This window comes from Vipera berus (assembly GCF_964194415.1).
Source record: "Vipera berus genome assembly, chromosome: 8".
In the NCBI taxonomy this organism is placed as follows: domain Eukaryota; kingdom Metazoa; phylum Chordata; class Lepidosauria; order Squamata; family Viperidae; genus Vipera; species Vipera berus.
In genome coordinates this window covers 7,275,987-7,348,075 of record NC_138211.1, presented here as the reverse complement: position 1 = coordinate 7,348,075, position 72,089 = coordinate 7,275,987, and the positions used below count along the sequence as shown (strand labels likewise).

Below are 72,089 nucleotides of genomic sequence, written 5' to 3'. Positions count from 1 at the left end.
CTCTAATGCCTATGGATGTAGATACATCCAGGTGTTTTTTTTAATCTGTCCTTTCAGATTTTGCTTTGTCTTTTTGGCAAAGAACAGTTCAGTCAACGGGGCATCTGGCAGCTGAGAACATGATCCCAGTGGACATTGTTTTCTGTGCAAATTTACTGGATCTACCAGTAAGATTTGCAAAGAAACCACAGAATACACTGAAAAAATTTTTAGTTGCTCATTCTGTGCACTCTTCTGGAATATATATATATATATATATATATATATATATATATATATATATATATATATATATATATATATATGTAGATCTTTGGTCATTTGGGTTTTTCCCCACGTAGAATTGAATATATATATATATATATATATATATATATATATATATATATATATATATATATATATATATATATATATATATATATATATATATATATATATATATATATATATATATATATATAGAGAGAGAGAGAGAGAGAGAGAGAGAGAGAGAGAGAGAGAGAGAGAACTGTGGGCGTAGGGCTGAGTTGTGGGTAGTGGGTGGTGGAAATCATTTCATTTCATGTCTTTTGTTCTTCATTCATCCGTAACCATGATATTTTTTTTTATTCTTTATTATTACAATGGATGACCCAGCCAGTCTCTTACTGCTGCCTTTTATCTTTCTGCCCAAAATGTATTGAAATTCGCAGGCATTCTTTTCCCCCTCCTGAGTTCAGATCTGCCAAATTTCAGACAGATTGGACAAAGAGCTTGTCTTGTAGATAAGGGTAAAAATTCCTTCAAGTATTCAGAGTCTCCCATGAAGCCCTTTCTTCCCTTTCTTCATCCGCCTCTGAGAACTAAGCCAGCTTTAACTAAAGAAAAAAAAAGCAGAGGAGGAAAAATAAAACTCCCTTGAATAGAAACAATGAGATAAATGGATTGAATAAAGCCAGGGTGTCCACAGGGTAAGGTAAAAAAAACAAAACAAAAAAAAACCCACCAAAGTGATGGCCAAACAGCCTGGTGAAAACTCCGCTTGCTTTTTACGTGCATTGCATATCATCATGTACATTTTAAAAAAAATAGGAAAAAAAATCCAATCCTGCTATTTGGGGCCACTCTCTTGACTTTGTTGTTCCCTGCAGACACCTCTGGAATGTTATAGTGTTTCCTGCCTGAGCAGGGGGTTGGACTAGATGACCTCCAATGTACCTTCCAACTATTATTATTATTATTATTATTATTATTATTATTATTATTATTATTATTATTATTATTATTATATATAAACTTTTATTCATAAAACATGAAACTCAGTCAACTGAATGCTCAAATTGACTGGCACTAATGATTGACACTGGTTGCTGCCAGCATCCTAGGTATCAACCAGGTATCTCCTTAAAATGTAAGATGTTTCAAGTAGCGCAGGTTTTTTTGTAGCTTTGCTGGAGTTATTGCAGGAAGCTGCAGTTTCTTGATGTATTTTGCAAAGTTTTGGGACATAGTTCCCAGTGCCCCAATGACAATGGGTATCACTGTTACATAATCGCACAGTTTCGATGGCCAGGTCGCAGTATTTCATAATTTTTCCCAGTTCTTTTTCTTCGACTCTGGCATCTCCTGGTACAGCGATATCAATCAACTATACGCTTCGGTTCTCTATGACTGCGATATCTGGCGTATTGTGTTTCAAATGGCAATCTGTCTGTATTCGGAAGTCCCACAAGATCTTCACCCTCTCATTCTCGACAACTTTTTCCACGCTATGTTCCCACGACTTTTCGGACACAAGCAAGTCGTATTTTTTACACAATGCCCAGTGGATTAGTTTAGCAACTCGGTCATGTCTAGCTTTGTAATCAGTTTGCGCGATTTTGCTGCGCTCACCTATTTAATGTGAAACAGTATTATTATTATTATTATTATTATTATTATTATTATTATTATTATTATTATTATTATTATTATTATTCCTCTCATCTGTTTGCAACATGGAGGCACAATACCTTGATTGGCTTCCTGCTGGCTCTGAAGATAGGTGTCAGGTGTAAGGAACCAAGAGCAATGCTATGAATTGCTGAGTATTTCTTTATTGCTGTTCGCCCATAGACAGGAATCTTGCTAGATTCAAGTGCATAAAAATATCAGATCAATCCTATGAAGGTTTGGGGAGGATCCTTCTGAGCCTCTTTCTGCCAACCAAGGTTGATCTCCCTCTTAGCTCCCTGGGGAACAGCCCCTCCTTCCTGCATTTCAGCACCAGATCCCACCCCATCAGGACTGTTATGGAAAGCAACCATGTTATTAATTGCTAGGTTCCTGCTCCACCCTGTCTCCACGAATTCAGTGCGATATGTGTAGGTCTCCCTCTTCCAATTTCCCCTCAGCCATCATTCTGTGATGTCGGTTGGGTTACGAGAAAGTAGTCAATCCAAAGCCATCCATGAGTATGAGTAATCTCCCTACGTCTCTTATCCAACACTTAGCAACTGGAGTGGGGCAGCCTCCTAGCCAGTTACTATGTAAAAGCAAATAAATTCCTGCCTTATGGATAGCAAAGATCTCAAGATGTTCAACAGCTATTGGGCTGCTCTTTTAAGGGTTTACTAAATTGGGTTTTAGTTTATCCATCTCTATAACCCTTCATGATCCATCTATGGCACAGAATGTTCAGGGATCTGCATGACGTCCTCTCCGCATCTTCCTAGCATTGCTCATATCAACATAATGGGCTTTTTTACCCCACATTTTTGTGGTTGTTGGCTTGGGCCATTTGGAAAGAGACTTCTCTCTTGCTCCTGGCTGCCACCCACAAAGTTCTAATATTTCTAGCTGCAGCTGCAGAATCTATAACTTCTTTGCGTCCTAACATGAACTATTAAGGCATGGGGATCTGTTATGTGGATATTTATCTCCTAACACACACCTCACCTCCCCAGCCAGTTTTCCATTCCTCCTTAAATGCTTTGTATGGTGGAAACAATTGAAATGAAGTTATTTTTGCAAACTCAGGACTAGCATATCTTTCAATATTCCTGAACTTGTTTTGTTGTTGTTTTTTGAAAAACATCTGAGAAGAGCTAGTTTTAAAAGCTTGTCTTTGGTTGCTTGGTGGTATCTCCATTTGAACTAATCCATCCCATATCCAAATTTCGTAATATTTGCTTTAGTATTGCTTCAAGAAGAGAGTTGGATTTGTGCAATGCTGAAAAAGGTGGTAGGTGGGATGCTTTTTAGCTGACATTTGTCGGCAGGCTGACAAATGTTAGAATAAATAGACTTTCAATAGAATTAACCATGACTTTTGCTAGGAAACAATTTCTCACCCAGATAATGATTCAGACCCTGGGCAGAATCAATTCCCAAGCTTGATGGAAATAACTAGTGATTATAACTACTTCAGCATGCCGTTCCCAGAAAGAGGTGAGGAGGAAGTGTCTTTTGATTGAGGAAGCTAGGACATCCCAGCAAGCGATTTTGCAAAAAAACATTGGTGGAGTCACTTAAAGAAGAACCTTCAGCTTTACACCACAATTGATGCCATTCGTCTTAACGTTATACACTATCCCAGAAAGCACCCTGCCCAAAATGAAAGTAATTCTGCAATAGTGGTGAATATCTGTAGCTCAGGTATAGGAGGAGGGTGAAGGGTGTTCTCCAAGCTTGTGGGCTGATTTCCGAACGTTTCATTACCAGGCTAGGTAAGATCTTCAGTGGAATTTAGGGGATGTCAGTGTCAATGTCCTTATGCTTATAAGGGCTTCGTGGGGTTAGTAGGTCTTGTGATCGGGAGGTCAAATCTTGACATGACCCCCCCCATCAGCACTTCACCTCTCAGTGACCCTCACCTGACATGACCTCCCCATCAGAAAACCCATCATAATAACCTCACTTGATGCAACCCATCATAAGACCCATAGCAAGAACCTTACTTGATGTGACCCATCACAATATCCATCACAAGAACGTCACTTGACGCAACCCTCACCTGACCTGACCTCCCCATTATAAGACCCATTGCAAGAACATCACTTGACATGACCATCACCTGATGTGACCTCCCCATCACAAGACCCATCACAAGAACCTCACTTGACATGACCCTCACCTGATGTAACCTCCCCATTATGACCCATCGCAAGAACCTCATTTGATGTGACCGATCACAGGACCCATCACAAGAACCTCATTTGATGTGACCCATCACAAGACCTATCACAAGAACCTCACTTGACGTGATCCTCACCTGACATGACCTCCCATCACAAGACCTACTGACCACATGAAGCCCTTTATAAGCAGAAGAACACCAACACTGACATCCCCTAAATTCTGCTGAAGATGTTACCTAGCCTGGTAATGAAACATTCAGAAACCAACCCACAAGCTCGAAACGAATTCTCTCTGTGTGACTTTCCACTCACCTTTGTCTTCAGTGTCCCAATCCCAACCAGTCTCAACCTCCTTGAGGACGTAGGAAGAATTTCAAATTAAGGACTAGCTAACGAGGCATTTTAAAAAGTAATGCTGTTGCTGTTATTTTTATCGAAGCAGCTATGAATAAAAATAATAAAGACACGTATAAATGATCATCAGCAATAAAACGGGGACATATTTTAGCTTCAGAGCCAAGCGCTGAAGCCAGAGACAACCTCCTCTGAGAATAATTTCAAAAGCCTGGCATCTGCGTAGAGTTGTGTACTCATATTTAATTGAAACACTGCCTCCACTGCTTCTTCGCCTAGAATCAAACTGTGGCTCTGACTTTACCACCGTGCAGTCTGCACAGAGAAGGATATGCCCATGTTGACGGGTCTGTTTGAAATTTGGGATGCCTGTTTTTGAAACGTGGAAGAATTCCCATCTGGTTTGACGGATAGGCAGAAACCTACACAAACATCATCTGTTAAAAATGCAGAGGTTTGCTTATTTGCAAATGTTGATTCTTTGGCCCCGCCTGAAAAAAATAGCAAAACACAGCATAGGTTAACATCATAATGAGTGATGTAATTTTTATATTCCCCAACTCTTTGTGAAACATCTCATATTTTTTTTAATCCCTGTCCTTTTGCCTCCTATTTCAATTTCAGTTAAGGATTCTTGGCCATTAAGCGAATACACACACACACACACACACACACACACACACACACTATTATAGGAGGAGAACTGTGTTTGTCTATGGGAGGAAAAAAAATCAGGAGAAGTCTGGCATTACCTTTTCCAACTTAAACCTTTATTAAAAGGCAAAAGCTTTTTAGTAAAATAGAAGTGCATCATGGGGACATACACACACACACACACACACACACACACACATATCTTGGGCAGCCAAACAAACAATTCCATGTGATTTTTTTATTTTATTGTGACTTCTGGAAAATTGAATCAAAGCTCCAGGTAACCTTGCTCCTGAAATTCGTGCAATCATCCATCCAGGGATTTTTAATTGATGAATAAAAAGATCTCCTTCTAACTTGTTTGTTGAGAATTGCATCACAGGGTGATGTCCTTTCCCCGGTCCAAGAAGAGAGCTGTGAGTGACAGGGGGAGAGAAACACACACACACACTCACAAGGGTGAGCGAGTATATGAAGGGGAAGAACAGAGGGAATTAGTCCTGCTTTGTGAACCAAGCCATGGACTTGCGTTGCTGATTTCCTTGGTTACATCCCTTAAGGTCCAAAGGACGTGGACCAGCCTACTAATCAGCTTTTTTGGCAGCACAGCTTGCTTCTGATTTCCCCTTTGATGCTTCCTTTTTTTCTGCCTGAACAAAGGTAAAAGCATCTTTGCTGTTCTCACCTCTCAGAGGAGGAAAAGCTGAGTCACTCCCAACTACCCCTCGCCATGACTCAACAGCTGTGACTGCGCTGGCTTTGAAGAGATGAACGGAAGGAGGACTGACAAGCTAGATTACCAGGCTTTTGGCTTTGACCTGGAGAAGGAAGGAAGGAAGGAAGGAAGGAAGGGAGGGAGGGAGGGAGGGAGGGAGGGAGGGAGGGAGGGAGGGATACTGACATGGGTGGTTGGACTGATTCCACAGATAACACACCAGGATTAGTAACAACTAAGCTTAGAATATTTGTAGCTCAGGGTTGAACTATGACATCCTTGGTGCTCTCTGAGTGTGGCTGTTTTCTTGCAGACATTTCATTACCCAACTGGGTAACCTCATCAGTGTTACAAGGTAGTAGGGTTTGCCCTCTGTTTATATATAATGGCTTCCCCTGCCTAATCAAGAACAGTTCTACCAACGTTGACAATTTTCCCCAAATAACTCTTGGAAAGTTATGAAAGACTCGGACCTTAATATCTTTAACAGCAAAAATTTGGGATAGGCTTTCAAGCTTATGAGTTTGATAGTCTCTTCCACAATTTATTTATTCATCTACTGCCCACCTCACTCTAAAAAGTGTATTGTAGAGTCACTTTATTGTAAAGGAGCCTTCCTGGATTCTTTGCAGTGTCTGTTTTTGCTTCTTATCTTCATCCTTTCGATTAAATATGAGTACACAAACGGTCAACCATGAAGAATTGATCACAGGGTCCATGAAAGCAGAACAACTTGCTTTTATGTCTAGTGAACTCTTCCCTCCACCAATGTTCAAAATTCAGCCTCAGCCAGCTGGCTATTCCAATTCCCACTGTTGAAGGATCCAGCCTTTTCCCATGTCTGTTGCCTCCTGCATTCTCCAGTTAATGAAACACTCTATTTTTTTTATTCTCTGATAGCTTTGGAGATATCCATCCCGTGCAAACTGGTGGCAGATTCCAAATCCTGGTTGCTGGTTGGCATGCCAGCACATGTAATATGCGGTCAATGCATCTACCTCCCTCCGTTTTCCTCCCTGGAGATGAGATGAGCTAACTTTCCTTGTTCTGCTCTCTATTCTAGTCCCTATTTCTACCCCCTCTCATGATTATCATCATAAAGCTTTAAATCAACTATCTAGTCTTCTTAATTACAGCTGGAGGACATTTTGACTTCAGCAACTCAAGTCAGTCTCCGTAGCGATTTTTTTTTAGCTCTCTTTGAGGATTCATATTCTTCTGATTGGCCATCACTTCTATCACTTTCCAGGCTCCTTGAATTCTTCTATTGTTATACTGCCATCTGGTGGTTTGAAAACTACTTCCTAGGTAGGATATAGCATTTCTGAGAAAGAACCCGTCCTGCAGGGGGCAGAAAGGTACCGGTAATTTCTCTCTCTATATGTATACTCAACTTGAAAGCAGGGAGATGTAATTTGCCTGGCACACAAAAAGTGTGCATACCATTTCAGGACTTCCTCAGAAAGGCCAGATGTGGCTTCCATAACGTCTGCCTCTGAGCATACAAGCAGCCATTTTTAGCAAACTCTGGGTATATATTGCTCCTAAGGACTGCAGAGTTTTAGTAGAAGATACCAAACCACAGTACCATAGGAGAGGACGCTCTCTATAGTAGACCGGTAAAAGAGGGTCATTAGCCGTTGTTCTACCCTGTTCTTCCGCAAGACCCTAAGAAAGTGAAGCCTCTGTTGGGCCTTTCTAGCCACCTGGGTTGTGTTAACTTTCCAGGTCAGATCTTCACAGAGGTAGACTCCCAGAAATTTAAAGGAGGAAACTCTCTCTACACAGTCCTCCCCGATGTAAAGTGGGGCAGGTTCCTCCTTTTTTCTCCAGAAGTCTAACACCATCTCTTTCGTCTTGCCAATGATTTTGTTCTTCTTCTTAATCTACCCATATCATCATCCGTCTCAGCTAAGCAACTTGGTGGCTTATAACAAACTGGTTGCTAATTCATTTAGCTTCTATACACCGAACTGAAGCTGAGTGTGCAGCAAGTTTTATTCAATACGCAATGATGAAGAAACACAGAAATATCCACAATAGAGAAATAGATTGCAAAGGTGACAGAATTAGCCAAAAAATGGTAAAATTCACCTGTCCGGTCAACACAAAAAGTATTTTTTTGTAAATACTGGCAACTTTTTATGGACTTTTGGCTCAAAAAGTCACATGGTGATTTCTGGATGTGACAATTGAGAAAAGGGATAAATATGGGGGCAGAAGGAATTCTCATAATGTAATTTTAAAATGAGAGAAGGGAGCATTAAGTTTACTTGTAACTGCTGCAAATAGGATCAGAAGTTGCTTCTTTAATTATGTTTTGTTTCTTTATTTGCTCTCTGCAGTTTTTCTTTTATCTTGTTCCTTCCTCTAACTTTTTAAATGTATTTTTACATTAATCTTTTATCTACGTGGAGTCATTTTGCATAGTGAGATATGTGGCATATAAATTTAATAAGATATATATGTGTGTGTTTGTGTGTTTGTGTGTGTGTGTATGTATGTATAGATAGATAGACAGACAGACAGACAGACAGACAGACAGACAGATAGATAGATAATGTGTGTGTGTGTGTGTGTGTGTGTGTGTGTGTGTGTGTGTGTGTGTGTAGACCCAACAACACTGACAGACAAGCACTGATGATGTTACCTAGTTTGGGTAATTTGTTTGCCTTGAATTTTATGAATCCCTCCCAACTCCATGAAATTGATGTTTATGAAATCAGTGAAGAAATCAAACAGAAATGGGATTGGACTTCACTTTTTGGAGTTGCGCTTTTTATAGATTAAAAGTTTGGATAACATTTTGTCAGAACACAGAGCTGCTATTTAACTATTAAACCAGCAGAGAGAGCCATGACTCTATTTCAGTTGCAGAATGGAACAGCTGTATGCGCAGAAATTCACTTTTATCTGTAATGGCGCTTTCCACATTCACAGGAATAAGAGTGTGAACAAGGCAGTTCCAGCTGTGCCCACAAACCACTGTGAGTTGGTATTATCTATGTTATATTGCCCTGTGGATCTCAGATTCAAAGCTTTGATTTAAAGGTGAATTAGTGGCTTTGTCTGTTTAGAAACATAATCTTCAAATTGAATCAAACCAGCCCCAATCAGGTGGTTTTGGCACATACCAGAGCACATTTTTGAGGACTAGTGGAATGGATTTAACGTTTGACTTGTCTCTTGAAACTGAATTGCAAATTCAGATCCAGCCAACAATTTCAGTCTAATTGCAGATTCAAATTATACCTTGTTTGCATGCCCATAATACACAAATGAAGATGTTTTTCATCCTTATTTATATCAGTCCATGGGAGATTAAAAACTGCTCTCCAGAGCTACAGAAAAGAGTTGAGTGAATTATCCAGTATGTCATCAACTGCTTTTTAAAGGTGTCGCTTAATATGTTGTGTCAACCAAGTCGTTGAAAAACCACAATTTACAACTTAGAATTACAATTTAGAATCCTAACTATTGTGGCTTATTCAACAAAACAGAATTAGATCACATCTTGGTTTATACAATGTGTGGACCAAGACTGCATAGTATTGAAATGATATCTGGAGCTCAGTCCTGACATTCAGCATAATTGTCATTCTCAGGTACCTTTTTCCCAGCTTAATCTGCAGTTAGGCGGTGCAGATCCACTTGTAAGATAATTAAAACTTAATGGCACCCTATTTAAAAATTGTAATATTCTTAAGTCAGATAAAGCAGGCATCAATGCAAATGGAGATTTTAAAAAAAGGCTAGACAGTCACTTGTCTGAAATGTTATATAGGGTTTCCTGCTTGAGCGGGGGGCTGGACTAGAAGACCTCCAAGGTCCCTTCCAGTTCTATTCCATTCCATTCCATTCCATTCCATTCTATTCTATTCTATTCTATTCTATTCTATTCTATTCTATTCTATTCTATTCTATTCTATTCTATTCTATATTCTATTCTGTTCTATTCTATATTCTATTCTATTCTATTCTATTCTATTCTATTCTATTCTATTCTATTCTATTCTATTCTATTCTATTCTATTCTATTCTAATCTTACTCTACTCTATTTCTATTTCTATTTCTATTTCTATTCTATTCTATTCTATTCTATTCTATTCTATTCTATTCTATTCTATTCTATTCTATTCTATTCTATTCTATTCTATCCTATCCTATCCTATCCTATTCTATTCTAAATGTATACTGTATGTTTTGGTATGATACTATTCTTTCTATCTCCATATGAAATTAAGTGGCTGCAAATCCTCCAGGGATTTGCTTTGGTTTGGCCAGACCTTGAACAATTCTGATCTTCCTCTGTCAACCAAAGAAAAGCCTATAAAATATTATTTATTGCATGTAAAATTTATTCCCCCACTCACACACTCACTCACTGTATGCAATTATATATTGCATGTTAAGATAATCTTCTCTGACATATGTAACTTTGGGAAGAATGAAGGATCCAGAGAAATGGGTAGTGTAGTGTAGGGGAGACGAGAGGGGGTGGGAGAGGAAGAGGAAGAGAAAAGGGAACTTTCCAATTGGGCAGCTCTTAAGGGCTTTAATAGATTATAAACTCCTTAGTAGGATCTTGATATATGTAGATGTAGATGTAGATAGACAGACAGACATAGAAAGACATAGACATAGATAGATAGATAGATAGATAGATAGATAGATAGATAGATAGATAGATAGATAGATAGATAGATAGATAGATAGATAGATAGACAGACAGACAGACAGACAGACAGACAGACAGACAGACAGACAGACAGACAGACAGACAGTATCAATCCAACAGTAAAACCAAATATTGGTGTTCTGATGAATGAAAAACACTTTCATTTCCCTTCAAGTTCAAAGTGAAATGGCTGCTTTGTAGCTCTGTTTTGCAAGTAACTCTGAATTACAATACAAAACAAAACCATTTAATCCCATTTATGTTTAATCATATACCATATTATTTTGTTGTGATGTTTATATCTTGGTTTTTTTTACTGAGTCATATATTTGAACAAACCAACAGACAATACTTTGCCTGAAACCCTTTCTGATTCATTCATTCATTCATTCATTCAACCAGACATGAAAAATCTCCAGAGTTGTGGCCCTGGGGGAAAAAATGTGTCCCTGAAGCAAATGATGAAGCCAGTTCCTCAATTCTGCTCAGTCATAAGCCGGGGATTGCAAAGCGTAGATCTTGTACAACACACAAAGGCAAAAAACCCCCTATTTTACGGATTAGCATGAACCCGTCATTTGTCATTTGACAATAGAGACAGTAATGTAATTTTATTGTAATTTGGCTCAATAAAATTATTTTATTTTTATCCCTAAAGCAAGAGTTTACAATTAACTGGTATTACTTTCTGCGTATTGCACAAGAGAACCAACTGAGAGAATTTAAACCTATGTAGGAGATTCATGGAGAAGCTGAGAGGCACAGCAGAGACCTGGTTCGTAATAGGATCAAGGGTTTTTTACTCACTCCCATTTATATGTTTGGGATCTGCCTCTTCAGCCACTGATCTCAGCCACTGATCCCAGCAGCAGCACTTCAGCTGAAATGTAATGGAAACATTTACTAATGGATGAGCCTTCGTTACAACCATTATACGGAAATGCTTAATTCACAGTAGCCATCAGATAACTGGGTTTAATTAATAAATCTGGGTGGCGTCTCCTAACCACGGGAAAGGATTACTGGAGTTAATGCATCTGTCTGCTGGATTTTTAGCAACAGTTTTGCTGCCTGTCTCTCAGTAATGAAAACTTGCCACTCCCCATTTTAACGAATTGGGCCAGGGGAGTCAGCTGGAAATGAAAGCACCGGATGTCCTTTGAAATATTTTAATTTGGGCTGTGTGGAGTATTAAGGGACAGGAAAGACCAGGAGGAAGGCAGAGTTCCTGGCTCATCAAACAGAGTATGGTCAACACTTGTTCAGATATATACAGCTTTACCACTTAAATAATAGTGGGGGATTGTAATTTTTTTTTAAAAAGTATTCAAAAAATCCATCATTCTAAATATCTTTTTCCTGATTCGGCACATTATCACAATGGAATTGAATGGAATGGGTATGGGAGTAGAGTAGAGTAGAGTAGAGTAGAGTAGAGTAGAGTAGAGTAGAGTAGAGCACAGCAGACTGTATCTTTGTAAAGGATGACTAAAATCTTAACCATTTAAAACATGTATCCTGTAAATTTTGTGTGTTTGTAGCTCCCTTTGATAGCAGAACTGTCTAAAGCATATAAGAAAATAAATCTAGAAAAACCAAACCAACTGAGGCTATATTCTCTTTATAAGAATTTTCAATAAGTGACAAATCTTCCCATGTGGTTAAACCACGGCTTACTGCTATTTTGCAGGACAAAAGCTATGAGCAAAACCCAGCTTTTCCCCAATCTGATACCCTATATTATCGGAAGCTACTGTATGTTACACATACAGGCTGAAAATATTCAGCGATGTGCATTTGGTGTGTACGAATACATGTCTGCTTATGCACGAAAACTAAATCTACTGTGGGGTTGTTCTGACCTCAGGAAGGTAGGCCTTCCAACCACAGCATCCAAGGGAGAAGGGATAGTGGTTACCTAGCAACCGGAGCTCATAAGGGCAGCCAGGAAACCCATTTTTTCCAGGTAAAGATGGTTATTTAACACCAGAAGAAGCCTTTACTCCTTTCTACTTGCATTCTTTTTTATTGGGAAGGTTTGTTCTCTGTACCAGCAGTTCATCTGCACTCTTAAGCTGTGGGAGTAAAATATATGCAGGGTTAGGGAGAATGATTCTTGCAAATCTTTACAATCTTTACAATGCCTTGGTAAGGCCACACCTGGAATACTGCATCCAGTTTTGGTCACCACGATGTAAAAAAGGTGTTGAGACTCTAGAAAGAGTACAGAGAAGAGCAACAAAGATGATTGGGGGACTGGAGGCTAAAACATACAGGGAACGGTTGCTGGAATTGGGTATGTGTAGTTTAATGAAGAGAAGGGTGAGGGGTGACGTGATAGGAGTGTTCCAATATCTCAGGGGCTGCCACAAAGAAGAGGGAGCCAAGCTATTCTCCAAAGCACCTGAAAGCAGGACAAGAAGCAACGGATGGAAACTAGTCAAGGAGAGAAGCAACCTAGAACTAAGGAGAAACTTCCTGACAGTTAGAACAACTAACCAGTGGAACAACCTGCCTCCAGAAGTGGTGACTGCTCCAACACTGGAAGTTTTTAAGAAGAGACTGGACAGCCATTTGTCTGAAATGGTATAGGGTTTCCTGCCTTAGCAGGGGGTTGAACTAGATGACCTCCAAGGACCCTTCCAACTTATTATTGTTATTATTATTAAATGTTGCTTCCTTCTAATAACTGCCTGTTTTCCAGAGCTGCTTGCTACAGTTGGTTGATTTGGTAAAGACATACGTTAAACCTTCAGAATCTGCAGTTGTTAACAGCAGTTCGGGATATCACCATGTGTGCGTGTGCGAGGTGATTTACGAAACAATCGTACCAATCCATTCTCTAGCTGATAAGCATCCAAACTTCATCTGAAGGTTGTCTCTAAAATTTATTCGTGGACAAACATTGGCTGTTTTCGATGCTTTAGAATGGGGGGGTGTCTTCAAATTTGGCCCTTTTATGACTTGTGGATTTCAACTCCCAGAATTCCTCAGCCAGCATACCTGGGTGTGGAATTCTGGGAGTTGAAGTCCACAAGTCATAAAAGGGCCAAGTTTGAAGCCGCCTGCTTTAGAACGATTGTTTTCAAACTTGAGAGAAGTGAATTTCTAGGAAGTTTTACATCTGGGTAAACATTAGGTTGTAAATTCAAGAGAAATTGAAAGTCACTACAGCAAAGACCCCCGTCATGTTTCCAATATACATATATTGCCTATTCTACATTATCGAGAAGACCAGTCAAGAGCTGAGACTAAAATGAGGAGAAATTAAGAATGTTCCTTAAAAAGAGGGAGCTTAGACAGTTGTTGAAAGCAATTCTGAGGGGTTAGTCCAGAGTTATGCAGCAGAAGCTTCCAGTCTTAACCATTGGCACCACAGCTCAAATCAGAGTCTTTACATCTCCATGTGTTTTTGGTTTCCTAATTATTCACAGGGATAATTTAATTCCTTTTCTCTCCCCCCCCTCCCTCTCTGATAATGAACATTCCTTCTCTGAAAGATCATGGAGAGAGTGAGACAGGGAAAGGCATGGAGGGAGGTTTCAAATTGACATTTTAAGAAATGAAATAGTCAGAGGTCAGATGGTGATACTTGTTGGAGCAGAGCTGAGCAGAAGTAAGCCACTCATTAAGAGACCGTCTAGTGGGCAAAGACTTCAAGACCCAGGTAATGGCTGAGAGCAGCAGGAATCCAGACTGCAAAGCAGTGTCAAACGTTTAGCAGGCAGCACAACTAGGACGACTCCAGAAGAGATTAAATCAGAGAGAAATACGACAAGGATCCATTGAATTATCTGAAGTTTGAGAAGTCTGAAACTTCTCAAGAATATGAGGTGAACGTGGTTATGTAGTACTTATATTTCCAACTAAGGCTGAGCAGGACTTCAGATTTGGTCCCCAACAAATGCTTTAGATTACACGGGACCACAAAGGTAGCAATTGCCTGTAGCAGCTGAAAGCCCCCTCCAAAAACTTTCCCATTTCCCAGGATCCTGTGAGGTGTCCATGTAACTTTAAGTTCTTGCTTTCGTCCTTTGCCATCCATCCTTTCCTTTCTGTTCCTCTACTTTGAGAGCTTAGAAGCAACAACCATCAGATGTTTTATATACACAATTCGTGAAAAGAATTGTCCTCTTCCACCAAAGGAATTAAACTTAGAGTATTCCAGTAGCTCGTGGACTTCACAACTAGAAGTCTTCAGTAGCCTTCTACATCTTGTCTTCATAGGTGACTGCCACCAAATCTTATGGGGGTGCATTTCAGATTTTAGCTATGTGCCATGCAGGAAGATCATGAGAAAGGCAGGGCTAGATAATACATTATCTGTCAAAATGAAGACTGCAATGGTCAAGGTAGAATATGCTTTCAGGATAACAGAATTGGAAGGGACTTTGGAGGTCTCCAACCCCCTAATCAAGCAGGAAACCCTATACCATTACAGATAAGTGGCAGTCCAGTCTCTTCTTAAAAGCCTCCAGTGATGGGGCACCCACCACTTCTGAAGGTAAACCATTCCACTGGTTGATTGTTCTCACTGTTAGGGAATTTCTCTTTAGTTCTAGACTGGTTCTCTTCTTGATTAGTTTCCATGCATTGTTTCTTGTCCTGCCTTCAGGTACTTTGGAGAATAGGTTGACACACACACCCTCTTCTCGGCGGCAGCCCCTCAAATATTGGAACAGTGCTATCATGTCACCCTTAGTCCTTTTTTTTCAAAAGCAGGATGACATCATTTCTTATATCTCAGTGAGTTTGTTTGGTTTTACTAGGCCATCTCCATTGAGGTGTTTCGAGACAAGGTCAACACTACTTCCTAACTATCTAGAAATCTACCATAAAGGTCCACCAGTGTTTGGTTCCTCTGTGGGCTTAACTACGTACCTGAAAGAACATCAGAATACATTTGGATACAGGTGAGAACAGTGGACTTGGAGTATCATATGTTGTACAGATCAGGGCTAAAATAATGGGAAAACCAGCCCAGAAGTTTAAATCTTTGGACTAATAATGGATCCTTCAGCTAGACACCAACTTTTCTTTTGCCATCCTTTCAAGAATTTATTCACATGTGGTATCCAACCTCCTCTTCTGTCTTCCTAATTTTGTTTGCTGAGATTCATAACTTTCCCATGTCATATCAGCAATTTACAAACAGAGCTTGATAACATGTATCTCCACTCGCAGGGAGAATGGGCTTAATTTACTCCCGCCTCCCAGATGATAAAGAGATTATTTGTAACTCATCGGAAGTTGTACGATTGCAAAGCATTAATTAGTGTAATTAGATTGCACAAATCAACTTCCATACGACCAAGTGTCTCTCATTTCCATTTTCTGATGTGATGAGAAATAAAACTTGCAAAGCAAGGGACCTTGACGCATGTTGAGGAGCCAAAGGAGTTGTGGTCAATGTGGGCAACTTGCCAGCAATGCCTATGAGCTGATTTCAAAACGAACAGCAAACTTTACTAAATCCAAAAGCGAAATAAATTGTTGCTTCACTCCAATTTGTGGGCTCTGTCTTATTTCCAGCTGCCATCGCTTCATGCTGTCCTTAGAGCTAATGGAGAATAATGCGTATGCTGTTCAACCAGCTCTAGCGAAACACAGATTTAAGTCTCTTTTCAACCACAGAAGCTCATGGGATGACTTGATCCAATTATTCTCTTTCCATCTCCCATCTCTATCTTCTATCCTCTCTCTCTCTCTCTCTCTTTATCTCTCTCTCTCTCTCTCTCTTGCAAAGAAAAACTGGTAAAGTGCCACCTTTGCTGCATTGAACTTCTGAAGGAAATATGGGACATAAATCTAGTAAATGAAGCAAACAAGTGATGTCTTGTAGGTGTTAAAGCATCTTCGATCCTAGCTGCCACCCACTGAACCTTGCGGATGTGTGTGTGTTCAAATTGCCAAACCAATGAACTCATGAAAATGGCCGCTCTGCACAGCTGGGAGAGGTTTTCTTGAAAAGGCCTCTTATAATTGGTGGGTATTTGTGAATGAAATATCTTTGCAGGTCTTCTCCAAAAAGTTCCTGCATTATTCTATAGAAAACTAAAGGGAACTGTATGTCAGTGATGCTACTTAAAGCAGAGGTGGAACAACCTTCCTCCAGTTGAGCACTCTGCATTAATGTTTTAGGAATGATATTTCCGGAGGCCACAAGGGAAATAATAGTGATTTACTGTCATCATTGGAAGAGGGCTATACTGAAAATGTTGGCTTTTTAAGTTATTGCTGTGAGAAGTTAGAAAATTTACTCAAAATAAAGGACATGAAGTGTAAAAGGGAATCCTTTGAGAACTTGATAGGATTGTCCCAAAGGTGGTTTTCCAAAAGGCAACTGGACTTTCTTTTTTTCTTGAAGATGTTTCGCTTCTCATCCAGGAAGCTTTCTTCAGTTCTTTGTGACAATCCTATCAAGAATCTACATAGATTTTCAAGAAACTTGAAGAAAATGTCAGAAAAAGTTCCCCCCAAAATAATGAATGCTTTGGACCTCTGGGATGTTTTCTGAAGATGCAAATGTGGGTTTGGAAGATGTGTGTGGCACTCAGATTGCCTACAACCGTGGTGGCGAACCTATGGCACGCGTGCCACAGGTAGCATGCAGAGCCTTCTCTGTGGGCACGGGTGTCGTCGCCCCAGTCCTAGGCCTTCAGCTGGGTTTTATAAAACCTTTTCTCTTTAGGCCTCTGCCATGTGCAAAAAAAAAAAGGGTTCAATCAATCAATCAATTTCAACTTCTCGCGGGGAAAAAAAAGATCTTACAAAGTTAGAATTGATTGAAGTTTTTAGTCCCACCCAGTCTGCCATTACTGCGCAGCCACACCCACGCAATTCACCACGCCCACCCAATGGGCCACACCCACCCGGCACCCGATGATACATAAGTGGGTTTTGGGTTGCAGTTTGGGCACTCGGTCTCTAAAAGGTTCGCCATCACTGGCCTACAAGTTTTATTTATTTATTTATTTTATTCAGTTTAAAAGCTGAAAGCTGCCTGGCCACGTAGGATGCCTCCTTGATTGGTTCTGAGTTCTGAGCCCTGGAGGAGAATTAAGGCTAGGTGCTCTACAAAGTTTAATCTTCTTTCCACCCTCTTCTTGCAGAGAGTTGCCCCAATTGCCTTCCTGGATAATTAGCATTATATGACCAGGTTCCATCAACCAGGTCAGTTTGGCTCTCTGTATCCCACTGAATCTTTTTGAAGACACCAGCCAATGAAAGATCAACCAGGATTATAGCTTGAGCAGAAAGGAGACCCAAACAGACCTACAAAGATTTTGAGAGACACTTCTGGAGGGACACACCTGCTCTGCTGAGTACTGCAAAGACACCCAACATATTTTTGACTCTGTGCCAGGAAAGGCAATTTCCTTTTGGCAAGTGCAAATTAGACTTTTTCTCACACTGTGGAGGTGAGGAGTTATAGCTAGAAAAGCAAACACGAAGACAAATACTTTCATAGAGATTTAGGAATTAGGGTACATAAAAGGGATTTGTTATTAGAAATAAACATAAGCACCACATCACTCTGAGTAAGTTGCCTTCGTATAAAATGTAAGACATTTTTGCTATGTGCCCTCTTACCCCAAATGTTAAAATATGAGGTATTGATGATTCTGTAATACACATGTGTAAATCCACCTTTCACTGTTAGATTTTAATGTGGAATAAGCAAATCAAGATTAGGGTGACTTAGTCTTGATAAGGTCTTCCTTCCTTCCTTCCTTCCTTCCTTCCTTCCTTCCTTCCTTCCTTCCTTCCTTCCTTCCTTCTTTCCTTCCTTCCTTCCTTCCTTCCCTCCCTCCTTCTTTCCTTCCTTCCTTCCCTCCTTCCCTTCCTTCCTTCTTTCCTTCCCTCCTTCCCTCCTTCTTTCCTTCCTTCCTTCCTTCCTTCCCTCCTTCTTTCCTTCCTTCCTTCCTTCCTTCCTTCCTTCCTTCCCTCCTTTCCTTCCTTTCTTCCTTCTTTCCTTCCCTCCTTCTTTCCTCCCTTCCCTCCTTCTTTCCTTCCTTCCCTCCTTTCCTTCTTTCCTTCCTTCCTTCCCTCCTTCCTCCTTCTTTCCTTCCTTCCTTCCCTCCTTCTTTCCTTCCTTCCTTCCTTCCTTCCTTCCCTCCTTCTTTCCTTCCTTCCTTCCTTATCAAATTGATTGGCTTCCCATCCGACAACAGGATACCCAATATACTTTGTCTCCCTAGGCTGTTGCTTCATGTGCCTTCTTATCATAGCCGAGGCTGAAATATGTTTGCTTGTATGACACACACCAACAAGAGCACAAACAAACATAGATCTTTTCAAAGGAATTAAGCCTTCCAGAAAGGGAGGTAATTGTTGATATGTTTCTGTCAACTTGTGCCTTCTACATTGGGATCTTCCCTGGTTCTAGCTAAGCAGGGAAAGTTGCACAACTGGTTTTTCGAAGCTTAGTTTTGAGAGAAACCACTGCAATGAAGCACTTTCACACCCCGTGGAGGTGCTACATCTCTCTTTGCTTTAAGATGAAAGCAATCTGGATAGTTAGCGTGCAGTTTGTTGATACACTTTGAACTTGTCTATGAATATTTTCTAATCACATCCTATGAATATGCCCAGCTTAAGGATAGGCAACACTGTAGTCTTTGACAATTTCTTGGCCTGTGACTTCAATATTTTTAAAAGATGCTCTTCGAACAAAACGAAAAACAAAAACCCCAGTAGGCAAAATCCTGCTCACTATCACCATTTATATTTTAATTCCAGAGGGTCTCCGATCTTGTCCTCCATGGGTCTGGTGGGCCACGATACTGGGACTGAATCTCACCTGTTTTTATGTGCAACACATGTGCACGAAGAGATCATTGGCCGGTTCCAATTAGAAATAGTGCGGGCTGCAGCCCAGGGCCTGTTTAGGAGTATGTCCACCTGCCCATCAAGCAAAATAGAAAGCTTGGGGTGCTGAAGAGCATCCTGGGGCTGTTAGAAGGCTGATGGAAATCATTTTGCCAATTTGTCTTATGGAGAAAGACTTGCCAAAGTCAAATGTGGTTGCCAACCCAAAACAATTGTTTATCCTTAGATGTGGTTTGTTCACTAGATTACATTTTTTATCCTGCCAAGAAGTCAGGGAACATAGCATTCCCTCTTCCAATTTATTCTATCTCCTCCATCTGGCATGTTGGTGAAATGACTGGCCCGGGGGGGGGGGCTCCCAGGTAGCTTCCAGGACTAATGTAAAAGGTAAAGGTTCCCCCACACGTGCGTGCTAGTCGTTTCCGACTCTAGGGGCCGGTGCTCATCTCCGTTTCAAAGCCGAAGAGCCAGCGCTTGTCCGAGGACATCTCCGTGGTCATGTGGCTGGCATGACTAGATGCCAAAGGCGCACGGAACGCTGTTACCTTCCCACCGTAGTGGTCCCTATTTTTCTACTTGCATTTTTACGTGCTTTTGAACTGCTAGGTTGGCAGAAGCTGGGACGAGTAACAGGTGCTCACTCTGTTACGCGGCACTCGGGATTCGACCCGCCAAACTGCCGACCTTCTGATCGACAAGCTCAGCGTCCTAACCGACTGAGCCACCACGTCCCTTTTCCAGGACTAAAGCAGTACCTAAATATGGGTTTCCCCACTCCTCATGCAGCAAGTTCTGGGGGACCATTTAGTACCTGTGAATTCTGCCTCTCTCTGGAAAACAGAGATGGATCTGCCACACCTGAGCAGCCTTTTGGTGGGACCTCATCCCACCAAAGTAATAAAATGAGAGACAATTTTGAGGTCTTGTGGCTTCTTATTCTTTGTCCGAGACAGGAACTAGTTTATTACTATTCTTATTTATTTGATTTTTTTTGTCTCACCTTTATTACTTTATACGTAACTCAAGGTGGCAGACGTACACAACACTCCTTCCTCCTTCTCTTTTTCTCCACAGCAATAACCCTGTGAGGTAGGTTGGGCTGAGAGAGAGTGAATGGCCCAAGGACACCCAGCTGGCTTTCATGCCCAAGGCAGGACTAGAATTCCCAGGCTCCTGGTGATTGGCCCAAAGTCACCCAGCCAGCTTTCACGTCTAAGGCAGGACCAGAATTCTCAGTCTCCTGGTGATTGATCCAAAGTCACCCAGCCAGCTTTCATGCCTAAGGCGGTACTAGAATTCCCAGTCTCCTGGTGATTGGCCCAAAGTCACCCATTCAGCTTTCATTCCTAAGGCGGGATCAGAACTCACCGCCTCCTGGTGATTGGTCCAAAGTCACCCAGTCAGTTTTCATGCCTAAGGCGGGATCAGAATTCCCAGTCTCCTGGTGATTGGCCCTAAGTCACCCAGCCAGCTTTCATGTCTAAGGCGGGATCAGAACTCACCGTCTCCTGGTGATTGGTCCAAAGTCACCCAGCTGGCTTTCATGCCTAAGGTGGAACTAGAGCTCACCGTCTCCTGGTTTCTAAGCCAGCATCTTCGCCACCAGTCCAAACTGGCAAATTTGGAGCTGAGCTTGACCTGGCTGAAAGTCAATGTTTTACCTCCTTCCTTGCTAAATATCTTCACTTTTATGTTCCCCCAGATTTGATGTTTCTCAATAAATGCAGGAATGGGGTGAATTCTTTTTTTAACGACACTGGGGGGGGGTGTTGGGTGATCCTGACAGCTGTAAGGGGAGGGGTTGAGCCCATACAGCAGATGTTTGCTATTGAAGCCACTTCATTCTGGGTTAGAAACAAAACCCCTGATTCTTCCTGACCAAGGAGGCTGCCTTTGATTGACAGCTAGCGTGTGCTCCATATGACAAGAACCCTGACATTAGATTTCTCTTTCTTTCTCTTTTAAAGAATCCAACTCTTTAATGAAATGTTTCCTTGGATTTATTTTTTTTTCATAGAACACTAAACATGCTTGCAGTCATGTGTGCAGCTGTGTATTTTGTTCACCCATTTATCTTTCCCTTTCTGGCATGTGGGAATGGACTTCAGACCAACTGAAGGAGGCACCAGATTGAAAGATTAACATTTGTCTTTCCTCCAAACGGCTCTTTTTCTCTTGTTTAATTTCTGAAAAGTTCAGAACATCACATTTAATGGATGGACGGGAGGCTCACCCAATCCCTGGCTCCAGATGGGCAAAGAATGACAAAAAAACACACTTCACAGTGCTTGAATTATGGAGGAAAAGGATAAGGGAAGCTTTACTTAAATTTACAAGCTGTTATCCTTGACAGCCTTTAGTTCTGCTGACTGATTGATGGCCTCTTAAAGTGCCCAATAACTGCAATTTTAGGTAGTGTACAAATCATTTAAATCACTTTGCTTAAACATACAACAATATAAGGCGCAGATAATCGGGGAGAAAGCTGATCTACGTGATGGCATAAAGACTTGATAGCACAATCAATCAAACACTAACATTTAATACAGTGCAGTAGGAAAGCTGTTAAGGAGCAACCACAGAATGAACAAAAAGCATAAATACAGCATAAATAGCTCTAGAACAAATTGTTTTTAAAGGGCTTAGAAAACTAACAAAGAAGAGTAAAGGGGGTGGAAGCCTATTGTTTTTTATTCTTTTATATTGGGTTTTTATTGTTTGTAAGCTGCCCAGAGTCACTGAGAGTGGAAAGAAAAAAAGAAGAAAGAAAGAAAGAAAGAAAGAAAGAAAGAAAGAAAGAAAGAAAGAAAGAAAGAAAGAAAGAAAGAAAGAAAGAAAGAAAGAAAGAAAGAAAGAAAGAAAGAAAGAAAGAAAGGAAAGGAAAGGAAAGGAAAGGAAAGGAAAGGAAAGGAAAGGAAAGGAAAGGAAAGGAAAGGAAAGGAAAGGAAAGGAAAAAAAGCCAGTGGAGCATGGCTTCTGAAAATTGTTCAGGCCCTTTAAACAGGAGTGGCCTTAGGAGGTGTCTGTATTTACTTCTGTGTAAAAAAAAACACATAATGCATACTTGTGTGTTTTCTCTTTGTGTTGTATCTGTGTGTGCTTATTTGCACTCTGCAATTGCAATGTAGATCACATAGGTTCCATTTTAGGTCATGTGATCAAGAAGTAGGAATGGGGGTTGAGCTTGGGTTGAACTGTGGGGTCCTTGGTGGTCTCTGAGCTGGGTGGTTTTCTTGCAGAGGTTTCATTACCAAGTGAAATAGATAATGATGATGCTACCTACTTGGGTAATGGGAGAGGGAGGGAGAGAGGGAGGGAGAAGAAACCACAAGGGAGAAATAAAGTTCCACTTCATTCTTTCAACCTTTTGTGCCATTCAGCCTTTCTCACAACTTTTTTACTTTTATACAACAGGTGTACAACATGCTTTAAAAGAAACTGCCAAAATGTGAAACAAATATGTTATAATACATCTTAAAATATTACTGCTGATCTTTATAGTAATATTATAATTATTACTATCTTTCATCGATACAGAATCAATGCAGTTGCAGCTTACACTATTACGTATCTGTGAGAGTTAAAATGTGCCAGGCAGGAAGCTAATGATTCCAGCAGTGTGTAAATTATCAGAAAGAAAGATGTGTTAGATCGTCCAAACTAACTTTGTGTAATATAAAAAAAAATGATAAGTAGAAATTATGAATAGAATAAAGGAGTCAGATCTGTAACAGTTTCATACTGATTGCGTGTTATAAAGTGTACTTTATAAAGTGTAGAATGTTCCCACTTAATTTTCCCGAAACTAAAAATTAAATTTAAAAATGCACCCATGAATTTGAATATCTTTTCTACCCTCAAGCTGAATTCACCAGTGTGAAAATATTTTTGTTTAATTGGTTCACTTTTGATTGGGGAATACTCCATACATATTTTTTTTTAAAAAAATAATAATCTGAACAGTTGCTAGGATACATATACATACACAGCACGCAAACACCAAAGCACATCAAAAGAACAGTGATCAACAAGGTTTTGTGACTTTATTCCAGTTGTTTTGATCACCCAGAAAGAAAATGTCATTGATAAAAGGCTGAAAATTGGACTCATTAAAGCAAGGGATGGAATTCTCCAATGACCCTTTTTTCATAGGGGAGGATTTGAAATAGAAAAAAAAAAGAAACAACTTTATTTAAAATCCTTGAAAAGGAAGGGGAGATTTATGCAGAAATTCTTCCAGTTTCATTATCCTTCTGTCTGATAATGTTGTTTCCCTTTCCCACCCACCCCCGCCCCTCCCCTCTAGTTTTCGCCGTGCTCAACAGCTTTGTTGTATTCAGAGAAGGGATAGTTAACTTAGAAGGAAGCGTGTACCGTATGCAGACAGGAAAAATAACGAGGTGAAATAATCTCCGTCAAACCCGGGGCCAAATGAAAAGGTGTCTGGATTGTTTCCCTTCTATCTCTGATTTAAAAAATGACGTTAAAATTATTTTTTTCATCGAAAGTTAAAACCGATTCTGTCGGCTGGACGTGCCTTCCAAGCAAGCACAAAATCAGCCCCCCTCCCCTTTCCCCCCCCCTCCAAGTCGGAGAAAAGGTGGTTAGAAGGAGTTGGGATTTTAACACGCCCTATATTTCGGGAGAATGACGTTTTGGGGAAAGACCTCGATAAAAGAGAGAAGGTCTTGGCACTGAGCCTTCGTCCGCCGGATCTTTGATCAGTTGCCCGTAGGGCGAAGACTTTCAGCACAATTCCAAGAAAAAGAAGAAGGGGAAGGAAGAAAAAAAAACCACAACACAATCCCCTTGCACAAACTTCCCCGTGCCTCGTTCTAGCTTCGTTTCAGCTGTCATTTGAGAAAACAGCAGCTCTTCTTTAATGGCGTTCTTTCTGTTCGTCTTAAGTATTTATATTCTTGCAGAAATTCTCATTTCCCGGTTCGGGGTTGTTGTTGTTGTTGTTGTTGTGTTTTTTTTTCCAGTTTACGGGAGAGTCCCGTTGTCTGAATCTCCGTTTCGGCTTCTGAAGTTCATTCTCCCTTTCTTTCAAAATGAAAAGAAGCCAGAATGCCAGCCAGGATTCGCTATCATCCGGGGAAGCGAATCCTGTCCCTATTTCTACTTGGTTTGGTTTGAATCGGGGAGAGGGAACAAGGCGCAAAATAATATTTTCCTGGTGCTCCCTTTCATTGGAAAATTCGTGGTGGTTGACTTGAGAAAGAAAAATAAATCATAAAAATAGGGACTGAAAGGAAGAAAAACTCACGATAGATAGATAGATAGATAGATAGATAGATAGATAGATAGATAGATAGATAGATAGATAGATAGATAGATAGATAGATAGATAGATAGATAGATAGATAGATAGATAGCCCGGCGTTCGTTCCCTAAGTTACACAGGATCTTATCCCTTTTCTCTCAAAAGCATCTAGTGCGGCTTTAGAATGGCATTCTACCCTGCATTTATTTTTTATTTTATTTTATTTTAATTCCATTTATATCCCGCCCTTCTCCGAAGACTCAGGGCGGCTTACAAGCTTAGCCTTCATTCTATGTATATGCCTGCTTATTAGGGCATTTAATAGTACTGGTTTCAATGAATCTGCGGTTCGAAGAGGAACTGGAATGTTTACAGGCACATTATGAATCCCGCTTTGTTACCGTTGGCTGCAAGTTTTAAGGCAGGTGTTCTTTTAAAACGAATCTTTAAAGGGGGGAGGGGGAATCCCCAGCGGCTGCTTCTGAAGCGAGGAACGGTGCGCACTTCGCTTTCCCAGGGAATAAATCCCATCGAGGTCAATGGGAGTTGTTCTCGAAGAATGTTGCAATTCCTTTTCCCCCTGGGTGGTGTGCTGTGGCTTTTCTTGGCCGTGTTGGGTCATTTGCAACCGCCTTGGCTGAATTGCACACCCGCAAAGCGGACACAAATACGCCAGACAGGGGCCGTTCGGTCTCTGCTGTGTGGCTTTGGGTTTGTGCAGCCGGGTGAATATTGTGTCTGGAAGGTTTGCGTCTTTCCCTCTCTTTCTGATATACAACGGGCACATACACCAATGCCCAAAAACCTTTGGGAGAAACAGGATCCATCCGACGGTTGCCTCTCTCTGGCGCTTCTTCCCCGATTTATTTTTGAATTGACTTCAGACCGTTATTCCTAACTGCCGTAAATGGCTGTGCTTTATTTATTATTATTATTATTATTATTATTATTATTATTATTATTATTATTATTATTATTATTATTGTTGTTGTTGTTGTTGTTGTTGTTGTTGTTGTTGTTGTTGTTGATGATGATTTAATCTACAGTTTGATTCACAAGCTGGGACTAGTGAAAACTTAAAAGTTCAAGTCCTAACCAAGGACCTAAGAGCTGTTAAGAGAGCGTCTAAGTGATATATAGGCCGTTCCAAGTGAGGTGTTTTTTTTGCAATGTCATAATCTTCAGGTCTAATAAATTCAAAATTTCCATTTATCCAGGCAGCCCATTGGGTATTGCTCCGCTGATCAATCAACCATTGATTTCTTCCTGAACAATCGCTCAACTTGAACGGGCAAATCGCGATATTTCGTTCTTGTTTTTTTTTCCCCCTAGCTGTTTTTCTTCAACTCCTGCATCAGATCAATGAACCAGATTTTTTTTCTTTTCTTTTTTTCTTTTCTTTCCCACGATAGTGATATCAGGCGTGTTGTGGGCCAGATGTCCCAAAGTTATCGGTCTGTCTGTTTGGATCCCGAAGTTATCATTTCCACTTCGTTATCTCTCGCCTTCTGATTTAATTGTAGGAAAGTTTATAAACTCAATTCCTTCACGCCAAGATTTCAGGCTAACTAAGCAAATTCTGGGAGGAGCAGAATTACATAAGCAGCAAAATAAGTAACGAACAGGCAGATATCCCTCCGGTTCAGCAGGAAACTAAGAAAACGAAGGAGGGAGGGGCACGGCTTCCTTGTCCTTCGCCCGAGTGCAAAGTCAAGTCTATTGTAGGGACTCCCCCGCGAATGATACGTAGTTGCTCCCTAAATGTGGGTTACCGAAGGAGAAAGCGGTCTTCGGTTGCTTTAGCACGGTGGGGGCGGGGGTGGTGGTGGAATGAAATGAATTATAGATATATGCAGGTAGAGATATATACCGGTAGATATGGAAATGTTATAAGATAGGAAAGCTTAATTTTGTTTTTATCCACACGGAATAAAATACTATTCACGCAGCCATCTATCCACTCTGGTGGGGGTGGGGAGGATTTAAAACAACCTATATATTTTTTTTTTCGTTTGCTTGGCTTTTCATCCTGGAGAGCAGAGGGGTAGTTTTCTGACGGCGAGGGGTTTTAAAAAGTTTTCGATAGAAAAATGCAACAGGAAGGAAGAGCGAACGAGCCTGGGGGCTGCTAAGCAGGAGAACAGAGTTAAGGATCAAAGAAGCGAGAGCGAGTTTCTGAACGAGTGAGGAAGAAGGGGAGGTGGGAGGGGTGGGATAGGGGAAAAAAACCCACTCAAGATGAGAACAGCTGAAAAAGCTCCGTCTTCTGGGGCAAAATGGTTGGGGAAAATAACTGCAGCTCGCTAGTGCAAGGCGTGGAATGGGAGAGAGAGAGAGAGAGAGAGAGAGAGAGAGAGAGAGAGAGAGAGAGAGAGAGAGAGAGAGAGAGAGAGAGAGAGAGAGAGAGAGAGAGAGAGAGAGAGAGAGAGAGAGAGAGAGAGAGAGAGAGAGAGAGAGAGAGAGAGAGAGAGAGAGACACCCGGGGCGCGAGAGATCTGGGGTTTGGGGTTTTCTTCGCGGTGGTTTCTTCCCGCGCGTGGTCAGGAACGTGGTGGGGTGCGGGGAAATTCGCGAGCTTCTACCCGGAGGAGGTGGAGGAGAGATAGAGGAGGAAGGAAGGAAGGAAGGTTGACATCGTCCCTAAAAACTCCAGGGTGCTCTTGAAAAAGATTCGTCGGGTAGAATTGTCCGTGGCCGCAGTTGATGGGGGACCCCATGTGTACCCTCGCCAGCCTTTTCATCCAAGCCAGCGCAGTCTGACCGCGGAAACAGCCCGGGAATAACTGGAAGAGGGATTCGCTTTTCCTCCCAGGTTCGCGATTACCGGACTGTTACTTTGCAGGTCATATATAGGGGAGGGGGGAATGGTTCCTGGTCCTGGGCTGCTACGTGAGGGAGCTGCGCCCCTAAACAACTTCCCCTCCCAGGATTTTGGGACATTTGTAAAACTCCCGGATCCGAAGCCCCTGCAACAGGCGGGAGAGGCGCGCTCCCGGAGGCGCACCGTCAAAAAGCTCGTTCCGGGCAACCAGCCGAGAGCCGAGGAAAGGATTTGTATTGAAGCCTGTGACGATTCGGCTTCACCTGCCTGCGGCTCCAGAAGGAGAGAAGGCATTTTGATATTGGCTGAATCGGCTACAGGGGCCCTTTCCCCCAAAGGAAGGGCGCTGTCTGCGCGGGAGCGAGCGAAGGCGTGGATGGATCGCATTTCAGGCCGGTTTTGCACCTCGCAGCTCCCGCGTGGACATGGGAAATGCAGGAGAAGAGCGCTGAAAATGTATACTAAAACCAATAAAAAAAGCAGATGATAGATGATAGATAGATAGATAGATAGATAGATAGATAGATAGATAGATAGATAGATAGATAGATAGATAGATAGATAGATAGATAGATAGATGATATAGATAGATAGATACATAAATGATAGATGATGATGATGATGATGATGATAGATAGATAGATAGATAGATAGATAGATAGATAGATAGATAGATAGATAGATAGATGATAGATAGATAGATAGATAGATAGATAGATAGATAGATAGATAGAGATGGATGATATATAGAGAGAGAGAGATAGTAATAGTTAGATTAGATGGATGAGAGAGAGACAGAGACAGAGACAGAGAGAGAGAGAGAGAGAGAGAGAGAGAGAGAGAGAGAGAGAGAGAGAGAGAGAGAGAGAGAGAGAGAGAGAGAGAGAGAGAGAGAGAGAGAGAGAGATGCATCAGTGTATTCTTTATGGCTCTCCAGTTTCCTATGAAGCCGAACAAAATTTAGGCTGGTATGGCAAATTTTCTGAACTTGAGTCTCTCTTGATCGCAGGCCGATGGGAGTCCACGTTCAGTATCCTGAATCGGCAAAGAGTTGGGTCGTTGGATCAGTCAGTGGGTGGGGAAAACTTTCTCGTTTCATTTAGGCGTCCAAGTCGGGCCCTCCGAACTCAGCAAGCAGACAGGTGTGGGGTTGCGCCTGGGCCTCCCTTGAGACCATTTCACACCAAAGCCTATTTACCCGAGAGCCCATTGTAGCTTATAGGAGCCTTTTAGAACCAGTCTCTCTCTCTCTCTCTCTCTCTCTCTCTCTCTCTCTCTCTCTCTCTCTCTCTCTCTCTCTCTCTCTCTCTCTCTCTCTCTCTGTGTGTGTGTTTGTGTGTTTGTGTGTTTGTGTCTGTGTTTGTACAATGCTACAAAGTACTGTAGTTATCCGGTAGGGCATCGTTAAGAACAAAGAATGGGATGTTTCCATTACAAACACAACTTTCATTGTATTCAGAGACTATTTCGTGCTCCGGCCAAGGTTAGCTTCTTTTAGAGGACTCGGCCTGAAGGCCCACGCCACAACGCCTTTCCCCGCCATTCCTACAAATCTCCCGTCTTTTAGTTTATAATGCTGACCCGCGCACGTTTGCTGAGAAGCGAATATTAACCGGCCCGCCCAAAAAGCACTGAAGCGGGACCGGACTACAGTCAGGGCACCTGTTAATCCAGGGCACCCTGGATCTACCTCGGTTAGGGCAGGACCCCGCGTTGAGCTTCACCCGGGGGTTAGGGTTCCTCTGCTTTTCCCTTTGGGGAAGCAGGGGATGCACCCCCAGAAGGCAGACCGGGCTGTTTTCAGCGCTATCGCCTATTTGTGGCTTAGCTTAATTCGGATTCTGCTCCTTTTTGGAACCAACCACCGAAGTCCCCCCAGGACTTCCCGAGGGGCAACTTTTAAGTCTCCAAAGGAGTGTTAAAAGTTCGTTTCTGTTTCTTCCAACTTCTGCTGCAAAAGCGGGAGGGAGGATGCTAAAAGAGGCGGGGAGGTGAATCCTCTCTTACACACAACACACACATACACACACACACCAGCGCAGCCAAGCCTAACCCCAACCCCTGGGCCTTCTTCCAGCTGGAGGAGGGAAGCGAAGCCTATCCACACCTCGGCTGCTTAAAATAGAGCGATGACTCGCTCTCCCGCACAGCCCGCGGTCGAACAATGGGGTCGCTGCGGAAGATAGGCGCGCTTGATTGACAGCTGGGGTGTTCTGAGCAGGGCCGGGTGCGCGGCTCTCTCCGCGGCTTATATAGAGGCTGGAGGTGGGGAAGGCAGGAGGAGGGTGCGGCTGGCAGGCAAAGGAGGCAGGCAAGGAGGCGAGCAAGCAAGCAAGCAAGCCTGCAAGCAGGCAGGCAGGCAGGCAGGCAGGCAGGCAGGCAGACAAGCAAGCAAGCAAGCAAGCAAGGCAGACAGGCAGTCAGTCAGTCAAGGAAGTCGGGCAGAGAGTGAACTCTACGAGGGAGGCAGGCAGGCAGGCAGGCAGGCAGGCAGGCAGGCAGGCAGTCACTGGATCCCGGCGGCCGCCCGCTCAGCCGCCCCGCGCCCACTTTCCCTTCGGTTTCCTTCTCCTTCGCTCACCTTCCGGGGCTCCGCGGTGCCCCCACCCCACGAGCTTTCCCCCCCCCCCGCCATGCACTGCCAAGGCGGGCTCCGGCTGCCTTCTCCCGGGCAGCAGCTGAAAGCAGCCAGGCGGCGCTACAAGACCTTCATGATCGACGAGATCCTCTCCAAGGAGACCTGCGATTACTTCGAGAAGCTCTCGCTCTACTCCGTCTGCCCCTCGCTGGTCGTGAGACCCAAAGCTTTGCACTCCTGCACCGGTAAGAGGCGAGGGGAGGGGAGGAAGGGAAGCTTGGCTTTCCCCACTCGAGAAGGGCAAAACTTTGGGGTAGGACAGCCCGGCTGCGGGGCTTGGATCCTGCCTCGGGGGTCCAGGCAAAGGAAACTTAACGATGGATGTAGACCTCTCTCCTTCCTTCCTTCCTTCCTTCCTTCCTTCCTTCCTTCCTTCCTTCCTTCCTTCCTTCCTTCCTTTCTCTTTCCATCCTTTGATTCCTTTCTCTTTCCTTTCTCCTTTCTTTTCCTTCCTTCCTGTCCTTTCTCCTTCCTTCCTTCCTTCCTTCCTTCCTTCCTTCCTTCCTTCCTTCCTTCCTTCCTTCCTTCCTTCCTTCCTTCCGTTCCTTTCTCTGTCTCTACAAAATGTTTGCCAAAGAAGACGCAAATCCCTTCCCTTAGAAATACGTTTTCAGGGCAACTCTTGCTATTGAACGTCAACAACGTTTGTGGCCTTCCAAGCAATGGGGGCTTCTACGGGGAAAGTGACACACACAGCACTTGTGATATTACTTGTCCAGCTGTACACCACTGAGAACCAAAGCAGGTGTGGGGGACACCGACTTACCTGAAATTGGTATTCAGTGTGTTGCAGGCATCCTGCTTTGAATTTTACCGGGGGCAAAAGAGAGTTTCACACACACACACACACACCACTTTCTCTAAGTGGGATTTAAGATTGTGCCAAGGAGTTGGGATCAGCAGCTGGGGAGATTATTGGTTTTGGAGAAAGTGTCAGTTGCTCTCCACCCCCATCCCAGTCCCGAAACTAAGATCCAAGTGTAAGAAGGAGCTTTAGAAATCAACCTCTGACTAGGGCAGATCAATCAAGGAAATAATTCCCAATAATGCTGTTTCTCAAATGCCTGGCAAGCAAATGTTTCCCAATTGTCACTTACCCTGTTATATCTCCTATGACTTCAAAGGCACAAAGTGGCAATTGTCTGTATCCTCTCTTCATCTGTCTTTCCTTTTTGACAGGCAAGCAACTGTCCTCTGGATCCAAAATGGACCCAGAAATAATACCCAGGTTGGGGGGGTGTTAGAGAAGGGAGGTGAATTGGATAAATGCTTCCAAGTACTCTTAGGAGCTCAGGTCTTCAGATGGAGTTGCTTACAATACATTGCAGTTACTTACTACATGCACTTGTCTTCCAAAGTTGAGTTCCTATGACAAGGGGGGGGGGCTACCCAAGAGTCCAAGATTAAGTCACCCTGCTCTGTGATTATACAAAGGACAGCAAATACGATTGGTTGTAATTCGTGGGTGTTGTGAGCTTGGGGCTAAAATAGGGAGAATTGTTTTGTCTATATGGAGATTCTCCGTCATCCAGATCACGGCTTTCTCAAAGGTGCTTTCATAAAAGGCAACTGGACCAGATTTGTTTTTGCTTGGAGACCTTTTGCTTCTCATCCAAGAAGCTTCTTCACTTCAGAACTGAAGAAGCTTCTTGTTTTGTTTTCATTTCCTTCCCATAAAATAGTCAGCTTTCCCAGTTTTTTTTTTTAAAAAAACAGTTACAGATCTTGGCGAAAATGATGAGAGAGTTTTGGATTAGACCGGAACAGGCAGGAATAAGTTAGCGCTTTGGCTTAGTCTAGTCCTTGCAAAGTGATCTTCATTAAATCTTTCCTTTTCCAATCCTAAGGAAAAACTAGATCTCTCTACCTGTGATTCCGAAGTAGGACCTCTAGCATGTTTCTCCTGTAGCTGTTTGCAAAGAGTCGCTTATCTTTCTTCAAAAGTTGATGCACCGATTCTACTACTTGCCATATTAATATTGCCTTGTGGCTGGATTTTGTTCAGGTTGAGCCACACAGAAATGCTTTTTTTTTTTTTTAGCTTTGAAGCTTATTAGAATGACAAATCAATAAAACTTGAGTTCAGGTATGCCACTAAGCCACTTTGCTAAATCAACCCCAAATTGTTGGGTTTTAAGACATAAACCACAAGGAGTGTGTCCACACATTCCTCCAAGCCTAAATCAAGGAAACCATCCTATGTCTTAACATTATGTGTGAATTCAACCTTTTGCCCAGCTTAATTCGGTTTGCAGAGTTAATGTCAGGTTAAAATAAAGAAACACTTTGTTGCTTTGAAAGACCCGTGGGATTTCTGTACAATAAATAAAGTGTCCCATTGTCTTTAGGATGTAATCCAATTCCAAAATGATTGCAATTTATTTCCTTGTTAGGAAATAAGATTAACTGTAATAGAAACTGTTTAGTTGCAATGTTCACAGGTCTTGCAAGCACTGGGTGTAAGGATTGAACAGTTGACATGCCTATGATTTAAATGTGAAGTAAACCCACTAATACTTTATACAACTACTAAACTGGAAGACCCAGTTTGCTTAAAACTTCGGGGAAAATATATTTCTTTTAACATGGCCACTCAGGCCAATTTCTCCACACTTTCCTAATATATTGCATTGGGAAATATTCTGTCCCTGAAAATCAGTGAGCATGTAATCAGTGAATCAGAAAATATTTTAATCCATTTTCCCTTCCCTTTGGGACAATGTGGCCAGAAATGAGAATCTGTTCAAAAAAGTGTATTGATTTTAATTGAACCGAAAATCATACTAGTCCCAATTCGATCAAAGGAGAATTTTTTGCAATTGTTAGCCTACTAAGGTTGTGTTTAGAAATAATTTAACATTGACTGTGGCACGCTCAAAAGGTTTTCATACAGAATCCCCTTAACAATTGTATAAATTTTACCAAGTAGCAAACAGACCTGTTGTGTAATAACTATTTTAGGATGGGGAAAAGTTATGTAATTTGTTTAGCCAATCAAGTGCAACACATTGGCACAGTGTAACATTTTGAAATAAGCCCTGTTTGCTTTAAATATCTGAAGTCTTACACTCACCTGTTCTACTCTGTAAAATCAAGGGCAGAACTGGCAGTGAAACTTCGATCATTAAAATTAGTATTTTTTTTAATCCCATTTTAATAGAACAGGTGTTCTCCTGCTTCCAAAATAAAAGATTGCACTGAAATTTAATGGTGTGCATGTTGCTTTTAACCATAACATTTCAAAGAAAGTTATGACATTTTCAGATTTCATTCTTGGGCATCTTACTTTGATGCTACTACTTGTGCTAAAAACCGAAATCATTAAATTCCTCTCAAAAAAAGCCAAGAATTAGAAATTGGGTGTGGTTCTTTCATAAAGCACCCTGTGTGTAGATTAAGTGTGTTATCATTAAAGCAGATCTCAATAAACCACATTGATCATAACATGAGTGGCAAAACATTTTCATGACAAATAGTGTTTAAAATGAAAGCAGAAAGTTATTGGATAGGGATTCTTTTGGAAGGCGTATCTCTTTTGGGCTTTAATTTAAATCTATCTACTCCCATCTGATAAGGAAGTGTTGTTTGTAAAATACTCCTAGATTTCAATCTCATGTATTAAAAAGATGTAAGTTTCACCAAATTCAGGGTCACTTATGTTTGAGACAATTAGTGTAAAATTTAGCTAAAAGGTTTCCAACTGCCCCCTGCCAGATTCCCGTCTTTTGGGAATCACTAGACCCATTCTCTAAAAAATAATTGGATTCCATATAGTCTGGCAAAACATGCCATGTAGGAACACAGTGTGTAATTAATTGAAATGTTAGGGAAGTGCTTAAAGGCATTGACAGAGTAATTCCACTTTACAATTGCCTTATTACAATGTTATATTGTGATTCATATTTTATATCAATTTCCCCCTCACTTTTCATTCAAGCCAAGAATTTATAACCACAAATCGCTTATTATGAACTCAAAGGCAATTGCTATTAATTTGCATTTGCTCATATCCTGATCTTTGAGAGATTCCCATAAAGTGAAAGACAGTCAGAAATAAAATAAAAGTCCCATTAAAATAGATCAGTAATCTGTTAGAAGTTACAAGTTAAATTGCATACATAACTCTCAAACTACCTTGCATGCATTTAAATAAAACAAACAAGATCTGCCCTAACAAGCAGGCATATACATAGAATGAAGGCTACTGCTAAGCTTGTAAGCCGCCCTGAGTCTTTGGAGAAGGGCGGGATATAAATGTAATAAAAAATAAAATAAATAAAATTTCAAAGCTCTTTGAAAGTTGTAATTCTTCATATGTTTTATTGGGAATGACTGCTGAACACAGAATGATTTATTTTTGAGTAAATTTTCACTATGGAAATACCTCTCGATCTGTATTGTATGAAAGATTGGTACATTCAGGTATTTTCAAGAAGGAAATAAAAGTCTGCTCAGAGTCAGCTGGAGAAGCCTATAAATCCTGTGAATAATAATAATAATAAAGACAGCTATTGTAATTTGCTGCTACTTTACTCATAAACTTCCAGTGAATCAGCATATTTACAGCAGAATGATATGAGAATGTGGAATTAATTTTAAAAAGGTATTTTCCTATTTCAAAGACTTATCTTGATTATTATTAATTTGTATTGGAAAAAAATGGCTGGAGGCTGTTCTCTCTTAATTTTTCGAACAGCTCATAACCAAATGTGGTGATTCAGTAGCTAGTCATACACCATTCAGTTGCAAAAACTCGTATACAATATTTACTCACAGCACTAAATCAGAATTCCTCAACAGTGGAATTCCTGTGATCACAATTATTTCTTCCAGAAAGTTACTCTGGATTATGATAACAGGTTGACTCACGGTGGGAACATAATTATTTCTGCATTAAGAGGTTTTTTTTTAATTAAAATAAGAACACAGACAGAAAGTGGCTTTCTTTCCTTGCCCTGAATTTAATAGTTCAAACTTCAGGTGCACAACTACTCACGGAAGGAAAACCAGCTGCTGATTAAGAACATGAAACTGATTTATAAATATGAGTAAAATATATACAGCCTTTTGTAACTACAGCCAAACTGCGATTTAAACACTGTCTTGTTTCAGCCTGTCAGTGCCTCAGTGAGAAGCAGGGTGCATTGAGAAATTCAGCATGAGGGTAACTATTATTAATAATACATGTCATTAATAACAATATGCTCTTTAAGACAAACATCTTATAATGGCTTCCCTGCTTCCAGTTGAACCTACCGTACTTATTTTAAAATCTTTCATCCGTGACAGGAGCAAGGCAAAGGAAGACAGTGCCGTATTACTCTCTTTAAGCATGACCACTCTTAATTGAAACCATGTAAAATTTACCCAGATATTGTACCCAAGGCAGTTTCCAAAATGCTTAGAATAATAATCTTCATGATGAATTGCTTCATCTTCACAGCTGTTCTAAAGGACAGACTTTTCTCATGTTGGCAGTCAAATCTTAGTATTTGTGTTGGCTGAAACTTGCCAACAATCTTTGTTTCATCTTAGAGCACATGGTTGGTAAAGCAAAATATGACTTTCCAACATAACTAGCAGACCTTTAAGATATAGACCAGCCCAGCAATATCCCTTTCTGACTCAACTGATATCTGAATACCAGATGACCAAGTCAGACAATTTTACTCATGCAATTGATTCCTCCCATTCTCATGCTTTCTCTTCAAGGCTTACTGTTGATAAAGGAATGCCATCAAGCTCACAGTTAAATTGACTGTAATAAATACTGTCCTACTCATGCTTCTAGCTTAAAGAGGACTAAATCAGGCAAAACAAATGCAGACTGTAGGAGTCAAAGGAGGAGGGGGTGGGGAATTCCTGAAAAGTTCAAAATAGGGTAAATTATGTTTTATTTAATTCAATAACCCATTACAAAAACAGACAGAAATGCACAATGGTTATAGGTTTAAGGGTCCATAAAGCACATTGGGAGCAAAATCTGGAAGTAAATTGGTTGGTCTCTTCTGATTTTGAATTTATCAGTGGCGAAAACAGTTTTAACTCAGCCATTGAAAAGCTCCAATGTTCAGATCAAAGAAAGTTGCTTAATCATGAAAATGAACAATTTGACTGCTTTTGGCTGAAGGAGAAACGCACGTTATTAGCTAAGAAGTGGCCACTGAGGGTTGTTCTCAAAATATATGTAAGATATAGGTGACCACAAACTTCTTTTTTTCCCTTTAAATCAGTCTATAGAAGACCTGAGTTAATTTATTGTAAATGGTTATTTTTGTAAAAAGTAAATAAATCATAAACCACTTTGCAATTGTCTTGGAATGCATGAACTGCACAATTGTGCTTATCAACAATACATTGTTCTAGGAAATGGATCTTTAGAATGCCAGGTGTTGTGACAACCAACTTAAAAAATGGTCGATTATGTAAGAATTGCATGCGTTTTCTTGAGCCACATGATAGATAATCCTTAATCCAACCCAGAAGTTCTTTTTTATTTATTTTTTATTTATTTTTTTTTAGTGGGGAGGGTTGTTGCATTGTTGTTGTTTTAACTAGAACAATATAGCAAGGTTAGAGCTGTTGAGACAAGTTCATTCAAAACAGTGGAATCTTTCTGTAGGGATGAGTTTATGAGATCCCAATATCAATAGCAAGATTTCCTGATTTGCACTGATAGCTTAATTAGAACATCTTTCCAAAGAACTTAGAGCTTGTACTAACCAAATTCATCTCCAGATTAGGTTTCTTTTTTTATTAGAGTTTTTTTTTAAAAAAAAATTACAATACATATCCCCAAAACCCACCCACCCCATACCACCCCCCTTCTCCCCCCACTTCCCAGAGCTGAATACAGGGTTATAGATATAATAATCATATTCTAACTAAAATTATCCATTATAAAATTAACCAAATTCATAATGTGCTTTAACTCCCCTTTAACATAGATACATTCAAATTATTAAAAACATAATAATAATAACTTAAACAAAAATATAATCAATACTAATACTAAAATTAATAACAATATCCCTCTAAAATCTACTCATAAGCTAAGTGGAACTTTTTAGTCCCAATCTCCAGATTAGGTTTCAATCTCTGAATATTACCTTTGGAACCATATTGACCCGAATTGTTGTTTACCTTGTTAAAAGCCAACTGATTTAACATCGCACTTCCTTAATTTTGCTTTCCTTTTGATATTCATTTGATGCTGATTTTGTGAAACAGCCCTTTTCGTCATGGATTTTGCCACAATGTTTCAACAAAGGAGTGGCACTTTCGCTGAAAACACAAGACATTCTGGAGCTCGTAAAGATAGAATTAACAATTTAAATATATATATATATTTAATATTTAATATTTAAAACCAGATGACGTGGGGCTTAGATAAGTTAATGTGGCCAGGAACAGGCTCACGACATTTCCCTAAATGGGACAATGTTCTCTCTGTACAAACTGACGTGGGTAGGTAGAACAATAATAACAGGTCAGCAATTCCCACTATCCATGAAGTTAGCAGACTAGTTTGTGGACCCCTCATAAACTTAGTATACTTTTTCAACACCTTATAGCGAATTCGCCATTCTGTCTGGTGGTCCTCTTGTTGCACACACAGATGCTGCATTGTGGCGTGACTAGAATATGCAACTGTTACAATTAAAAAAACAACCTAGCTTGCATATGTTAGCAGAGCTTAGAGTACCCTTTTGTTCTGCCTAACCAGAAAATCAACCGCACCGTTCCTCATCTCATAGCAGCCCTGTCTTGCAGTTGCCTATAGCAAGGGATGTTGGGAGATGTAGTTTACACATGAAATACCCATGATATAAATCAGGGCTCTTCAAACCTGGCCCTTTTATGATTTGGCTGGTGGAGGAATTCTGGGAGTTGAAGTCCACAAGTCATAAAAGGGCCAAGTTTGAAGACCCCTGATATAAATAAAGAACTAATTACCCCAGAATTGTAACACCATCTATATCAGAGGTACAAAACCAGAAGTTTGTCAGAGCTACCTGTTGACCCTGACAGCATTGGAGGGGTTAGGGTTAGGCCGCACCCCAAATTGCCACACAATGGAGAATTTTAATAACATTTAATAATTTAATAAGTGCATGGGAAGTAGTTTTACTTCCTGCATTTTATTTATTGCCATTTTAATTACATGTCACTTAAACCATTTAAAATTAAATTTCTTCCTGGACACACCCACTTTTTGGCAGGTTGGTTCCAAGATTATTTTAGGCCCGAAGAAAAGTTGCACACTCCAGATTTAATAATAGGATCAACACTTTAATGCTATCTCTCCTATCGGCTACAAATTGTAATGTAATCTTGGATCTGGATGAGGTTGAATGAAGCCACTGCATTGGGCAACTCGAGTGCAATGCTCATTCGTGTACAGGGAGAAGATAACTCTTGGGTGACTGGCATCTCATATATATATATATATATCAATTGTGTATTATTTCCAATTGCGTTTGCAACCATCAGGGTCACTTTGTCAAATGGAGTCTCATAATAAGAAATGTCAGTGTATTGTTTCATTAGGGCTATGCAAATAGTTGTATAATGTTGGAAAAGGTGGTAGGAAATAGAAGAAGGAAATGGCATATTATCAAGCAGTGTGGTGCAGCTGGTCCTCAAATTATGACATTTATTTAGCAACTGTTCCAAATTACAAGAGCAGGAGCTTCTTGCATGCACAAAAGCTGTTCTCTGTATAGCAGAGGTCCCCAAACTCTGGTCTGTGGGCTGGCCCTGGCCCTTGGCATGCCAGCAACCGGTCCATGCAAACTGAAGGTATTTGGGATCCAGAGGTTTAGTCTTCTGAGTTTTTGGACTCAGGCTGGAACCTGAGAACTTCTCTCTGTGGCTGTTAGAGAGTCAAGAATGGCCATCTCCAAATCTGAAGCTGGAGGTGCACCCATGTCATTTCCATCCATCCAATTTTCTACATAACGAAATGTTTGCACTTCACATGAAGCCCTTCTGAACTGGGCAAAGAGTAAATAGCCCATTTAAAAGATTTCCGACGACCAGGTCACCCGAAGATGCGGTGTTTTAACATTCCTTGGACAAACCCCATAGCCTTTGGAGGAAGCAGAACCCTTTTAGAAATTATTTTAAGTTTTATCACAGAAGTAGGAAGGGTCAGTCTGAGTTTTGTAGCCAGCCTTATCAACTCTGGAAGCCCAGAGAAGCAGATTTATGACATATTATAAAACAATCCAGTTGTTACATTGAGTGACCCCAGAAGCTCACAACGTGGCGTTGTGTGTGTGTGTGTGTGTGTGTGTGTGTGTGTGTGTGTGTGTGTGTGTGTGTGTGTGGAGAAGGCCAGCAAAAGTCCCAGCATGGAATTGTTTTAAATTTGATCTGGGACACACTTCAAAATCCACATGGAAACTGTTTCTGCTGAGACCCACTTTCCCCATTTAATTGAATGGATAGTGTTACGGCATTCCTGAGGGAAGGCACAGAGCTGTGGGAAAGGGAACAAGGCATGATGAGTACAGCGTGTGTAGATTCTTTTTCACCCTAAACCTTATTATCGGCCCTGTAGCAGCTGTATTAATTCACTTAAATAAAACAAACATGCCACTGTAGGTAATACTGTTTATCAGTCTCATTTACACCTAGCTGGAGGGAGCTTGTGTTCTGGCAATGATAGAGGCAACAGGAATGGGATACAATTCCTTATTTGCAGAAATCTTTCCCTCTAGAAGGATTATAAAGTTGGCTGAGGCGAGGCACCGAACACTCATAAATATTCTAACCTTCATTTAGGCTGACTGCAATGTCCTTTCTGGTTTGCCACCGAACACCACATTTTGCACAATGGAATATGCAAGGCAGCCAAAAATAATTATCAGATTCTCTGTAACAACTATGATGAGAACATAAAACAGCCTAGCCCAAAGTAATTGCTGTTATGCAGTTGTGATAGCTCTTTGCCACAGAGATTTGGTGTAGCTGTAGAAAAGGTATGAATGCAGGACATGGGGCTCTCCAGATGCTGTTGATGAATTCTCAGCAACCCAGCTGTCAGGACTTGATAGTGAAGGATGCTGGCTGTCATACTTCTTCCACATCTGGCAAGTTGCATTTTATTCTCCTTCTGAATACCAACACATCCTTCGGCAATCTTTGAAATGTGAAATGAATTTCTAACCTAAATGAAGATCAGACAAGACCATCTGTTTTGCCTGAGTATTTTTATAACCAGACTAAAAGCTGGGTTACTGTGAATTCTAGTTTCCACCTTAAGCATGCAAGCAGGCTGTGTTGGGTGTCTTTGGGGCAGTCCCTCTCAGCCCAATTCACATCACAGGGTATTGTTATTGTGTGTTGGGGTGGGGGGATCAGGAAGGGGTGTTGAATTTGTTCACCTCGAGTGATTTGTAAAAAATAATAATAAAGGTAAAGGTAAAGGTTCCCCCGCACATGCATGCTAGTCGTTTCCGACTCTAGGGGCTCATCTCCGTTTCAAAGCCGAAGAGCCAGCGCTTGTCTGAGGACGTCTCCGTGGTCATGTGGCCGGCATGACTAGACGCCAAAGGCGCACGGAACGCTGTTACCTTCCCACCATAGTGGTCCCTATTTTTCTACTTGCATTTTTACGTGCTTTCGAACTGCTAGGTGGGCAGAAGCTGGGACGAGTAACAGGCACTCACTCTGCTACACAGCACTTGGGATTCGACCCGCCAAACTGCCGACCTTTGGATCGACAAGTTCAGCGTCCTAACCCACTGAGCCACTGCGTCCCTAAAAAATAATAATAACAGGATACATAATAAATCATAAGTGTGGAGTGGAGAATTTCTTTGTGAATTGAGTTTTGCAGTGGTGCTTATTTCTTGTGCAAGAGCTGCTTTAAAAATCTGATCTGGTGGAAAGCTAGAAGAAAGAATTAGAAATAACATATATAGATGGCCACTGAATCAGCAAAAGAGAGACCAAAAAAATCTGGAAAAGAGTTCTAATTGTGCTTGGGTTGTAGACAAAGCTTCTTAACAGCAGCCATGCATCTTCCTATTACTCTTGTGTTACCTGATGTTTTACACACTCTCTTTCAGTCAGCGCCACAAATGGCTTCGGTAGCCTATTCTTTCCATCCCATTTTTTTTCAGCGCTCTGAATTTTCTGAGCTAAACTTAGCCCTTAATGATGGCCCACAACACAGATTTTTGCAAAGTCGCTAAACAGATGCTAATCCAAAGCTGTATTATTCCACCTCACTCCTTTTCCCCTTAGCGATGCAATTGTCTTGACCTTCCTCCTCTGCCTTTATCCGATTTCTTTTTCCCTTTTTTACTTCTATTTTTTTTCTCTTGACATTAATCCACTGGTGCACAATGCCTGCTTTATTTCTCAATCTTCACAAAGTCAAGGAATCCATCCACTACGAGGATTACAGGATTTCTTACAAAAGAATTGAGAAGAATCAGCGCATTACGGCTGTGGTTTAGAACGATTAAAGCCTTCTATTACATTATGAGAGGGGAATAACAGTTGCCTCACCTGCATTGTGAAAAATCCAGCATAAATGCTGAGTGATTAGGGTTCCCCCACCCACTCTTCAAATCACTAAAACGATTGCAGTGAAAATAAAAGGCCTGGATGAGCTGATTCATGATGCTGTCAAAAGGTGCTGATAGGTTTGTGCTGCTGTAAGATCACATAGCATGGCATGTATTACACCGTCTTTAGATCCTAAATACACTTACAGCCAGCATCTGAAAAGAACATGAAAACAACAAGGAAATGTCAATGCATTTGAAATACACACACACACACACACACACACACACACACACACACACGCTACAGGGGCACATGTCTCTGGTGAATTGTCTCAGGGGGCTGGACTACTAAGTTTCTTAAAATAGCATTCCTGGATATTCAATGTAGGATCACATGATTTTATTTTTTCCTCACCTTTATTATTTTTATCACTATCTCAAGGCAGAAAACATACTAATCCTCTTTCCTCCTTCTATTTTCCCCCACAACCACAACACTGTGAAGTGGGAGGGAAGGGCTGAGAGAGAGAAACTGGATCACCCAGCTGACTTTTATACCTAAGACAGGACTTGAACTCACAGTCTCCTAGTGATTGGCCTAAAGTTACCCGGCTGGCTTTTGTGCCCATTGCAGGGTTAGAACTCACCGTGGTCTGGTTTCTAGCCTTAACCAGTAGACCAGGGGTAGGCAACCTTGGCTCTTTTTTGACTTGTGGTCTTCAACTCCCAGAATTCCTGAGCCAGCCATGCTGGCTCAGGAATTCTGGGAGTTGAAGTCTACGTCATAAAAGAGCCTACGTCATAAAGTCTACGTCATAAAAGAGCCAAGGTTGCCTACCCCTGCACTAGACCAAACTTTAATAATCAACAGGGGAACAAATGTATGAACTTAAATGATGCATAGGACGTGACAGACTGCATAGTGCAGATTTTAGCATTCTGTAACCCAATATTTGTTTTGTCAAATCCACCTAAATCTTATGCTCCAAACCATTGAATTTTCAGCAGTCCGAGTGAAGGACTCCCCACTCTTAGGTGACGTAATGGAGGTTTCTTCTGGACCTCAAACTTCCTGCTACATTTTTTTATTTATCTAGAGAAATCAGGGCAAATCCCTGCCCTGTAAATCTGTAAGATTTGTTGTGGGGTTGTTTTTTTTTAGGTTGAAGCATTTCTGCATTTTTTAAAAGAGCAGTGCTAAGTAGTTCTCTTAATCACAGTAGTTGTCATACTTGGCTGATCATGGTGTTCTTGACAAGCTAAACAGGTTTAGATCTGGTTAGTCTTTGGATGAGAGACTGGATTTTACAGAGTAAAAGAAAGCAATATAGTACAGCAGTGTTGTGAAGAATACAACATGGCACAGTGCTAGCTATTTAAAAGATTATGTGTCTTCCATAGTTTTTGCCAGCCTTTCAATTGGGCAGAGTTGACACCCTTCCATTTTATGTCACGCATACACTGTTAAAGAGGTGGGACTTTGATTGTGTGATTGTGACTAACATCTTAATTTCTTTGATATCCAGAAAGATGAGTGTTCCTTCTCTGTCACACCAACTACTTTCTGGATTTGCCATCTCTTCTGGATTTATCTGTCCCACCCTGAGCCTTGAAAACTTGGGTTAAGGCAAGCAAAAAGTTCTGTCTTTTTAATTATTTGTCAAGTTCTGTCTTTTCTATTATTTAGAATAGTTTCTTGTTCTGGAGACTTTGGCGTGTATGTTGTCTTGCATTTAAATATTAATTCCATTATACGCCGTCCAGAATCACTATAAATTTGGCCAGACTCATCCATTTATTTTAATAAACACATTTCAATAAATACACCACAGAAGTTGATGGGAGTTGATTTCGACTCAAAGAAAACTTAACCTACAGCTGAAGATAATGGGGATCTTTGAACAGCGGGCAGGGCTTGGAAATATGTAGTTGATAGTTGTATCGGAGCACCCTGGGATCTAAATATTGTACCAGCTACTATTAAAATAGAAACATGCTGGCGATCAGCTTGATTTATGTGTCTGGAGAGCTGCAGTGGGATTGGCCAAACAGTTATATCCTGAGCTTGGTCCAACATGCCTTCCACCTTCAACCGAGTATTGCAACTCTATGAAAAATGGCAGACAAATTCCGAGCGATTATAGGCGAGAAGGTGGCCTTTGTCTTGCCTTGGTTGAAGTGTTTGTCATTTAAGCTTCCTGCATTTTTTCAAGTCAGGCATATCTTACATCCATTTGGGGAATGGCATGTTTTCAATAGGAAACCTTATACAAGCAAGACTAATTGTTTGTCTCATCCAGAGAAGTGTAAGCTAGGTCTCTGAGGCCAACTTCATCTCAACTGTTCTTCTGCAACCCCAGAGTCACCTTTGACCAGGCTGCAGACTTAACCCTTCGGCCTCCTTTCTGCATTGAAGTAATGCTGTTGGGTTTGTTTGGTTCCATGGTTTATACATTTAAAGAAACATAGAAGATTGCAATATTCACCACCTCTCTTAAAAAAAACAACACAGGGGAAAATAAAAGAAAAAAAATCTTATGTGCGTGATCCGGTTTGAACGGCAAATCTTACAATTTGCATCCCTGGGCTGATAGGATCTGTAGCCCATGAGATGGATATATAAAACTCAACTTTCAGTAGCTGAAGGCAAGGGGGAGGCCCTGTTCTGACGCAGCAAGGCTGCTAATCTCAAGCCATTCTTCTACAGTGAAGAGAAAGTGGCACCCACACAGGAAGGACGTGGTTTGGGAGACTTTTGGAATTTTAGGAATAAACCTTTCAGATAGATGAAATTGTAGATAGCCCATCCTGTAATTACTGCAGCATGGTTCCCCAGCCAGAGTTTAAGTGCCCCACGAAGCACGCTTCATTGATGAAATGAAAATCAAGCCACAATGATGTTCATATTAAAGATGGAAAAATGGAAATTTTGTAATCCATGCCCAGAATCCTTGAGGGAGCATCTTCTTCCAGAGATGTTTTCCACTTCCATAGCAAACCCCCAGGAAATGGAACCTATTATATACTGGGATTTTTAGTTCATTATTTTCTTTCTTTTTCTTTTTAAAGATGCATGCTATATTGTTATATGTTTGCTATATTGGAAGACAGTTAGTGCATTCTCTCATTATCAAAGTTCATTTGTAACCTGTGCATGCATGACTATTGTTAATTATGCTGAACATATCTTAGATTAGATGTCCTATATGTGTAAAATGGACTTTCACCTATTAAATTCCTTTCAGGTTTTATAATTCATTACAAAGAGGATTATGTTTCCTGTGAAGGCATCCACAAATGTGCATGAAACTTAAACTGTTTGCATCATTCTCTTTAATGCGGGGAAAGGGTTGGTTTTGATTGGGAGTGAAGAAAGAGTTGGGAAGATTCTTTGTAGGTATTTTTTATGCTGATTTCCATCATCCTAAAAAATCCAATTAAAAGAAAGGTTTGTGCAAATGCAAAATCCCTGCATGTAAGAGATCTCATCAGATAAAACAGTTGTGATCTCAGTAGTCTGTCTGTGAATTCCAAGAGAGTAGAGAGTTTCTTTTTTAAGAGAAAAATTCCTTCTAGAAGGAAAGCTGTGTTAGTCTATGGTAGCAAAAATCAGGAGTTTAGTGGCACCTTTTCCAACTATCTAATTTTATTAAAAAGTGTAAACCTTCCTGAGCTGCATCTGTGACCCACATAAAAAAGGGGAAAACTTGAGATTAGTCCCAACCCTCTGGGCCTTTTCTGAGGCATTGAAGTTATGTGTCCAGGAAACTGAAACTCCAAGTGTGTTAAGGGCCTGATTAGGAGTTTAAGAATTTAGGGATCTCTTTTTGAGGAAGATGTGAAAAATAAATAGCAGACATCCAGGCTCGTGGCCATGAATAGCCTGGTGTTGTAGGAGTTGGTCCAGTTTCCTTTTAAAAGTTTCTCTATTGATAAAATCTTCTCTACAATTGATAGCAGCAACTCCTATTGATTAAGTAAGGAAGTCCTTCCTTTTATTCATCTCTTTCTCAGTGCGGAAGGAAGATGTTTTATTAGAGCTCCGTCTTAGTTGCAAATTGCCCGTACGGTATTGAAGTATTGCCATTGTTTGGTTTCTAGGCAGCTGGGCAGCAGTTAGCTATTCCCTGTTGCTTCACTAATATAATTCACAACTCAAATCCAAAAGCAACAGAGAAGTTTCTTATAAATAGGAGGTATTTATGCCGTATCATTCACTATTGCCTTTCACTTGCCAGAGAAGCTCTACCCTGTCCTATTGTCTTTATCTCCTATGCAAGGAGAAATAAATTTGGAGGCAGTTCACCACGTAAAGAATGCAAGTTATCCTGATCCACAAAATCAGTTAAGCTCATTTGTTTGCACTGAAACAAATTTAGTTACAATTAAGTCCCCAGGCTTGTGTTTAAGATATGCTTTGCCTTAACTGGTTAGACAGATGGAATGGTGTACCTGTAAACTGAGCTCTGCCAGCATCCTAATTCATACGATCATTTCTCTCACTTGTTTTATTTTTATTCTTTTTTTTCCCCTTGACGGATATCTGAATGATTATTTCCCAAAAAGGGCTCAGAACAAAACGTTGCAATGCAAAAGGGTTTTGTTCATCGTTCAACTCATGCAGCCATGCTCTCCTGTTGGATACTCCATCCCATCTCTGTTCTGACTTTGTCTCTCTTTCTCCCCCTTCCCACAAAACATACTCTGAACTCACTTTTTTTTAATCCACTGAGAACGTTCAGTCCACATGAATCTGGGAGCACTGTTTAGCAATAATATATCATAATATATATGATATATTATCATATATCAAATGAACGTTGGTACTTGTAGAGGGTTGTGGAGATCTTCTCGAAGAAGAATCCAGTGTCTGTTAGGTAGACACCAGCTTAGCCTCGGAAAGGAAGAGGGGATAAGAAAGAAACTTAAGATAGGCCCACCTTGATTCTCTTGGAAATAAGAAAGGGGAGAGAGTATCTCTCAGGCTTTCAAGATTTTGTGATTATACCCTGCAACAGGAAAGTAGAGTTCCACTAGTCCATTTGAAGACTTTCAAAAGACCGTGTGGTCCTTCGGCATCTGATGGTTCCCTCCTGTGCACATTTGACCATGTGAAGAATTGAAACTTTCCTATATGATTCTTTTCTCCATTTATTCCAGTTAAAATACTTCCTTCTAGCTCTTAAAGCAGGGCAGAAGCCATGGGGAAGAGTTTTATATCTTAATGTGAATGGGTGACATGTCTTTGATGAACTGCACTCTGTCTATGAGTATTTCTGCATTTTCTCCCAACCACAAAAGGATTTAAACAGCTGCTCCTGCAGCTGAATTATACAATACTGTCCATCTGTTGAGGACATTGGACTATTTTAGAAGATCTATGTATCAGAAATGGTCAAGCCCATATAGACTCATTCCCAAGCCATTTGGCCTGAGGTATAAAATTTAAATATCAATTGCACACTATAATTTGGAGCCAGATTGTTCTCCCTTAAATCATTAGAACTAGTGCAGGAAAACCATGATGGTAATTTGGACATCATGACACATGTATCTTATTATTCCATCATTGACAAAGGTACCCATTACTTCATTGTGGGGCTGGTTCAGAGAATACCTGAAGCAATCTTATATTTCAAGGGATTTTTTTTTTAAAAAAAGAGGTGTGTCAACTAAAATATGGGAGCTGCTGAATCCAAATTTAGCAGTTTCGGAATGTGTGTTGACAGGTAGAAATGAGATTCTGAGCTTTCGCTGTTTTAAGCAATAGATTAAGCAATTAGGACTTCAGTCAGTTCATGGGTAGAGATTCTCTTTGAATGGCTATTTGCTCATTCTGTTGGGCTGTCTGATATATGGTGTACTTATTTATTTGTGAAGAAGATTTCCCTCCAACATACTTCCACAATGGGAAGGATAAAGGATGCATTGAAAAAGATCCTGCCTTCTTTAGAAAGAGAGCTAGGCACCAATGTCTTGAACATTGGATCTTTTGGTGGGTCCATACCAGATCACCCCCATTTCTACACCTCAATTGCTCTTTAAGTCCTCAGATGTTGGCATTAAGACACCACTCAACCTCTAAGTGTAATTTTTGTTTAAGTGAACATCGGATAGGCTTATGTTTTCTTCGGTTCTTTGCTACATTTATTGCCAGTTTGCATCTTGTGATTCTGACATTTTAATTTTACCATCCTGGAAAGCAGGGTTAGGTTGGGAGATAATGACTAACTCCAAAACTACATGATTGGGTGCAAATAAGACACACTATGTGCCAATGCTATATAAAGTGTTAGGGTTTTAAAGATACCACCATATTTTACTGTAATAAGTTATCTCCACTGGTCTATTAAAAGCTGATCGTTAATCAAATAACATTACTTGGTCCTATCATAATCCCTGTTGGAAATGAGACAGTGGGATAAATAAAAAAAAGCAAGCGCCAGCCAAAGGGGAGATTTTTCCTCCATTTCTGGCTATCCCATCATATCTCTGGGTCTTTTCTAGGTTTCTTTTTCAGGAATTTCTTAGAAAAGAGAGCAGTTAACATTCTTAATTTGTCTGTGCCACTTCTCTGCCTGTTACCCACCCAGGAGAGCTAATTGATGAAAAGCAAAGGTTCGGCGGGCAGACAGAAAACTTTATCATGTGTCACGATGCATTCTTCTAAATGGCATTGTTTGTGCAGCTGTTCTCTAGAGCTGGCTCCATGGTTTATTTTTGGCCCATTTAGGAGGGGGAAAGGCAAGAGTGTTCTTTCGATTGTGACATGAATGATACCAAAGAATTAAAATAACAGAGCTCAGGAGATCTAAGGAAGCTTCTTGCAGAAGTCTTCTTGCAATGAATACAAGATTTGGGACAATTCAAATGATAGGAGAACTCAACTGAAATGTCAGTCCATGGTTAGCACATTCCCGCCGGAGGAATGCTTCACTTGCATTATTTAAAGAAAGAAAAAGGCAATTATAATGTTTCTTTTTTCCCCCCTAAATGCCGCAAATGAAGACAACCTCTATAATGAAAGCTGTGGATCACACTGAGAGATGAAGGTTAAGATTAAATACAAAATAGACCAAACTAATGACAGCAGGTGCAGCAACCAACTTTAGAAATGACAAAAATATTGGTGGGTAGCTTCTGACTTTCAGGATTGACTATCAACAGTAAAGGAACCATCATCATCGGAATATTTTGCAGACTAGCACTCGGTTGAGTAGCAATGAAAGCCTTGGGGAAGGTATTCAGATGTCCTAAGGTATCAATGCCTACCAAGATCTCAATCATGCAGACAATGCTCTTCCCTGTGACCCTTTAAGAAAATAAAAGTTGGACTTTTGAACTTTGATTTTTGGAGAAAACTCCTGAGAATCCCATGGATCATCAAATGGAGATCAAATAAATTCAGAGACCTCATTTGAGGCACAGACAACCAGACCCACATTATCCTACTTGGGAAACCTCATGCCAAGGTCTAGTTCTCTGGAAAAGGCTGTAATGCTGGGAAACATGGAAGGATGACCAGCAGTCAGATGGATGGATTCAGCTACAGCCATGAGGACTGTATTACAGGGAAAGTTAAAGGTTCAGATGGAAGACAGGTCATCTTGGAGAAGAACTATCTTTTTGGCTGCTAAGACTCAACAGAGGGGTGATGGCATATAATCAGTCAGTCAGAGCAACACAGATACTTATCACAGCTTTGCCAGCTTTCTTTAGATCTTTCAAAAAGAACATGTTATTGGACAAGAGGATTACATGTTTTGCAGCTTCCCTGCTCCATTTCACAATGCTGTTGCAGCTCATACTGGATGGACCAGGATCCGGCCACCCATAGTCAAAACCACCGATCCGAAGCAAACAATCCGAAGGGGAAATGCAGGAAACCCAAACTCTGATTTCAAGCATTCATGGCTGTACATAGCACCCCATGGAGTACTTTCTGGATTTTGGCAATTCAAGTAAGGATTACTCTCTCCAGACTAAAATGCATTCATCTTTTCACACGACTCATATCTCCTGTGTGCCTGACATGTCGTTCACCTAAGACAGGGGTCTTCAAACTTGGCCCTTTTATGACTTGTGGACTTCAACTCCCTGGCTGAGGAATTCTGGGAGTTGAAGTCCACAAGTCATAAAAGGCCCAAGTCTGAAGACCCCTCACCTAAGAAATGTTACCTCAGAGAGAAATGCACATCCCCAAAGTTGGCAGAACCCCGAATTAAAGCAGGTCTTATTTTGCAAATAATTAAGATCCCTCTTTTCACCTCCTGGCCCTTTTATGACTTGTGGACTTCAACTCCCTGGCTGAGGAATTCTGGGAGTTGAAGTCCACAAGTCATAAAAGGCCCAAGTCTGAAGACCCCTCACCTAAGAAATGTTACCTCAAAGAGAAATGCACATCCCCAAAGTTGGCAGAACCCCGAATTAAAGCAGGTCTTATTTTGCAAATAATTAAGATCCCTCTTTTCACCTCCTGGCCCTTTTATGACTTGTGGACTTCAACTCCCTGGCTGAGGAATTCTGGGAGTTGAAGTCCACAAGTCATAAAAGGCCCAAGTCTGAAGACCCCTCACCTAAGAAATGTTACCTCAGAGAGAAATGCACATCCCCAAAGTTGGCAGAACCCCGAATTAAAGCAGGTCTTATTTTGCAAATAATTAAGATCCCTCTTTTCACCTCCTGGCCCTTTTATGACTTGTGGACTTCAACTCCCTGGCTGAGGAATTCTGGGAGTTGAAGTCCACAAGTCATAAAAGGCCCAAGTCTGAAGACCCCTCACCTAAGAAATGTTACCTCAGAGAGAAATGCACATCCCCAAAGTTGGCAGAACCCCGAATTAAAGCAGGTCTTATTTTGCAAATAATTAAGATCCCTCTTTTCACCTCCTGGCCCTTTTATGACTTGTGGACTTCAACTCCCTGGCTGAGGAATTCTGGGAGTTGAAGTCCACAAGTCATAAAAGGCCCAAGTCTGAAGACCCCTCACCTAAGAAATGTTACCTCAGAGAGAAATGCACATCCCCAAAGTTGGCAGAACCCCGAATTAAAGCAGGTCTTATTTTGCAAATAATTAAGATCCCTCTTTTCACCTCCTGTGTCATTCATCCTGTTGTTTTTGCATGATGGAAGCAGGAAAAGACGGTGGCATTTACCGCCGCTGCTTTCTTGACAGCCAGCAGAAGGATGGGCTTCTGAAACCTGAGGCATCTTTTGTGCACCCTGTGAGTCAGCAGCCATAATTCATGCTTGCTTATGGATAGTGCATTAATTAACCAAGGAGGAAGCCAACAACCGATTGATTTATATTTAGGCATGCCTTCATTCAAATGCCAATATGCTAAGTTATTAATGCGCCTTTTGAATACAGAGGTGGATTTGCAACATGTTTCAGTGCAATGGGGCTAAGCATGTCTACGTTTGCAGCCACCGCCTGGGCCCTTCGTAAGGCTGCTATTTAAGCTGTCAAAATGGCATCCACTCTTCTTGATGAATCAATTTTTAATGTCACCTGGGGAGAGTCCGTGTGAGTAGGAAGCAGTCAAGACTAATGAAGGAGGCCTGAGCCTTTTTCTGGTTAGTGTGATAGAAAAAAATGCCAACAAAACTCAACAATCACTTTACTTTCTAAAGCTAGCAGGTTACAATGAATAACTAACTGGTCCTTTGTCCCTTGAAAAGCAACAGCCCCAAAATTCCATCAGTCTTTTATATATAATGCAGATCAAAAATAGATTAAAAACACACACACACACACAGACACACATTAGCAGAAGATCCAAAATAAAGAAAGAGCAACTGTGTGTAAAGGGTGTGTCTGTGTGCCAGCCAGGTTTTGAATTGCTGAATTTGCTGCAGAAGGAAGGAGACAGATAAAGAATCAGCATTACACATTGTTGAATCTGCAGCCTCTGTGAAAAACATACATTCTGTGGCTATTTAAATCAATGACAACATCTTGGCACAGTTATAAAACTGCTTCACTAAAGAACAGTAAGAGAAATAAATCTAAAGGCAGATAAGCCATATTTTGGCTGCATACAAGATTATAAAGAATTATAATCAGTGCAGCATCTTGAACAAATCCAGGCAATGGTAGCTTATTCAGCCAACCAGGACTAAATAAACCATGATTTAGCTCCAGGTCTCTCCCTACAATACCCTTCAGTCTGGCTGTCAGACAAGTGTATGATTATGGATGATAAATGAATCTGACAGCCTATGGGTGGAGTTGCTATAATACATGCTAAATTAGGTTTAAACATTACTTTTCAGGACTGACTTCATTAACTTCTTCTGGCTTTTCCAAAAGTTGCAGATTATCAAATATTTTAGAGCCAATTAGTTACTGTCAGAGCATTTGCCTTGAAGATCTATATAGTAGTATTTTAAACTGTCATCTTAGTGTGTTAATTGTCTTCCCTGATTAGGAACTGGGGTTTGTGTGTGTGTGTGTGTGTTTGCTCTAACCTTCAAAACACCTTAAGGCATGAAACCTTTAAGTGCTCACTGTAGTCAGATTCATTCATTACCATTATGATGCCCAATTAAACAGCAAGGTTGAGTTGATAGGTTGTTTTGAAAAAGGAAGAATGGGCTCTGCAAATATTACCTGTGGCAGAAGAAAAGCAAATGGGAAGGTTTGAAATTAATGGGAAACTGAGATTTAAGGAAGTAGGAACAAGCTTGTGTACTTTTGTCTTAGAGATTTTAAGAGCACAATGAAGAAATTCTTGATATTCTCTTTTTAGCAGCAGTTTGGCTAATTGGTTAATTAATTTGTCAAATTTGAATTTAATTACATTCTTCATTGCAACTGAAGTTTTTCTTGGCATAAAATACCTCCCCTACAGACAGCATGTCTTTAGCATAGGGGTTCCCAACCAGGGGTGCGAGACGATATTCCAGGGGGTGCCAAAACTTGGGTTTTCAAAATTATAGTGTATATGCATAATTGGTTGCCGTTATTTTGAACTTTTGTAAGGGGTGCGAGAATATATCAGAAGCGTTCTAGGGGTGCGGGGTATAGAAAAGGTTGGGAACCACTGCTTTAGCAGAATAACAGAGTTGGAAGGGAACCTTGGTCCTCTAGCCCAACCCCCTACTCAATCAAGAAACCCTATACCATGGGTCTTCAAACTCGGCCCTTTTATGACTCATGGACTTCAACTCCCAGAATTCCTCAGCCAGGCATGCTGGCTGAGGAATTCTGGGAATTGAAGTCCATGAGTCATAAAAGGGCCGAGTTTGAAGACCCCTGCCCTATACCATTTCAGACAAATGGCTGTCCAATCTCTTCTTTAAAAACTCCAGTGTTGGAGCACCCCCCACCTTCTGGAGGCAAGTTGTTCCACTGGTTAATTGTTCTAACTATCAGAACAATTGTTAACTGTTAAGTTGAATTAGGTTCAGTGTGTTTTTGGAATCACTCATCCAATGTCTTAACATGCATGAAATAGGCCAGAAAATAATCTATTGGCCAGGAAAAGAATGGAAACGATGAGCAGTTAGTCTTTTACTCTCAAGTAACATCGGTGGTAGATAGGTCAAATATGTACAGGCTTTACATTATTTTCTCCATGGATTGGAGATTGTCACTTAGTCATTTCTCTCGTGCCGTGTCTACATTTAAATACACTGACTTTGGGTTATGGTGGAGTTGTGACTCAGAAATCCAAGCCAGATTTAATCTCTCCTTTGACGTGTAACGTAAGTGTGAACTGTTAGTAATAGTAAGCTATTATCTCACAGCACAAGTTTCCAGAGTGCACTGGGATAATGCAATGAACAGGTGTCTGTGGGACAAAATTCTCTCAGTCCAGCTTGCAATGTAGATTAAATGCAAGACATGTTGTCCTTTTCATTTCAGCCCCTTTTCAACAGAGAATAATAGGTTAATAAGAAAGAGAGTCTAATAAGATTACCCTTGTGCAGTTGCCATAAGTTACCTAAAATCTAATTTGCAGCATTGAACGGCGTTCACAATGCATTTTGAACAGCAGGTTAATTTTTAAAAAAAAAAAAAAATAACTATTTCACAATAAAAAGGCCAAATGTAGATAAGATTTCTGCACTACTTCTGGGTTGGGTGACGGATCCATTTCCTAGAATGAAAAGGGTCAGGCATAGGCAAGTGGCAGTCAGGAATTAAGAATCTGTGCAATAAACTGCAGCCAGAAAGGGGCAAAAAGGTGTTTCTATATTTTTGTTTTGTTTTGACTGTCTCCAGCCAGCAGAGAAGAGCTCTTCCATTGCCAGTTCATTTATTTTTTTCTTATTTAATTTTCTTTCTCCATCACCTTAGACAGTGTTCACTCAGCCAAGTTCTCATTTCTGCCTCCCAGCGAAGCTGACATGCCAGCAAGCCGCCAATCCATAAATCTTTCCTTCTCTTAATTTTGTTCCAAAAAAAGATTTAGCCAAGTTTTGCCTGGAACAAAAACTTGGCTAATTGTATCTGTCTATTCCTGCCATCCATCCATCCATCTATCTATCTATCTATCTATCTATCTATCTATCTATCTATCTATCTATCTATCTATCTATCTATCTATCTATCTATCAAAGCTACAACTCAAGTATAAACATTTATTCCCCCAAACAAACATATCAAATGTCAAACAGATTTCTAAATTTATGTTAAGGGGGAAACTATGATTCTCTGACATTATCAAATAAAATCTATGCTACAGAAAAACATCTTGGGACACTTTGGATTCACAGATGACATTGCTTTTTCAGCCACAGACGAGTCACATGTCTCCTGAATCCAATTGTTAACATTATTACTTTTCTAGTTTCTCAAAATCATTGCCCTGGTGATGTTAATGGTGGACTCTTATACCAGGAAGTTTATCTTTCAAATCTCATCCTAGCCATGAACTCACTTAAGTGGGCTTTGGCAAATCAATTCAATTATTCCCTTTGAGACGTTCCAGAAAGCTACCGAAGGAAGGATTGGGGGGGGGGGGGGAATCCTTGTAAATCTTCTTCTTTCCACCTCCAGTCTTGTCCCGCTGATGGAACAGATCTGATTACCTTCAGCTCAGTGCAAAACAGTATATGACTCACATGAGCTTCCTTTGCTTACGCAGAGCTCCTGCTCCTGTAAATCATCCTTAACAGAGTTCAAGAAACACCATTGCACTTTCCTACAAGGCTCTCCTAACTGCATAGGGAGGTCGGAAGGGAAGGAGCAAGGCTGGAACACTTTGCCGCCCCTCCCCATCCTTTAAGGAGACCTTTTAGCTCGGTCCTTCAATGTACAAAAAGAAAAAGAGAAACTCCTCGTACTGAAAGACAGAACTAAAAGTCTCCTTGATAGGATGACGGCATTAACTTGCTTTGCAGGTCGATCGTCAAAATGGCTGAGAATAGTGTGCAAGTAGTCCCTGACTTACAAACGTTCATTTGGCGGCCGTTCAAAGTCACAAGGGTACTGAAAAAAAAGTGAGTCGCCACCAAGTCTTGCACTTATGACCATCGGAGCATCCGTTGCAAAGACCAAACTCTGGGTGCATTTATGACAATTGCATTATCCCAAAGTCACGTGATCACCATTTGTGATCTTCCCAACCGGCTTCCGATGGGCAAAGTCAATGGGGGGGGGGGCGGAAACCAGATTTATTTAATGACCGTGTGATACGTACGGCCAAAAAGGTCGTAAAATTGGGCGTGGCTCACTTCATCCCTGCCCTGCTTAGCACCAGAAATTCTAGCCCCCACGGTGGTCATAAACTGAGGACTACCTGTACGTTGATGAGCATCGATGACAACAATGACCCTGCCCGCCCCCCAATTAATGGGATTTATTTGCAAGTCAGCATTTTGAGGACTGAGATGCCAGAAAATGAAATGGAGATGGGGAAGGTAAGTGACTTGTTAAAGGTCATGCTATGAGTCAGAACTCAGAATAGAGCTGGGGTCATCTGAGTTGATGGCCAACCTCTTATCTGCCGAGCTTGGTTAATTGTTTAGTTTTTTTAAAAAAAATGTTTTCCTTTTAATTCGCAAGGCAGCCCTAAGGTTCCCCCCCCCACTTTTTTGTGTTTGTTTATGAGTTTAAAAACACAGAAATGTTAAATGACTTTACATTGCTCAGAAACATGAACCCTTCTAATTCAGGGTTGGCAAAGAGCTGGCAGGATTTTCAATCTGGGGGTTCTCTGGAATTTCTGGAAAGAGCTGGATGAAGAACACTGGTCCTACAGAGAGAGTCCATGGCTGTCCACTCAATCGGCTGGCTTTCAGGCTAGAACCGAATTGGTGAAGAGAAAACTTCTGAACAAATACAATCTGATCAGAAGTAGTTGCGCTGCCTAGAACATGACCTTCTCCTAAAGGAGGAAATACTGTAATAAAGAGTAAAAAAAAGAAGAAGAAGAACATGTGCAGAGAAGAGCAACAAAGATAAGGGGTGTGGAGGCTAATTTGTACAGTGAACAGCTAAGGGAACTAGATCTGTTTAGCCAACCATAGAGAAGGATTGAGGTGTGTGTGTGTGTGTGTGTGTGTGTGTGTGTGTGTGTGTGTGTGTGTGTCGAGGGGGGGGGAACATGATAGCTGTCTTTCAGTATTTGAGGGGCTGTCATAAGGAGGAGGGATTTAATTTATTCTCCAAAGCATCTTAGGGCAGGATAAGAAGCAATGGCATAGATTCTCCTGCTTGAGCAGAGGGCTGGACTAGAAGACCTCCAAGGTCCCTTCCAGTTCTACTCTACTCTGCTCTGCTCTGCTCTACTCTATACTCTACTCTATACTCTGCTGTTCTGCTCTACTCTACTCTATACTCTATATACTCTACTCTACTCTACTCTACTCTATTAACTTGTTAAAGAGAGATCCAACTTAGAAGTAAGGAGAACTTTCCTGACAGACAGAACAATTAATCAATGGAATAGCTTGTCTCCCAGAATTGGGTGCTCCATCACTGGAGGTTTTTGAAAATAAGCCGAACAACCGTGTGACTGGGACAGTTATAAGGTTTCCTGCTGTGAGAGGGGACTGGACTAGAAGACCTCAAAGGTCCTTTTCAGCTTTATGATGATGTTCTAAAGAGGAATGTGGCTGAAGAAGAGTCTTCTCATTCATGGCTACCAATGCCTTGGTAGGACAAGGAGGTGCCCTATGTGCTGCTCTGTCACTGACTTCATCACTCACCACGCCACTGTCAGCACACCGTCTTTCCCTCGTTGCCCTAGTACTGCAAACCTCTGCAGAAGTTTCTTCTCCACCCTTCATGGCCCTCTTTGCAGTTTCAGTTAGACTCCCCACCCTGAAGGATCCGACACAACAAATTCCTTCTTACTACCAGCTGAACGACTCAGGTTTACAACCAAAGCGGAAGAAGGAACTTGTGGAAACCATACTCTTCAAAGCCTTTTGAGAAAGGGTCTCCAAGGTGGTACCTGAAATAGATTGAGATAAAACCACGACATTGGGGGGGGGGAGACTGGGCCAAGGAGAGAAGAGGGAGTTCAGCTTTCAGCTACAACATGGCAACTGGCAGCCAGTTGATTTGAGCAACCTTACACCCCAAGGTGTGGCAACTTCAGCAAAACTGTTCTTCTCCTTGGGAGCCCCCCCAAAAAACAGAAGCACTTCCTTTTTCATGAAATTGAAAGACAAAGGTTAGGAAAAAACCAGATTTATTTTTGGGATCCAGCATAACTTTTTACTTGTGTCGGCTATTAGAGAAGCTTGTTATTTTTTATTTCCCAGTGAGTTGATGTTGATGTTTCCACTCGCTGCCCTTTTCTTAAACCATGTTTGACTCTCCCAAACTGCAGTCACCCAGGGCATTCTTGTCATTGAATCCCACCCAAATAGGAACCATTAGCCCAACAACTTTAATATGCCGAGAAGAAAGCTAAAGAATGCTTCCCTCTAATGATTTCAATCTTCCTGACTTTGTGTGCGCGTGGTTGTGTGTTTGAGTATAGTTTTTGAGTGTTATTGATTTATTACTTTTTAATGGCTTTTGCAGTTTGCTTGGTGCCTCACCTGAAAATTGTGGAAGAATCATGACCGCAAAAAGGGTTTAAGTAAGCTATGCTGTTTCTTTGCTATGTTGTTGGCAGAAAATGGTCCTGCTGCCATGTTTTCTCCTTCAACATAATTAAAAATTAGCAATGTTTTACTTATTTGCAAGCATTTGTGCTTAAGTAAAGTGGAAAGTGTACGAGCCTACATATGCACAAACACACACTTGTGAATGCATTTGGCTTGCATTTTTAAACATGTTGACTTGGTTGACACTCGTGGCTCTAAACCCTTCTGTCCTGGGTTTTTAATTCTCCTTTTATTCAGAAAACATACCGACATTCATTAAAGGTAGATATTCCAGAATAAAGAACGCTCCAGATAACCCAAGTATTTCAAGTATCAAATGCATAAAAATGTGAGAAGTGCAAACAAAAACAATGGCCATTTATAACATGCTTTAGAAATGCTGAATTTTTCAGCAAACGTATGCCAAACAAGTCCAGACAAAGAATAAATTGATCTGTCCAAACCTCCAATGGAGGCATATCACTTTTAAACTTCTGCAAACAATTGCATCGTCTTCTCTAGCACCGTAAGGTAAATTACATTTATTTCATAATAGCCTCCAGTGTGTTGATTTGTGAAGCTGGCTATGCTTGCCAATGAATGGTAAATTTCTTTTAAAAATGAAGGGGGGAAAAAACCTGAGGTTTAACGATCATTCCATCGAAACGTCTTTACCTTCAGTGCTATAGATTAATTTCCTGAAGTCATAAATTCTTCTTTCCCACTTTGTAAGAAGGTGACTGCCAGCCATGCCTTAATGCTCTGTTCCTTGGCTCTTCCAGGGCTAATTCCCAAGGAGCTGAAGGATGAAAATCAGAGCAAGGGGCATGTTGGAGGCTAGAACAGCTGCCTAGGCCGTAACTAGATCACACACAATCTGCATATCTTCCTGTTCCAGGTTTATGATTTTATACATTTAATTGAAAACACACGGTGATCCATTGAAGACTGAGGGCATTGGACAGGGAGGGGAAAATCACCTTTCTTGTCCTAACAAAACCCTCTCTTTTCCAACACCACCCCTAATCAACTGGTGCCTGTAGGTAATTACTCAAAGCTTGCTGCTGTGTCTGGAATAGGGTTTTTAAAATGAAAGAAGGAAAAGGAAGGTGCTAAAAAGAAGGATTGCCTCTACCCTGTCTTTGGTGGTCCCAAACTATCTACTTATCGTATCTACTATGTACTATGTCAGGGGTCCCCAACCCCCGGTCCGTGGAACAGTACCGGGCCGCGGCATGGCAGCAACCAGTCCGCACAAACAAGCAAAGCCCCATCTGTGGGATGCAGGCAACACACAAAACCACACACCCTCTGGTTCACGGAAAAACCTCTCTCTCCACAGAACCAGTCCCTGTGCCCAAAAGGTTGGGGACCTCTGTTGTTGTTATCTGCGAAGTCATGTCCGACCCATCGTAACCCCATGGACAACGTTCCTCTAGGCCTTCCTGTCCTCTATCATCTTCTGGAGTCCATTTAAGCTCACGCCTACTGCTTCAGTGACTCCATCCAGCCACCTCCTTCTCTGTCGTCCCCTTCTTCTCTTGCCCTCAAGAGAAAGGCAAGAGGGGGACCTCTGTACTACGTATGAATCAAATCTTCATCAAAGTAGAGCTGGGACTTCCCTCAGTAACGCCTTTCCTTCTGATGCTTATTTCCCAGGTCCCTCTTCTCTTCGGGCCTATCCACTCATCTCTGTCATCACCAGACCGCCTTCAGCCGTCTCTCACTTCATTCCTGCAGTGACCACCTCTAGGGTTCTCTCGCCACTCCCATCTTCGGCAGGTGCCTGCTCAGAGACCCAGGCCAACGAAACTCATGGAAGCAGTGAATCTGAGACAGAGCAGCCCACCCTCCCCTTGAAAAAGCCTCGCCGGAGCCGGACCATCTTCACGGAGTTGCAGCTGATGGGACTAGAGAAGAAATTCCAAAAGCAGAAGTACCTGTCCACCCCAGACAGGTTGGTTGAGGAGAGATTGGGTTGGTTGGGGGTGTGAGTGAGTGAGAGGGCAACCCAACTGGTTCGTGATAAAAAAGAAGCCACTGATGCCCTGATGGGCAACCTGGTGCTTTTAAAATGTCTTGGATTTCTACTCCTGTCAACCTCAGCCAGCATGGGCAGAGCAAGGGAGCACAGGACTTAGAATCTCAAGCAGGGGTCTTCAAACCTGGCCCTTGCAGACTTCAACTCCAGAATTCCTCAGCCAGGCATGCTGGCTGAGGAATTCTGGGAGTTGAAGTCCACAAGTCATACGAGTTTGAAGACCCCTGATCTAAATCATATTGAGGTCATTTGGGTTTTGATTTTTGCACTAGCATGGTTCTAAGAGCAAGTTGCTATAGAGAACGATATGCCTGTGTCAAGTTCCATGTTAGGAATTCACCCACCAATCACTTCTGCAGTCTCAGCATGGTAAAATTGTCTTCTGAATACTCCAGCTTTGGAGAATCTTTGAAAGTGGGTTGAACTCAAGATTGAGTCGTACCTTGAGGACTAGCATCTATGGTGGCATTGGATGCCAATATTAGAGGTTTCTCTTTATGAAGTGAGACTTAGTGGCCTTTAAGAAGGCAGCAGAAATCCTGCATGAGCCAGGTTGTTACTATATAGAGGGCTTTGACTACTACTCTTTGTTAGATCATTCAAAATAATGGATGAGTGAAGGCTAAATTGTGATTGTAGTAATGAAACATCCTTCTACAAAATCTAAGACAATTGAGGGAAAGGGATTCTTCCATCCTTCTGAGGTCAGTAAAATAAGGACCAAGATTGTTGGGGGCAACAAGCCGACTCTGCAAACCACTTAGAGAGGGCTGTAAAGCACTGTGAAGCGGTATAGAAATCTAACTGCTACTGCTATTTACCCCATTTCTCTCTAGTGGTAGGAGTCCCTATTGTCAGCACTTGACTGAAGGTTTTGAGACAGTTACTCCTCAAAGTCCCATATACTGGAGCCTGGAAGAGCCAGGGTTTCCAAAATGAGAATTATCTTTAACTTTCTTGCATACTTATGTAATCCACAAATCATGGGGCTGTTCAAAACAGTGGCTGTTTTGAACAGGATATTCAGATATTTGAGGGAACACCTGCTGCCAGCATCAAGTTCCCTTCGTCCAGTGCGCTCCCACAGGGAGGGTCTCCTCAGGGTGCCGCCGGTTAAAGACTGCCGGCGGGTAACACCCAGGGGTAGGGCCTTCTCAGTGGGTGCGCCTGCCCTGTGGAACCAGCTGCCTGCGGAGCTTAGGACTGCCCCCAACCTCCGCTCATTCTACCGGGACCTGAAGACCTGGCTCTTCGAGCTCTCTGGCCCAGGCTGAGAATATTTTTAATTTTAATTTTAACTGGGTTTTAATTTTCTCAGGGTTCTATTTAATCTCTTTTAATTTATTTTAACGTTTGTATTGACTGTTTTTTAAATGCCCTGTAAACCTCCCTGAGTCCTTCGGGAAAGGGCGGTATATAAATCTAAATAAAATAAATAAAATAAAATAAATAAAATCTTAAACATTCCTACAAACAGATTAAGATCCTTACTCCATTTGCATACATAACTCTGTTCTCAAAGGCAGGAGATTGGATAGGGACCTGACACTGCACCATTTATTTTCGATTATCTTTGATGAGAGTCCCAAATGGCTAATGGGTAGGGCCAGCTAAGGGACATGTGGGTAACAACTAACACAGAAGGAGAATGTCTTTTTGTCTCCGTTACATTTTTAACAGTAAAAGTGGTGTATGTGTGTGTGTGTGTGTGGGGGGGAAATAGCTTCTACATTTACCATTGGGAAAAAAGACATTCAGAAGTTTTAGATTTAGATTAATTCAAGCAGAGCAATGGATCCTGGCAGGAATACTGATTTGCATTTGAAGGCTAGAGAGAGAGAGAGAGAGCGAACTTTATTCTAGTCACTGACCGATAAAATGAATCCGTAAAATGACCAATAAAAATGAACCACACAAAATGATCCCCTAACAACAATTGTTAGCAGCCTTGAAGGACAGAGCGAGCTGCTTTATTTATTTATTTTATTATTTATTAATTTAATTTGTATACCGCCCTTCTCCCGAAGGACTTTATATGTTATGGTGCGGAGAAAAGACTAACCAGGCAGATGCTTTAAAATTCAAAATACCTAGTTTTAATCTTCTAAGACCAGGGACCATTTTAGCCTCATCATATCCTTACTTCAGAAAGGAAATGCCCTACAGGGTTTAGTCTGTTTCTCAAGCAAGCATTGAAGATGGGGCTGTCTTTCCAGCCATGACAGAGTGGGGTCCCTAAGCCCTGCTCCTCTCAGCTGTTCAGGTGCTGATTGGACCATGATAGCTCCTAAGCATGTGAAGATGAGCCTGCTCTTGTCTGAAGGCTCGGACACATAATCGGATCGCATTTCAAAGCACCCTTCCCTTAGAATCAAAGGCTACATGAATAGATCATATCAGTGGAAAACACATACCAGGCTGCGAGTGTGCTGGATACATGCATACTTGCCAGCATAGATTTATGGGCAGTGATACTTAGAAGCTTGTTTCCTATGAAAGGGAGAAGCAAATTATTTCCACTAGCTGAGAGCAAATATGCAATAAGCGGAGAGCAAATAGGAGCCGATGTGGAGAAGGAAACCAGCTCTTGGTTTTCACTGTTGTTTGATCATCGTCACGTAACAAGAATCCCAAGATTAATGACGGAACAAACTGACTTTTTAAAAAAGTGGAATTAAAAGTGTGGGAGTTTCATTCTAGATTGGGTTCTGGATCCTGACATTCAGAACATGAAGGGTTTAGTCCATTGCCCTTGTTACCCTAACCCTAACTTTAACCCTAACCCTACCCTAACCCTTGTTGGTGGAAGGGAAACTGTCTGAATGGAGCATAATTTTAATTAGTTTCAAAGAAGAATCAACTGTATCAAAGAAGGAAGTCACATTCATTAGCCTGTACAGATAATAGCAATGCCATAGTTTGACCTTATATCCGTTGGGGAACTCCCAGTCAGCAAGAAAGAGGGATCAAAAGGCCTGGCAGCTCAGTCGTTAAACTGCACTATTGCAGGCTCACTCTGTCCACAGCCAAGAGTTCGATCCTGATAGGGCTCAAGGTTGACGCAGCCTTCTGGTAAAATGAGAACCCAGATTGTTGGGGGCAAGAGGCTGACATTGTAAATGACCAGAGAGTACCGTGAAAGAACCATGGGGTGGCATATAAGTCTAAGTGCTTCTGCTATTGCTATCAAGCGGGAACTAGCCTTGAATCCTTGCTCAGCCACAAGAGGCATAAGCCTGATCTTCCCCTGAAGTTCCAAGAACCATATCTCTTTGTTCCCAAAGAAAGGCAAGCAGTCTGGGGAGATTCTTTTACCATAGGTAGAATACAATAAAATAGTCAATTTGAACCTGTCCTGTGTGGATGTGGTTGCTTGCACCTGATACTATCCTAACTGTCTCCGAATCTTTGCCTGGCCTTAAACATGATAGGTGAAGAAGCGTGCTCTTTTTCGATCTTGCTGAACTGTAATTCCCAGGTTCCCTATAACTCTCAAGACCTATACTGTAATTCCAAAGAGCCCATCAGCCATAAGCCTCTTGATCACATTCTCAGGCTACTGCTGCTCTCTGAATTGGCTGGTGTTAATATTGCTCAGCATCGTACATGACTAAGCCTGACGAGCAAGAGCAATTTTAGCAGCTTTCTGCCTCACACTTTGTGTTTGTTGCTCCTGTTTCCTAGGCAACCATCAGTAATTTTCCACAGGCCAGCAACCCGAAAGGGTTACAGGCAATCTAGCCATGATAGGCATGTATTATCTGGCCCAAGAAGACTGATCTGACACATTTCCCTTAGGCCAATGGAATGGGAAGACTCACCCCTAATACATGAAAACTTGGGAATCTGTTTGTTTATTGATTTGATAAGGAAGGAGCACATGTACTTACTCAGAAGGCCTCTCCTTTCCACCCTAAAAGGTGGACAGTACATTGTGGTATCCAATTTCTCAGAATATTTTCTGGGCAATAAAATGATGATGGGCTGGCGATTCTGAAGATAACGTCTTGATCAATTTCGCTGCCCTAAGATACAAGCCTGTGGGTTGCTAGCATAGGGGATTTTAAACAAGGATTGCATGAACATTCATGGATAAGGAGAAAATTGTGGTGAGCCCTGGGAGACCCATAAAATCATACCACCCAATCACAGGACTGGGATTTTTCTGCTTTGTGGAGAAGTTAAAAATAAGGACAGTAAGCCTCTGATAGATGACACCACTGTTTCTTCTCTATCTCCCCTGCAGCCTTGGGTAGATGAAAAACAAAATAAATATGGTTTGAAGGAGCACTTTCAGTTACGGATGATAGATACAATCTTCCATCATTGCTTGTAATGACAGGTTGATAAAACCCCGAAGAGCTGGAAAGTTTTAGGATTCCTTGCTCAAACTGGTTGGGACCCTGTTATAATTCAATGTACACCACATTGCACTTGTGTCAGAAGCACCAAGGTGGTTTTGGATTGATAGGATTAGCCAGTGACATCACCATTACCCAGAGGACACCCAGTTGGGGGTTCCTTTCATGTCCTTGGCAGGAGCTGGAGTGAAGGACGAGCACTCACCCTGTCCCATGGCAACACCCAGGTCTTGAACGTGGACTTGCTAACCTCCCAATCCATGCAAGCTCCACCATGCTCCTAGCAACTTCCCTTGATCTGATCCTTTACAAGATTTTTCAGTTGGGTTCATCCAATTTGTTATATTAGACCAAATGTGTTTGGTGGTCTCTGTTCATCAAGGTATGGGAGCCCTTCATTGTCTTAGCATGTTGTAGGAACCAGGTCATCGCATTAAGCTATCATATGATGCCTTTGTTTGGACATAGCCCATTAAGTAGCAAGCACTACACTGTGTTTTGTTAACCCAGTAAGCCAGGTTGTGTGAACTCAGCCTATATACGCAGTCACTTGTTTCCAAACAAAGTACAAATGCTTCCGCCACTCTTCCACAACTGCAACCTAGGGACGGAATGTATTGTTTATGCTGGGAAAGGCATCTTAAGGAAAAAAAGATGGTTGGGAAATTTTGGACTAATTCAAAACCATTCATTACGCAACTACTGGTGCGTGAAACAAGACAAGGTGCATCATGTTTGTTTATGTTGCCTCCACACTGTTTGTGTTCCGGTTCACTAATATTAATCATGGAAAAGGCATAACTCATGAGCAGTACCAGCAAGTTTCATTCAAGTGTCTTTATTCAGTGAGTTTCATGAGCTTCACTTGACATTCCAGCTCTGAAGGAATGATTAGGTAAATGCAGTTCTGATGTCAGGGGAATACTCTCTGCTATTTGTCATGTTAGGGAAGACCGTGCTGGTCTTAAAAGCAGTGAAAAGAAGGGAAAGGCAGAAAGTAGAACAAGGTATTCTTGTAGGTCTTTATAACCATCAATGGATCAGCTGAGTTGTCCAACTCCAAAAGTTTTACTTTGGGAAAGCAAAATAAAAATCTTCTGCCATAACTATTCTTGCTTTAACATTTCTCAGCCACACTAGTTTCTTATTTCTAAAAAGAAAGAATTAATTGGTTGCCCTTGGCCAGATCTCCGAGAGACAGTAGTAGATCAAACATTTTAACCCCCAGTTTCTCACAACTGGGATGAAGATACTTCCTGTTTAGGCAGTTCATCTGACTTGTGAACATGCAATAGAGAACTTGACGTTGTCCACCAATTTTACACTTGATTTGGTCGGTACTGTCCAGCTTTCTTTCTTTTTTCTTTAGTGGATCATGTAATACTCCAGTTTGCCCAGCAGGGGAAAAATATTTTTTCCTATTTTTGTCTTAAAGGTTTTATAATGGAGATAAACATGTTTAAAGTGGCAAGTTCACCTACCAGATTTATGGCTTCTTGGAGTCCCCTTTGCCCCCAGTAGAACAGCTGGGGCCAAAACATTGTCTTGAGAGGAATTAAAGGGAAAAATAGGTGTCGTATTGTTTTTAGTTGCTTCAAATACCATTTGAAACTCCTGATACCCTCTTCAGGATGGACTCTGGCTTCATCCAGTTCTGCAGCGTGACTCTCAGCATGCCACATAACATCTAGTGCAGCTTCTGAACCAGGGGAAGGTGCATATTCCTTTTTTTTACAGGGTCAGTCTTAATGTAACCATTTTTTAAATTATTATTATTCTGAACAGGCACGACCCAACTGACATTGTGTAACCTGAAAGCAGAACTTGTAGAAATAGTGCACAGCATCCCTGCTGAGAAGTAAATCCAATGCCTAGAACTGTTTAGTTAATACAGTCCTAAGCAAATTAAAATGTTTACTTTTAAAAAGCAAATTTACAGCGCAGGCCTTTGTTTGCTTTCTTAGACTAACTTCCTATTGAGTTTGGTGTGACTTGCTTAGAAACCCTACAACGACTGATATTGTGGTCATTGCTCTTGTTTGATCATTAGTCATTGGTCTTCTCTAATCATTAGCACGTCCGATTAAGCTGCTGGTCTCTCGATCCACACAATTGTGTGGATGAACCATTTGCTCACTTTCAATAAGATGCAGTGTAATCTTGGTAATGAAGGATGATGTCACGTTCTTCTTCTTGTTCATTAATCTGGATAGTTTCTCTTCTAGGCTGGATCTTGCTCAGTCCCTCGGCCTCACTCAACTCCAAGTGAAAACCTGGTATCAAAATCGCAGGATGAAATGGAAAAAAATGGTAAGCATTTGTAACAGAGGTCCCCAACCTTTTGAGCACCAGGGACCAGTTGTGTGGAGAAAGGTTTTTCCAGGACCAGAGAGTGCGTGGTTTTTGTGTGCTACCTGTATCCCATGGATGGGGCTTTGCTTGTTTGTGCAGACTGGTTGCTGGCATGCCGCGACCCAGTACTGGTCCTCGGACTGGGGGTTGGGGACCCATGATTTATGGAATTCAGTCAGAGTCCTAGTGGTTACACTGAGCGTCAGTTGAATGACTTCAACAGGAACGAAGTTGACCTTGAAAAATATATCAGTTGATTTCAGGGTGTCTCTAGCAACCATAATTAAGTCTATCCAGTTCCCCCCCCCCTGAAAAAAAAGTGACACCAGGGTTCTTTACAAGGTATGGTCAAAAAGTCAAGATAGTGACCATAATATCAAAGTGGTACATCAAAGCTCTGTTAGTAAAACACAGCTAAAAATGGATTGGGTTTTGAGTGCCGCATCTTACTTTTTTAACCCTAACTTGTAGACATCCCTGAGTTTTGTAAATATTTGTGTGTATTGATTCATCGGTTTTTTTGTTTGGACAAGGACTTTGTATAGGTTCTGTCTTTGTGGCCTAAGGTTGTTTAGCCTGTGACAACGAAATCTTTATTTTGTCAACAATATAAAACAATATTACAGTTAATCCATGCCAGCTTGCATATGAAGTTGTGTTTTGTGCACTGGTGTGATTTTTGTCTCTAGTGATTTTTGTCTCTGGTCTTTTGTTTGTCATCTCCAGAATTCACACCATGATAAAAAGGGGAATTTGAGGGGAATGGCATGACGGGATGGAGATAGGAGATATAGAAATGTGATAAATAAATCAATAAATGGAAAATAATGAGCTGCCTGGAATACCAATGACTGTTTTCTACTCACTTTTAATTGCACATCTGACTCACCTCTCATCCAACAGTGCATATATAAAAACACGAGTTGCTCCTCCCCCCAAAATAATGATAAAATATGTATTTTTATCCGTAAGATATATGAATCAGGGAAAATAGTAGGTGAGCATGTAATAAATTAGGGGAAATGGCTTGCCACATGTGTAAATTAGGCAAAAATGCAAATGATGTTGTTAATAATGGGGAGGAGGGGGGTTCTTAATACCAACCAATGTAGGGCATAGAGCAAAATAAATGTAAGATGGAGACGACACAAAGAAGCCAAAATCGATCCATTCGCCTCTCTGTAACTTGGTCAGCAGGATTTCAGTATAGCCATAAACAGCTTCATTTATTTTTATTCCAGGTCCTGAAAGGAGGACAGGAGGCCCCCACAAAGCCCAAAGGCCGCCCAAAGAAAAATTCCATTCCCACCTCAGAGGAAATCGAAGCGGAAGAAAAGTTGAGCAGCCAAACTCAGCCAGAGGTCTTGAAGGAAAACCAAGCAGAAGAAGACTCTGGGTTAACCAAGGAGCAGTTGGGCTCCTCTTCAGAAACCGATGGATCTCCTAAACACATAGCAGAGGCATCTCTAGGGCTGACAACCTCAAGTTAAGAGCCACCTCAAAGCTTCCCCAGGGGACAATGCATAAACTGGATTTCCCTGCACCTCGTGCCTTAAGAAATCAATCGGTGTGGTAGGTGACAGTTGGATGAGGAGATCCAATGTTAACCAGGATGATTTCTTGACTCCCAGGGTCAAGTACACACTTTCCCGATGCATATCCTGGAATCTTTCTCCAAATAAACTGCATGCTTAGAGATTGGAGCTTCCGAAACACCCAAGTGCGTCAACTCCTCATGCTTTCATGAGAAGAAATGTTTTAAGGACTTCAGCATGCTGAATATACCGGTTCTTTATCTTGCCATAATTGTTGTTGTTGTTGTTATAATTGTTCAGAATGCTTTAAAATGGATGCTAAGCAGCAACTACCAAAGACAGAGAGAGCAGGATTCCCACGGTTGTATTTTGTAAAAGTACCAGTGCAAAGTATTTTTCATGGGCCATTCAAAACAAGGGGATGTCAGTGGTCTACCATTATGCTGGCCAGTGAGTGAGCCTGGTGGCAGTCAAGAGAAAGACTCAAATTGTGAGTCTCAGGTGGGCTTATTCCCTAAAAGATCATCTAAGCCACCAGGAAAGGGAGAACAAACAACTGTCCTAGGAAGAGCTCCCTTGACGGCAAATATATTGATTTGGACAACAATGATCAGGGGCTGGTTTTGGAAACTCAGTAGGCTGAAGTTTCAATCCAGAACTATGGCTGATATGCATAGCTCCATCCTGGCTACTCTTTTGTCTCCATTGCATTGTAAGTAAATTATATTGTTCCATACAATACCAAAATCAACATCAGAGGTTGGAATTTCGAGGAGCATGGCCCTAAGTGTTCTGGGGTTGACCAGTGGCAAGTCTGAATGGGCACTGCCAACCCAACGTTGCTATTTACTCAACTTGCTTTTCTGAGTAGAAAGGCAAAACAAGAGGGAAGTGACATAATAGTATTCTCCAATCCCCTTGTACTCTCTATCTAGATCAGGGGTCTTCAAACTTGGCCCTTTTATGACTTGTGGACTTCAACTCCCGGAATTCCTCAGCCAGGCATGCTAGCTGAGGAATTCTGGGAGTTGAAGTCCACAAGTCATAAAAGGGCCAAGCTTGAAGATCCATGATCTAGATTGTGGTCCAGGTTTGAATGAGTAGAGGAGGCTTGTATTGGAGGCTGAAAAGGGATTCAGTTGGGCATAACCCTGAAAAGTTCTTGCACGACTAGTGTCTTCCATAACTGGATCACTGCCAGGCTGACTCATTTCTTCTGGAGAACCCTTGAGTCAATGTGTACAGCAGAATGCCAGTGCGTGCAGTTTAATGGTTTCTTTCAGTAGAGAGAAAATTACTGGATCTCTGCAGAAAGTCTTCCCTTCAATCATCTGGAATACAGAATTACCCTGGAAATGAAGTGGAAATTAATAGGGGAGCAAGTTGGGCTCCAAGCAAAACACCAGTATATAGTATTTCCCCGAGGGTATCTGTGCAATGAACTGTTAAGAATTTAAGCTGCCATAATCAAAAGCCAGTTTATCCTTTATATGTTCACCTCTGGCCAGTTTATATTAAGGAGCGGCAACTAGGTTTTTGCTTTAGCCTCAGTTGCTCTCTTCTTTGTAAGTTTCTTCCATTTTTTTTAAACAAAACCATCATTTTAAACAACGCATCAAAGCGTGCATCCAAATGGTATTTGAAAGCTTGTTTTAAAAATGTTATTTGCTCCTGCACACAATTTGTATTTTTTAAATGTTTGTTCCCTCGAGGGAAGGGCTTGCAAATATATTTTTTTTTATGTCTTTGTGCCAAGACTTGTATTAAAATTTTTGGTGAGGGCAGTAGCTTCAGAGTTATTTGAATTTTTAACCCTATGTGCAAATGGCTGAAACAAAGATCAGGTCAGTTCCTTGGATCTGAAATTTGCCAATGAATAGTTATTACTGGAAACAGCCCAATCTCACAAGCCTCTCTTTGCATAAGAATGAGGCTGTAATTGCTCACATATTGGAAAATGACATCACTAATTCAATTAACCATATTTTTCTAAGTAATGAGTTCCAGCAAATAGATATGCTATTGTGATGCAATCCAGTTTTTTTAAAGAAAAGATACCTGTGAACCAGACTGGGGATTCTTGGGACTGGCGGAAGAATCAAGAGAGCAAGAGCAGCCAGAACTGTCTGATAGCTGCCCTTATTTTACCGGGTTGCCCATCTGATACAGATTAGGGGCAGGGCTTTAATCTAGTCATTGGGACTGCCATCTTGATGTTCCTGACCTCTTGGTGGATGGCCCTGGAGCCAACATTCAAACCGTAACAATATACGGTAGATCAGGGGTATCCAACCTTGGCAACTTTAAGACTTTTGGATTCCAACTCCCAGAATCCCCCGTTTCAGCTCAGCTCAGGGAGAGTCTTTGTGCCCATCTCTTTCCATTGGGTTTGGAAGGTTCCATTTGTTGTTGTTGTTGTTGTTGTGCCATTTCTCCTGTTTAGTAACACACTTCAGGTGAGAAGGGCTGAACCATCCATCCTTGACATCGGCAGGAAAACAAGTCATGAACCTGGGAAGAAAGCTTTGCAGGAGAGGGATTGCTTTTTATTTTCCAGTCTAGTGTGCCAAAGTTTAGATAACGATCTTGTTTCCTACAGTCTTGTTAAAGGGTGCATATTTTGCCCAGATGCTGCAAAGAACTGTATCAAGATAACCTTTATTTTTTAATTAAAAATAAAATGTGTAAATAAAAGAGTCAATGGAATCTTCTCTCTCTCTCTCTCTCTCTCTCTCTCTCTCTCTCTCTCTCTCTCTCTCTCTCTCTCTCTCTCTCTCTCTCTTGTATGTTACTTTGATATGTGGTGATGGCTATCAACTTAATTAGCTTTAAAAAGGGGGGAGGGGTTGGACCATTTACTGCAAGTCCTGGGGATAAATGGCTATTGGCTTTGATGGCAGTGGACTGCCTCTGAAGGTTAAGACTCATGGGCTTCCTCGTACAGTTGGTTGGCACTGTGAGAACAAACCGGTAGACTATATGGGCCAGAGATCTCTCATTCAGCAAAGCACTGCTTGTGTTCTTAGGTATTTATCTCCCTTCCAGTCCTATGAATCTATGACCTATAGCTATAGTGAGACTGAAGATAACTAATAACCTGCATTCCCATGTCCTTGAAAAGAGTACTTACACCTTGCCAGATAATTCCAAACAATGATGATGGTATCAGATAAAGCAGGGGTCTTCAAACTTGGCCCTTTTATGACTTGTGGACTTCAGCTCCCAGAATTTCTCAGCCAGCGTGCCTGGCTGAAGAATTCTGGGAGTTGAAGTCCACAAGTCATACAAGGGCCAAGTTAGAAGACCCCTGAGATAAAGCCTTGGATAGCACAGAGTTGCACAAACTATATGTCAACTTGGAGAAGAATCTTAGAATGTGTCTTTACTAGAACACTCATCTGCATGGAAGGTCATAATCATGGATCATGTAGACATTGAGACAGCAATCTTATATCAGACTTCTCTTTGTAACCCTTTGCTGTCATCCTGTCACTTCTAATCTGGTCTTCTCAGTGCTAAAATTGCTGCCTCTGAGTTGGTTCTTTATGAAACAACTTTTCAGTTAAATTGCTAATGAGTATTCTTTTCTCGGTTATTGTATATTACTAAAGGAAGCTTACTGTAAATCTTCTCCCATAATTCTGATACTAATCACTGGTTCAGGTCCCACTTCTCTCCAAATCATCTCAAAATGGAAAGAGTTTGGCAGGTGTAGCCCTGGCCCCATAATTCTCATTTACGTCTTGGGGGGAAAAATAACATCTCTATCATTGCTATCATCTGATAATTGATAATCCACATTCTCATTGACTGATCTGACAAACATATCTTCACGATGGGAAAAATGTGCACATTATGTGCCTTTGCATGGGTGTGGGTGAACGTGTGTGTCTGTCTGTCTCTGTGTGTGTGCATGTGTTTAGCTGCAAACCTTTTTTAAAAAAAAATTAATCATCCCATCTGAGGCAGAAGTTGAGCCTGTGAGTTTGATGGGTTTGAATTAACTCTCAGTCACAACCCAGTATGCAAACTATTCACCACTTAAGTGAATGACAGAAGTAATTACATTTTTGTTCCATAGCACTCAGGGTGAATTCAGGCTTGCCTTGGCTGATGAAACCTGTCAATTGTGCCAAAAGAGAAAGGTGTGCTCTTTGGAGGCTGGCA

The 72,089-nt window shown here is 41.3% G+C and overlaps 1 protein-coding gene across 2 annotated transcripts; it reads left to right on the top strand.

Moving 5' to 3' along the window:
• The first annotated feature begins 29,947 nt into the window (after positions 1-29,947).
• On the top strand, positions 29,948-70,601 carry BARX2 (BARX homeobox 2). 2 transcript variants are annotated; one of them, XM_081333688.1, is made up of 4 exons: positions 29,948-30,244; positions 59,293-59,590; positions 66,261-66,345; positions 67,629-70,601. In XM_081333688.1, the coding sequence occupies exons 1-4, from the start codon at positions 30,055-30,057 to the stop codon at positions 67,875-67,877; spliced, it is 822 nt and encodes a 273-aa protein (XP_081189814.1). In that variant the 5' UTR covers positions 29,948-30,054; the 3' UTR covers positions 67,878-70,601. The 2 variants fall into 2 exon arrangements, with proteins under 2 accessions (XP_081189814.1, XP_081189815.1); XM_081333689.1 differs by lacking the exon at positions 29,948-30,244 and adding an exon at positions 48,694-49,545.
• The last annotated feature ends 1,488 nt before the right edge of the window (positions 70,602-72,089 follow it).

Coding starts and splice junctions, on each gene's coding strand:
- BARX2 (XM_081333688.1), top strand. CDS start 30,055: ATGCACTGCCAAGGCGGGCTCCGGCTGCCTTCTCCCGGGCAGCAGCTG. Junction 30,245..59,292: donor AGCTTTGCACTCCTGCACCG/GTAAGAGGCGAG, acceptor CTTATTTCCCAG/GTCCCTCTTCTCTTCGGGCC. Junction 59,591..66,260: donor TACCTGTCCACCCCAGACAG/GTTGGTTGAGGA, acceptor TTTCTCTTCTAG/GCTGGATCTTGCTCAGTCCC.